The sequence below is a fragment of the Nelumbo nucifera genome, chromosome 4 (assembly GCF_055504915.1).
Source record: "Nelumbo nucifera cultivar China Antique chromosome 4, China Antique-T2T, whole genome shotgun sequence".
Lineage (NCBI taxonomy): Eukaryota > Viridiplantae > Streptophyta > Magnoliopsida > Proteales > Nelumbonaceae > Nelumbo > Nelumbo nucifera.
In genome coordinates, this window is record NC_142652.1 from 10,478,137 (window position 1) to 10,550,225 (window position 72,089).

Sequence of the window (72,089 nt, forward strand, 5' to 3'; positions counted from 1 at the left end):
AAGTTCTAAACCCCAATCTTAACCCGACCAATTCAACCCTAACTAAATTCCTTTAACCCTAATTCAACCCAATTCAACCCGAAGTCAATTTTGGGTTGGGTTGGGCCCAATCCAACATTCTTTTCATCCCTTAAAACCTCATAAATTTCTCAATTTTAGATCTTACCTCAACTTTCACTATATATATTAATCCCATCTTTCATTAGTATTTGTTTGTTGACGTTTTTTTTTTTGGTACATAATTCAAAAAAATAAGTGTTAGAAATAACTATAGTTTATTATGAGTTGTGGCTTACGATAGATCTTTCTTGGGCGACAAACATTATAGAGGAGATGAAGAATAAAATTTTCAAAAAAAAAATAATATTATTAAGGTTTTAGTCTTTCTGATTAGGATTAAGTGAAGTGGTTATCTTAAAAAAAATACATGATATTGTGTGGTGGAGGCTATACAAATAGCTTGCATCTAAACAAATCAATGTATTTTATATATTACATTTAACATCTATTTATATGACATGTACTATAGAGTCGGGTTCGGGTTGGGCTGGGTTGGCTAAGAGTTCAACCCTAACCCAATTCGAAGTAAAGTCAAGTTCATGAATTTTAACCCTAACCCGAACATCAACCCGACTCAACCCAACCCAATTTTTTTGGGTTGGGTTTGGGCCAACCCGGCCCAAGTTGCAGCCTTAGTTTAATTTGTCAGACAACTATGCCTGGTGATGAGGCTGTTGGGTTGGCGTTGATCCTTATTCGCTCCATTGACAATTGTGGGCTCCTAGAAGCTCATGACTAGCTCAAAGGAGCAGGAGTCGCCAGTCATTTTTTAGAGGAAATGGGCCATCATTTTCGAGTTTGAAAAATGGTTTACTAGCCTTAATAGCGACTTCATTCTTCGTCAAAGAAAGGCACTGAACCGAAAGGTTTTGGGTTCAAAGGATTGGGAGAGGGAAGGTGTTAGGCACCCCTTTCTCTAAGTTGCTATTGCAGCCCACTACGGGAGTAATTTAGACTCAAATTCCGGTAGAAACACACACTAATAAGATTGCCCAAAGCTCTTGAAATCTGGTGAAAATGTTCCCAACTTCGCCTAGAATTGATTTGAGGTGATGTTATCGGGTCTTAGGTATTAGTTTCCCTAAGATTTCTCAAGATTTCAGAACTTTAAACAACCTGAAACTAAACTAAAAGCAAAGAGATGATGGAATGAGAGGCTTACTTCTCGTGTACGACCTTGAAACAAGCTTTTCAGCAGCCGAAATGATTTCAAATGAAACTTGAACAAGGCAGGAGCTAGGCTGGGCGCTTCTGGTGTTGAAGCTAGAAAACAGAGGATGAGGCTTGAGCTTGGCTACAAGGATATTGAGATTTCAAGCAAACTAGGTGTGTTACAAGAGTTGGAAAGCTCTCCCCCACTTTTTCAAGCTCGAGCTAAGCCTCTATTTATAGAGAAAATAGATGGAGATGGGTCTGAAACTCGTTCAGTTACAGTGTCTGTAGCTCAAGAGAGTTTTTTCACAGAAATGGGCAAGAATTTTAAGAGAAAGTGGCTTGCAATTGACCCTTCATTCTTTGTGCAATAAATCTTCTCGGCTTTGGGTAGTTTCTCATGGGTTTCATGTGTCCAATGAGGGATTGGGGCATGCCAGACATTGCAGCCCCGTATCGGGGGCTGACAATGGCAAAAAATATAAATTTGAAGAACTTTTAAATGCTATTTTGTCTTTTCTTGAAATTAAGTAGGGGCTTGTTTGGCATTTTGGGTTTTTTAAACATGTTAGGCTCAAAATCACTGGTCCAGGTGTTTTAATGGGGTTAGGTAAGGATCTGACATCAATCCCCACCCACTTAAGATTCTAGGTTAGACAGCTGATGTGGCGGTTTAATCGGGTGCATAAAAAATGTATCTCTCTATTTTAATGGTCAAACAGATGAATCTAGTAATAAAATTTGGTGTGTTGGGGTTTTTTGGGTCTCTGAACACAGTGGTGAGGTCTGATCGGACAAACAGGGTTGTGAAGATTGAGATCTGTGTCTGACAAGTTTGGATTAATAAGATTTGTTGAAATAGAATCTTTGTTTGATGAAGGGTCAAACGGGAGAATTTTGGTGGGTAGGCATTTTCAAACATCCCAAATCTGATGGAAGTGACAGATCTTTGATCAGACGTGTGGATTGATTGATTTAGTTCAGATCATGGTCATAGCTAATGGTTTTTCAATCAACAAGAGAGTCCGGAATATAATCTTGATTTTTCAACGATCAAATTGAGGTGTTTAGTCGTGAAATTTGACGTTCTCGGATTCTTTGGGTCACTGAACATGGTGGTGGGATCTGATTGTTCCAATAGGGCTTGGATGATGGAGGTTTGTGACAGGTGAGCTTTTGATCAATAAGATTCGTCAAAACAGAATTTAAGCTTGATGTTATGTCGAACGAGGGAATTTTGGGATAAAATTTGGTGGGTAGGTATTGATTGAGATTATGAGGCTGTTGGAAGGGTTTGATTGTGTTAGGTGTATACAGATCATGAGTTTTAGGTTCAAGGAGAATCGTAGTGTTATATGCGTCGAAATGGGATCTCTGATAAATGATTGGCTAAATCCAAGAATTTGAGGTTGGAATTTTTGCATGATTGGTTGTTTGAGGATTTTGTTTCACGTGATGGATTTTGATTAGGGATCAAGTATGGTGATGTGGCATAATCAAGACCATTAAAAGGGAATCAAGTAGATTTAACGGTGGATTTATGGGCATTTGAGCTAAAATTTGGTTTCTTAGGGTTTAGGCATGTTTTAAAGCGATTGGTGTGGTCCGATCAGGTATCCAGAATGTAAGAGATGGGTTAAAGAATGGACTGAGCAAAAATTGGGTGCTAACAATAGTTGATCTCCAGAGGGTTCTTCTTGACTTGACCGGACCAATGATGAGGTTTCATGCCACTAATAAAATACATAGGCCCCATTTTTTATGGTGGAGCCTATAAATTTAGGGAGAATGACTGATCAACCCAACTCTGAATTATTTAGTTCCACCGTATGAGGAGGAAGAATCCTGACCGGACCAATGATGAGGTTTCATGCCACTAATAAAATACATGGGCCCCATTTTTTACGGTGAAGCCTATAAATTTAGGGAGAATGACTGATCAACCCAACTCTGAATTATTTAGTTCCACCGTATAGGGAGGAAGAATCCTGACCGTTGTACCACAGATAAGATGTGATTTATAAAGGGGCTATAATTCAGAATTCTGCATTGGGTTTCAGTGCACTTAACCTACAAAAAAGAAAACAAGGTCACGCGGATGCTCATGTTTGAGAGAATTTTGGAATTCTTTTTTGTTGGGCGAGAGAATTTTAAAATTGAAACGGGTGATGTTACGTGATAGGATCTGCTCGTCACAAATGGGCGCCTCACAGGCACATCTACCGTGTATTGGGAATATCTCTCGTGAATAATAACTAATAAATACGGGAGATGTTCCCAATGCATGATCGGATGTGCGTGTGAGAAGCAGATCCGGTCTCTGATGTTAGCATGTTGGTCACCGGCCGAAAGCTCCAACCAATGCTCTTCTAACGAAAAAGAACTCCATGATTACTCTGCTATTAAAGGTGTTTAGTACAAGTTGGGAACGGTGATGCATGAGCTCCATGTAGCAATTGTCATTTCAATGGTAATCAAACGGCTGTTTGGTTGGGACTGTTTTAAGTTAAAATGGTAATGGTAAGCCATTGAATCCGGTACGTGCAAGGTGCAATAACACGTCCCCACCAAATAGGATTTAGGTATAAGTGTGATGTTTGTATATATATATTTTTGCTGCAAACGGAAATTATGCATTGTTGAGATTGCAAATAACATCAGGAGGGGATCTGGAATGGTCCCAAATTTGAGCACAAGTACAATGTCTAAAGGTAGTAGCCAAAGTATGAGCTATATGATTTTCATGATGTCTGATGTGCTGAAATGAAACAGCACGAAATTGTGAATTGTGAAGATATCCCAATGGTGTCAGCAATTATGTAATCTTCTGATCTTTTAAATCTCAGCACCCGTTGCAGAGAATGAAAGATTGCAAAGGCTTCTGCAGCTTCCGGTTCTGTAAATGTAGTTGGCCAAACACCAGCCTCAACAAATTTATAATCCCCATCCATAACACACCAAGCAATTGCCCCTTCGTTATCCTTTACAGCAGCATAAGGTACACAACAATATCCGCATTACAAACAGCACATTGTAGGGTCATATCTCGAGTGTTTAAGAGTGTACTGAGTGAGTTCAGTCGTATGAATGCCACCTAAGGCCATCCATTCATCAAAAAAATTTATAGCACTCCCAATTACTTCTTTAGGAGAGCCATTCCAACCATGAAACACCACCTTATTTCGAACATCCCAGAGTTTCCATAAGATGATTGTCTTCATGGTGAACTCAGCAATAGAAGATTAGGAGTATCATCTGTGAGTTCACAAGGGGCTGCCCCACAACGTCCCACGGTACATCCCCCGTCGTGTATTGAGAACATTTCCCGATGACGGCATTATCGGTTCTGATTCTATCATCGGAAGATGTTTTCAATACAAGGTAGGAATGTGTTGTGGGAGATGTGAACCCATCATCTGCAATATCAACTTGCATCACACACTCTCGAAGCCAAGCACTTACAGAAAGAGATAAGAAGAGACCTGATCTGAACGCCAACTTAGTGGTGACTGGTGACCCTAACCAAGTAGTTCTTGCAAAGTTGCAACTCCAAAATAGATGTTTTGCCTTTTCAGTATCAGAGTCAGAGCAACCACATAGGCACATAGTATCTACAGTACTTTCGAACAACTTGTCACGAGTTGGCAACCCATTATGTAATATTTTCCACAGCCCACAGGAATAGTTGATCTCCAAAATTTGTTATACCTTGAATGCTGATTTTGCTGTAAACTCGCCTTCTCTTAACCATAAATCTCGAGAGCGTTGTTCCCAAAACAGTACCAAAATAAGCGGTGTGTGTCTTGTTGCTGCAGGATATTGATCTCACTCCGAATATTAGTCATCTGTATGAAAACATTACCAAAATGATAGAAAGCTCGACGGACATTTCGAGTACAACAACCAATACCATTGGATTTAGTAAAAACCGTCAATGGTCTAATTGTATGGCCGGTAAGTGATACACCATTGCTTGTGGAAACATCTCCCTCCAAGCAACATTAACAAACGCCCTATCAAGTCGTTCAGCAATATTTGTCAAGCCAGCTCTATTGTTAAACCTACAGGGTCGTTGATCAAATCAATAATTTCTCGTTAAAAAAAAAAGTTAGGGGTGAAACGGAACCGGTTGTTTTCTCAGACCAAACTAACCTCTGAGTAATACGACGGTTCAAAAGGACTGATTCAGCAAGACCTTGTCCCAGCTACTCAGACACGAGCTTATATACCTACATCACTTCTCTCTACATAGCACCAAAAACCCATTGAAGAAGCACTCCCAAACGCGGTCTGCCTCTTAATTGCTTGCTCCTTTAGAGCCGTCAACAACATCTAACTGTTCCCCAAATCACAATTACTAACTAACTTCCGAGGCCTATAACTACCCTAAACACTAAACTATTTCATATTTATAATATTTATAGTATTGTCCTGATCATTTTTTTCGAACCCCACTCCCAGTCTCCTAGAGGTGTAAAATGGGCCATGTTACCTTTCCCTGGGATAATTTAGGGGATCGTCCCGATAGGGCTCATGGCCCAAGCTGTGCAGGTCCGTGCAGTGCCATGCTGTGAGCCGGACTGGTCTGTGAGCTAAGTCTTGAGCAAAGCTGGGCCGTGGATCGGGCCAAAGTTATTTATTTAAAAAAAATTAAAATTTTAATCTTATATAAATTTTGATGTATACAATAATTAGATAAATTGGTATAATAAACTTGAAAACAATTGTTTACTTTATTAATATATTATATATTATTATATAATTATAATTATATTATATTATATTTATATATATATATATATATAATATATATGGACCATGCTGGGCCACGAACCTAAAACCCCAAACCTAATACGGCCCATACAATCATGCTGGGGCTGACATGGCCCAAAAACCATTGTATCAGATCGGTCCAAATTCGTGCCAAACCACGGGTGACAAAGCCCCATTTACACCTCTACAGTCTCCCACTAGCTTGGACGGCTTAGATCAATAATGGATTGATATTGGCATGTCCAATTCGTTAGATTCCTAAAATCTTAAATCATGACCCAGTGATGGCGTCGTGAAATCCATTGATATACATAATGGACGGGACCCAGTGACCCACTAAGAATGGCCCAAGAGTGGGCACCTTGTCCTTCAGCGATCGTAATCCAACGCCACCTTTACTGGCTATTCATTCATAATCTTTAATAGCAGCAAAGTACATGGAGCCAATATCTTTAATTAGGGAAATTTTAATACACTTTAAAATAAGCCAAATTTTGCAGGCAAAAAGAAAAAAGTAAAATCAAATTAAGCATCCATTACATTAGTAAGCAAAGCATATATAGATGAAATATTATCCACCCATGTCCCATGACCCATGCATGCATGTATGTGATTAGTGATTACAATACATGCATGGCTTAAGCTTCACAGCTCATACTGCAGTGTAGACATTCAGGAAGTTCATGTGAACCAGCAAGGATGATTACACTCAAAACCCTAAAAAAAAAACAAAACAAAGGGAGATTACAACAATAACTATAATAACAACAAAAACAAGCTCATGCATGCATTTAGTCCAAATTTCCTAATAAACAACTCCACAGCACATGTTATGCACAACACCATTAAAGCATTAACTAATTGTGTTAACGTTTTCTATAGCTTCCTTCTCACTCCCTTTTTCATCATCATCATTATCATCTACATCTACACCTAAGCCTTATATATCTCTCCCCTTTTATTTTCTAATCTAAAGATTAATGATAACATCATTCATTGATATTGGAATTAATGGTTGCCTTGAGTGATCATCTCCACCAAATCCATCTCCCTCTTCGCTTCACAGTCCAGAGGCAGAGGCCTCTCCATCTTCCAACTTTTCTCATCCACAACAGATACACAGAGCATCTCCTCAAACAAAGATTCAATGCTGCATCTATCATCAAGCAGTTTTGCATCAAAAGAAAAATAATCCGGCATGTCGAAGTCTAAATCAAAAGCTGCAGGGACTAACCGATCACCAGCACAATAATCTTTGGTCTCTTGTTCATCAGTTGGTGATGATGTGATCATGGTTTGAATAGATGGCATGTTTGAGTGGGTGAGATACTCGTCTTGTTGTATGTAATCCGTCCCGGCCGAAGATGCTGCAGCTAAGCTCTTAATGTAGTCTTGTAAGAGTGAGCTTGATTTTGCATATTTTGAACCTCGGCAATATTGTCTCTTTGATAATTGCTTTCTTTTGGTTGCATTCCAATGGTTTTTTATGGAGTTTTCAGTCCTTCCTGGCAATCTTTTTGCAATTTCTGCCCATTTGTTTCCTAATTCTGCATGGGCTTGCACTAGAATTCTGTCCTCTTCCTCCGTCCATATTTCTTTCTGCAAATAAAATTCACACAGGGATATGATGAATATACATAATAATACATGTATGTATGCATGTATGTAATGCATGCATTAATGCCAGAACAGTGCATAACCGTCAATCTTGTATGTACATGCTTTAACAATTACACAATGTCAAAGAAATGCCACGTATTTACAAACCAACAAAGTTAGTAATTACACTTATCAGCGCGTAGCAAAAAGGAAGTTTAATTTTTGACTTCTGCAAAAATGCTGTTTTTCTGGTAGAAAGCCTCAGCATATGACACTAAACAAAATGGAATGGCTAAATAGGGTTCATGTAGCCAATCCCATATGGTTGGGATAAGGATTATGATGATGATTGATGCATGTAGAGATGTATGCATGCATGTATATGTATGTATATAACCCATTTGAATTTGATTATATATGGAATATGCATGTGGATTCAACAAAGAGAAAGGAAGCAAAGGAGTTAGCTAAGGGGAGGAGAAAAGAAGAACCTTGATATCAGGTCTCAGATGATTGTACCATCTCTCTCGACACTGTTTTCCTATCCTCCCGTTCAATTGTTGAGCAATATAAGACCATTTTCTCATTCCATACTGCTTCACCAACTCGACTAGTACTCTGTGCATGTACACATTTGCATGATCAATACTTCTACTTGTATATATTTTAACATCAATTTCAAATATAGAAATCAAAACTACTTACTAGTAAGAAGATCAAGTAAGAAATATAAGTACCTGTCTTCTTCATTGGTCCATTGTGCTTTAACTACCTTGTTTCTCTCATCAAGTTTGCCTGTTTTTCTTACTGACACTCTCCTCTTGTTTAAGCCAACTTTCCTATGCAATCCATTGTCAGCAGGGACGATGCATGGAGCTTCATATGGCAACCCCAAATTAGTCGACTCGGTTTCTCCAAGATTTTGTGGCTGATGACTTATATCTTTTTCTGCCATGTAGCTCCCTGGAGTTCTCTGATCATAATTCAATAAGCTCTTACTCTGAAATGACTCCATGACTACATCTCCACCATTTTCTACAAAAGGCTTAGACTCGAATACTCTCAAGTTTTTTGAATACCCACTTGCTGTTGTTCCCACCTGATCGAACCGTGGAATTGGAAATCCATATGTCATGATTGATGATGACCCATCACCAGGAAAATGATGAGCATGGTGAAGATCTTGGGAATATCGTTTTAATGAGGAAGCTTCTTGAGAAAACCCATCACCAGAATTGGGGTTGGAGCAATTTCCCAATGAAAACATTGGCTGGTATGCAAGACCAGCTCTGTAGAATAATCCCAACTCCATGAAAGAGATAAAGAGAATAGCAGAAACAAAGGGAGACAGTTGAGTTGTATTTGGTGTTGTGGGGTTCTGAAGCTTTTTATTAATAGGCAGGGGGATGGCATTTTTAGTGGATTTGTGACCGTTGATCCGAAGGCTTATCGAACGGTTAGCATTGCTTATTAATTGTGACGGTTAAGCTCCCCTCTCTTACGGGCCATTTGATAATTAATTGTTGAAATAGGTGCTGAAAGTGGAACATTGCAAAGGTACCAAATATAGAAATGGCTTGAATTCAAGGGTATCGTTGGCAATAGGATATCATCATTTATTTTCCAGTATTCAAAAAGCACTTAATCATGTTAAGTAAATATTAATATTCAAGCTTAAGTCCTTATCCATTCTTTGATAGCTTAAATATCCCTAATTCAATATCAGATATTACTACATTTATTAGGTGGGGTGCTTGATATCAAAGAAACGAATAAAAATATATTAAATTTATTATATAATTAATTAGGTTAATTACAAGATCAGGGATGGAGTCACATGACATGAGTTATTGCAGATTTCAGATTTCTGAAGCCCCAAAAGACCTCGTGTACCCAATAACAACTACCTTCCTAGAAGGTCAGAATATCCGGACCTTCCTCTGTAGGCTCTTCTGCTAATGTTACTCAGTAAACTAAAGCAACATAAATCAATGCCTCCCCTATTCTTTAATCAGTTCCACCAATCTAACATAGGTTCATTCTTCTGTGGTGTACGAATGATCGATCCAGAATTAGCCACACCTGAACAGCAACTTGACATTTAATAAAATATGATTAACGTCTTCTTCATCACCACAATATGGGCAGTTCACATCTAAGGCCCCATTTGGTTTGCGGGAATAGGGGTTTGAAATCAGAATTGGAATGAGTTATTCCGATTCCAACTGTTTAGTTGGGTGGAATTGAAATTTTATTCTCATTCCTTCTGGAATGACATTCTTCCATTTGAGGGAATGGTCATTTCCTGCCTCTCCCTTGGGAATGAAATCTCATTCCAGCTGATTTTAATTCTCATTCTTATTTTTGTCTGAACCAAACAGGCTATGGGAATAGATTATTCAGATTCCAATTTCAAAGGATTTTGATTCAATTCTGATTGCAAAACAAACAAATCCTAAATTCATACCCAATTTTCTATAATCTTGTTTTGCTCAATAATTTTTTATTTAATAGAAGATAAGGTATCTTATTTTTTATATACATTTTAATTTCCAAATTTCAGGGTGGGCACTGGTTGTAGAAACCATCATTCTCCTTTTCAAGAATGGAATATGCTGGACTAATTGCAAAGTTACCTTTGGTCTCAGGTCTCGAAATCATTTCATCTTCCTTTTCTCTAGAACGAATAATAATAGATCTAATCTTATTCCATATTTCTTGAGGAACCCTCTCTAAAATTTTGCCTTCCCTCCATTAGTGATTGATAGGATTAATGAATTCAGCAAGTTGAATATTTTCTTCGTTACGAGCGATGCCACTAATATTATCACCAACCGAAATGTCACTCCAAACTTAAATTGATTGTTCTGATCAAAGCTGAAATTTTGGCAGCTCTAGAAGGGATTAAAAGAGAGAGGCAGTTGAAGATAAGTAATTTGCTGGTGGAAGGTGACTCTCGGCTGACTGTTAGATGGTTGCAGAAGGAAGAGCACAGCCTGTGGAAGTTTTCAAATGAAAAAAAAGAAAATTAATCAGTTAACTCAAAACATGCATACAAGGGTTCAATGGGCCAAGAGGAGTGCTAACTCTATGGCAGACACTTTGGCTAAACAGGGGGTGGGAAGAGCAAATTTCTTTTGGGCTCTCTTGAAATCTGTTTTTTGGTTGTGACAGGAAGGATTAAGATTCTTTACCCCTCCATTCCAGTTGTAATTTTCCATCTTAATTCTTAATAAAAGTTAGTTATTGATAAAAAAAAAAAAAAACTATCTCCCATCCAATTCTTTAAATCCTTCCATCCGAGATACTTATTTTTAATCAATTGCACCCAAAGGTTTATTAGGTTGGATAATTGGATCAACACTTCCCATCCTGCTTTGAATGCATGTCACAATCATCTGTCTGAAGCCCCATCCACCATTTTTCTGTGTGCTTACAAATTGAGCTCCATTTACCCAAGTTTGTTGATTTTCCATCTTATTCATCACCCAAGGAAAACTTCTTTGGTTTCACTCGGGAAATTTAAACGAAGAACAATGCAAATGGTGGATAAGGAATGTAACCCTTCCAGGTTCCAGCTTTCCACTCAGCAAGTTTCCTTCGGTTAATTCTCTCAATTTTCTTAAACAACTCTTTATTGGGGTGCAACACTAGGGAACGCTGGCATCCTTGATTGTCTATAAGAGGGGATGAGGTAACCAGTGGAAAATGTTTTCGTTTGTCATCAAATACACATCATTCCTTAATTGCCAAGAAGACTCCCCACCACCACAGAAAAAGATCGAGAGAAAAAAAGTAGGAATGGAAACATGCAAGAATTATATTTCCGCCCGTTTCTAGTAGTAACTGTGATTATAAGAACATATCTATCAGCTTTGCCCTATGCCTGTTTGTCCATTCCTTTATGGTAGAGTAGAGTAGTAATACAGTTACACTTGGCCAATTTTTAGCTACTACAACAATTCCCAAAATCACCACAAAATTATCAAAAAGAATCCTAAAAAAAATCAAAAAAGAAGTGCCCAGAGCGCGAGAAGACATTTTCATCGCATTCGCATGCACATCATCAATATTTGCCAAGTGAATCAGGTTCTTCAGTCCTTCCTACATCCCCCTCGTCCTCCGGAATCATTCCTTCTTCATCAGCTGGAATTATGCCCTCTTCCTCCGGTGATATCATGCCTTCCTCTTCATCCCCCCGATAAGGTGAGCCACTCACATTGGTAAACCCTCCATTTTCCCGTCCATGAGCTGGTGATCTTCCCCACTGATGAGGCGAATCATAAGTTTCCTTCTCATTCGCTCTCCCATCAGACGAGCTGTGTGACCTTTCACGCTGTGGACTCTGGGAGTGGACAGGTTTCCCGGCATCTCTCTCACTTTCACCATGGTATGGTGATCCCCTTTGCCGCTTCTGATATGCTGGTGAACGGCCCATTGACCTATGAACATTTGGTGAAGTCTCTCTTCTATGTACCGGAGAATGTCCTCTTCCAGGCAGGGGCCGACCAAACCTGTCAAGGCTATGGCTACGGCTACGGCTACGGCTTCGACTATGGCTGTGGCTCTTGCTATTGCTACGACCATGGCCCCATCCAGGCACCTTGTTGGGGCTTCGGCTAGGGCTACGACTACGGCTACGACCCCATCCAGGCACCTTGTTGGGACTACGGCTAGGGCTATGGCTATGGCTACGGCCCCATCCAGGCACCTTGTTGGGGCTTCGGCTGTGGCTGCGGCTGCGGATTCTACCCCGATCCACAGCACGGTGATCCAAATTATTTGTAGTGTAGCCCCCCCTATCATACCTTTCACGATTCTCCACATCATGGCCATCATTGTAAACCCGATCGTGCCTATCCCTGTTGACATTTTTTTTCCAGTGAGTTGTATCAAAAGATAACCAGCTTTCATTCAAGAGATGGAGGGATCAGTGAATGGCTATAATACCTGTCACGAGGCTCACGATCAGATCCACGACCCCCTTGACCTCTCTCTAGCCTACCTGATGATAGTGGAGGGCCACCTCGCCCACCCCTTCCACCATAATTGGGTTCATTGTTCCGTCCACGCCCGCCATCACGCCCACCAGATCCAGAACCCCACTGGCGTCGAGTTCTGCCCATCCCACCACCACGTGCAGCCATGTCTCGGATTTCAGGTGGAACGCGTTGGTTAGCACCTTCTAAAACCCTTACAAGATCAGATGCATACTTTGCATCTTGGTCACAGAAAAATGTATAAGCAACACCGGTGGCTCCTGCCCTTCCAGTCCTCCCAATCCTATGAACATAATCTTCAATGCCGGTGGGAAAATCATAATTGATGACCACCCTGCAAAATAGAAGATCCGGTTCAAATGTTTTCTTGCCACAATCTGAGCTAAAAAAAACCCCGAATAAGAATATAAACCAGAGCTACAATTAGGATATTGAAACAAGCACCCAAAAATAGGAGGAATAAATTGCCATTTTGAAGGCAGAGGTTGAGGACAAAAGCAGAAAACAGGTAGTTACTAACCTGATGTCTTTGATATCCAGTCCTCTAGCCGCAACATCAGTTGCTACTAGTATTGGAGATCTCCCAGTGCGGAACTGGTTCAACACATAATCCCTTTCACCCTGTGATTTGTCACCATGAATAGCTGCTGCACCAAACTGGCGGGTAATGGTGCGAGCCAACTGGTCACACATCTTCTTGGTGGAGCAAAAGATTATAACTTTAGAGCCAGGTTCTTGAGATCGTAATATCTGTTCCAATCGTCTCTGTTTCTCCATTGGTGTCACCACTTCAACATACTGCAGAAGATGGAGTAACCATATGAGCCTATCAATTTTCATGTCATGATGGGTGAACAAATAACAGAAAAAACCATGCAAATATGTTTAAAACTAGAAATTGAAAATGCAAACAAAAGAATATACACAACTTCACATAACAGTAACATCAGTAAATGAAAGGTTTTCTTGGAGCAAACCTGGGTAATAGCTTTGTTGGCAACAAGCTCATCTATGCTGCCAATATTAACCTGAACTGGATTAACAAGTAAATCGGCTGCAATTTTGCGGACCTCCTTGGGCCATGTTGCTGTGTACATGAGGGTCTGACGGCGAGCAGGCACTTCTTTCACAATCTTCCGGATCTGAGGTTCAAAACCCATGTCCAACATGCGGTCTGCCTCATCAAGCACAAGGTATGAAACTTGGCGGAGGCTAATTCTTCTCATCTCCAAAATATCATTTAACCGGCCAGGAGTGGCAACCACAATATCTGCTCCCCGGTCCAGATCTCTCAGCTGAGGACCTTTTGGGGCTCCACCATACAAACACTTCAACCACAGACAAACAAGGGAAGCGATGTCAGCAATCAATACACACAAATATCATTACCTACCAATAAACGTTTCTGCAGTGAAGGCTTAGAATATAAAATGAAGTATGTAAACAGAGAATTCATTTCGGCATGGTGGTGGTTATGTTAAACATGTCATACATTGTATTCCATGCCTGATCTGTTAAACATGTTATACATTGTATTTCAGGAAGCACTTGCCCGGGTAAGTGCATTTACCCATGTTCTTTTATTTCCCAAGTAAATAAAACAATGACCGTTTAGCCATAAAAATCCATATTATTAAAAGGGGCAATTTTGTTCCACCCAAGTGTTGGCAACTTCCCCCAAGTGAAAAAGTAACCCACCTGAGAGATGGGTCACTACCCAGGGAAAATAAATTTTCTGTGGACCCCCCACATAAATCTGAAAAAAGACCATAGGTATCTTGATCAATGGGAAACCCAAAATCCCATTGACTAGCTTACCCCCCTCTCAAAATCCAAAAAACAAATGCGCCCTAAGTATCTTCTCAAAAATCCTCATATTCTTCAAATATGCTTCAGTGGAAGACCAAAGACATGGTTCTGGATGTCCGTTTTAGATAACATCCACTTATCTTTTTTATAGCTAATAAGAAAATCATTGAAATGCAAGGAGATAAATGCAGAGGTTGATATCTAAACAACCATAAACCATTTATCCATTGTGTTGGCCTGTCCCAATAATTGCAGAGGTTGAAATAATAAACGCAACATACGGGAGGTTATTTGAATTGATGCTCAAGAATCAGTTTCATGCAATTCCAAAACAAAACAAAATCAGTATTAAGACCATCAAAAAGCTAGTCATCTCTGAAAAAAAATTATGTAGCACCAAAAAAAACAACATATGCCTGCAATGGATGAAAGAAATGTGGAGCCACAAGTAACAGACCGTGCAAGAAATCCTTGATGATCTGCCAAACTTCACAGCTTCATCTTGTATTTGGGTTGCCAATTCCCTTGTTGGAGCAAGTACCAGTACAGTTGGACCCATTTGTGAATTATTACGGCAACGTTTCAGATGAACAAACCCCGGCATTAGGTAACCCAAGGTCTTCCCCGACCCTGTCTTTGCAATGGCCACAATATCACGACCTTGTAGAGCAATTGGCCATGTCTGAGCTTGGATTGGTGTCGGAGCAGAGAACCCTGCATGATGTACCTGGAAAAGGAAACAACCAGCGACCCCCATGAGGAGAGGTACCGGCTCAAGTTTATCTTTCTGTTTGTTTTTCTTGTTTGGATTTAACCATAGGACTTGGAAACGCTACAAGAAGCGTTGTCCTCCATGCGCAGACGGCCGCTGCTTGCGGATGCAAGCTGGAGCAGGAGAAAAAGGCCTTCTGTTTGGACCGAGTGGCAGACTGAACCATCACCGGCGGCAGCCCGGCCACGAACTGAGTGATTTTGAAAGCCCTTCTCAAAAATTGGTCCACCGCATAGGGGCGCTCCAACTATATGCAAGCCCGCCACAAGGAGGGCGGCACAGCGTACGACATTAGCTCCTCCCTGGAGCAAATATCGCACCTGCGACAAAACAAAGTACAGATGGAAAAATGCACATGAGACTGAAGTTCAACAATGGACCTCCAGCGATTATAAAAAATTGTATATTAAAAACTGTTCAGGTACAGAACTGAGAAAACTTACAAAAACTTGCATCATAGCTGTGCATACATATGTAAAGACTAAGAGGAAGCATAAATAATACCTCTCTAAGAATCTCTGAGGGAAAACCAGTAGATTCGAATGTTGTGAAGGGTGTAGGTATATCATCTCCCTGAGAAGGTTTTACATAAATAAAGAAAACAAAATCAAACCGTTAACCAACATAATAAAATTAACCCACTGTTGACAGCAATTAGACTCCACAGATAAACCATTTCCCATGTCTAAAGACCCATGTCCTCTGGTAGACAACCTTGAAGGTTGTCCATGCCCACAGGTATATACCAGACCCATTAAGCTCAGCATGAGAAGTGGTTGACTGGAAAGTGAAGATGAGATTAGACAGTACAACAAAGATCCAACTAATAAAATGATTTTAATGATCATCAACACAATGGTAATCTGGTAGAGTGTGCATCAACCATCAAACCCCAAAATTTCCACTTCCGAAAAAATATCAATGACAAGAAAACTTAAATGCTAAGAGTTTATGCTTATTGTCTGCTTCAAATATTAAAAATCTACCTATGGGTTTTATTTTCAACCAAAGCATGAGTAGGCCAAACAAGATAAGTACTTGGAATCATGTTAAAAAAATCACCTTCTTGGGACCAAAAGATGATAAATCCAATGAAACCCCATTGGGAAAAATCAATTAAAACATGCAAGAAACTCAAGAAAGGTACCTTCAGGTACCAACTAGACTCAGTAAAGCAGATAAAATGAAAAACAGTCAGCTGCAATATCAAGGTTTATGGGTTTTGAGGCATCTACAAAACTGTTAAGGAGATAACCAAATAGAAAAATCATAAAGCTGCTATTTAGATACTTACGGAAACAGTTATTTCATGTTGATGGCGATAGGACTCTGCAGATAAACCACTTCCCATGTCTGAAGATCCATGTCCTCTGGTAGACGGCCTTGAAGGTTGTCCATGCCCATGGTTGTATGTACCAGACCCATTAGAGATATTATGGGAATGAGAACTCCCACCTCTTGCACTCTGACATGAAAATAATAATAAATAAGTGGGACAATCATGCTATCCAATAACACACACCAATAAAAAACCAAAGCATATTGTATCAAGTTAGAAAATAAAATATCCATACAGCCCAACGTCAGGGGCTGAAAATCCTTTGCCATATCTTTAACACCACTGCTAAGTATAATTGTAACAAATAAACATAGGTGCAGTTCCAACAATTTAAACTTTGTATCATGTGAAACAGTATATACTAGACAATAGAAACATAGTATAATAGTAGAATTATATCAACTGATGCCAAGTGCAGACTTCCATTTGATAACCACTGAAGTGACTGACCAGAATGGCTTATTGCTGTCTTTTATTGAATAAGCTATTAAGGAGATTTTGAGCTCCTTAATGGCTGAAGCTGAAGTTGGGTTGAATACTAAATTCTCAAATATCTTAGGTATTTATTTATTTTATCTACTAAAAGACAAAGTAATAGGTCATTCAGTTCAGTTTAGCCACTTTATTTGTTATCAAATGGCCCCTTAGCACCATAATCCCCCCCAGAAAAAGACCTAACTCTAAATCCATCGACTACAAATCAGGGGCTCAACACGTTCCATCTGCATCTGGAGAAGCAAGTCATGAAAGATAGTAAAAACCTACACCTAAAAGGATGAAATGAACAATTTCATCTGTACTCTTCTTTTAACTATTTATCCATATGACAGATTATCTTGAATATTGTTGCATATTAGGAGAGAAAATACCTGGTAATTCTTTGCTCCAGAACTTGCAGAATTGGTGCTCCCATTATAACGGCCATCTTCTTTACTGCCACCATTATGATGTTGTCCTTGAAAGGATGGTTGAATTTGAACAGATGAACTTATAGGCAGAGAAGAAGGTTTCTGTGGCATGGGCGAGGAGGCAACAGGCCTCTCATACTGAGTAACATTGGTCTCTGGATTCCAAAAGTAAAGATATCCTGTACTCCCATCGACCAAACCTTTCCATGGTTTGGGTAGTGTGGGATCCTCGGGTGCATAACGTGGACCACTGGAAGCAGATGCAGTTGCAGCCATATCCAACGAAGCAAACAGAAGATCACACGTAAAAATGCTAGACCAAAAATTAAGCCTCTCAACTGGACAGGGTCCAGAGTCGATTTCGTGGAGTATACGTGGATCAACAGGCAATAAAATTCTGAATCCCAACAGACAGTTATGAACACAATAAGACCAGCAAGAACCTTCCCGATAAAAGTATAATCCTAGATGAAATCGAAACCTTCCAATAGGACCCTTATCCACAGCCGAAACTCCCAGCACCGATCACCAAGACCCCCACGCAAACCAAGGATGAAACCCTACAATTAACCGAAACAAAAAGAAAAAAAAAAAAAAACGTATCACAAAAACGAAATAAGGATGGCAATGACAACCAACCAGGAAAAAGAAGCGTCATCCAAATATAATCAGAATCGGGTTATTGCTGAAAGCTCCACCTATGTAAACATTCGCAGGACCTAGATGCCAAACTGTAAGAATGTTGAAAGAGAAAGGCTCCGGCAACGAAAATATATCCCCCCCACCACGAAATCGACCAATCATGAACCTTAGATCACATAAACACAACTACCATAGACTAATTTCATGGAATCCAGATCCGAAAAGTTGGTAGAAACAGCGTCTACATGAATTACAGGATGCAAAATAGAAACCCTAAATTATCCGCAAAAGTTCATGCATGTAGAGTTTCGAAGATAGAATCAGAAAATTCCAACGCCTTAGTGAAGCCAGATCGTATACAACCGAAATGAAAACAAAACAGGCGAAAAAAAATATAGTTGAACTAGAGAGACCAAATCCTCTTAAAACAAATATTTTCGACTGCAACTAGGGTTTCTTTTGAAGAGGGAAAAAATAATAATTCGGAATCAGAGAAACAAATCGAGAAACCCTAGACACCGAATTAGGAGAGAAAAGGAGTACCTCTCGTCGCAGTTGGAAAGGCGTAGGAGATGGGGAGGGAGAAACGGCGGGAAATCCTGGGCTCTTATTCTTCTTCTCCTCTCGGTCCCTCGTTCGTCTTCTCTCTCTCTCTCTCTCTCTCTCTCTCTCTCTCTCTCTCTCTTTCCTCACGAGTAGAGCGGGCGCTTCCGAAAAAGAAGCGTCAAATGGACGAAAAGTCTTTATTGGTGGCCTATTTATGCTTTATGGTTTTATGCTTTTTACGATATCAGAATCAGACAGAGAGGAATTTCTACATTTCTACTGCTATACAGTCCGACTCCCTGCCGGCGAGTAGTATCTAATATTTATTACTTATTAGATTTCGATTTCATTTCTACCTTTTTTTAACTAATAGTAAGTTTACATGTGTACCTGCTCCACTGCAGTAGAGGAGGAATAGACAGAAACACCCTTGATTACGACACGTGTAAATGAGATGAAAGGTAAATAAATACTTTTACTGAGTGATCCAGTGCGAGTTCATTCGTTCTGCGACACGTGTCCAGTATAATATCCGAGAAATAACTTAACAATAATGCTAGTGAATAAGGTGTTTAAGTTTTAATTGGTCAAAACTCCTTCCATACTGTATCTTTTGGATATCATAGATTTTTCCTTCTTTTTTATTATCAAATAAAATAAACCCCGCTTGAAACCTTAAATACATGTTACACATCTTGAAAGGAGTGATTTGGAAGTTGTTCAAAATTTCAAATTAGATACATTTTTTTTTTGTTTGTTTTTTTCGAACTTAGAGAATGATCATAATTATCTTTTTCTTTTTTGGTTTATACATTGGTTGGTACATTAAGGCACAAATTGGCATATTAGGATTAATATATTTAGCAAACGATAGATAATTATATATATATATATATTTGGAATAAAGGGTATATCCAAAATTCAAAATATTGTTATGTATCATATCGTGGCCTTTCTGGTACACCCCTATAGAGGGTGTTTCAAGTCAAATCATGGTTCAGAGAGTATCTGGGTCTTAAACCATTCCCCTAAATCAAATTTGAAAAACACAAAAAAAAAAAAGCATTAATACATATAGATACTTTGAACCTTAAGCATATAATAATTGATTTTAAAGTGTAATTGCTTTGTTTTATTTATAGCCAACCAAAACTGGAAAACTTTTTTATTTTCAATTCTTACTTTTTTTTTTAAATGTAGTGTTTCTCATATGAGGCGTACACCTCGCAAAAACTGAGGCACAAGCCTCTTCTGCCACATGGAAGGCGGTTTGGCTCATACACCTTACCTCACCGCCTCACCTCTTTGCCTTTTTAAAACCATATTATTATTGTATACTTTTTTAGAACTCATGCCATCAGTAGTCTTGCGGAGTAGAAATTTAATTTAGAAAGCAAAAAATTGGAGCCACTTGGAATTCATAGTTTTTTTTGGGTATTAATAGCTTTCCCTTAATCCCCTTTTTGCACAAAGTGCTGGTTGTGGGATTCGATTTCACGTCCACACTGAAACAAACCAGCTGATACACCAACGAGACAGCCCTCGGTTGGTTGAACGTTGAATTCATAATTCTAGCATTCAAAATTTGGTGGAAGAAATAAGCTACTTTGGGTTGACATCTTGATTAATTTTTTTTATTATCAACTTATCACCAAATTTAGCTAACTATTCCACTATAACCTAAAAAACTGTAATAATATATATGCATTATATTAGAGCCTTCAAAGTCTATCATCAACTACATTCTCTCACCAGTAATTTTGAGCCATTTTACTAAAGTCTGAGCAATTACAGGGTATTTCAGTATTTTGAACTCATCCAAACTTATTCTGAATGGAAGCATATGTTCATATCTAAAAAACCTTCTATAATGTATGCTCTAGAATCCAAAGATGACAACTTAAGAGCACAATCACCAGAATCACTTCTAAATGACCATGGTAAAGAAAATACAACCATGGTATTATGAACATTGCTGTTGGAAAGCCTTTCCAGGGTCCCTCCAGTCAATTGCAGAATGGTGAGGGAAATCATATGGCATTTCTGAAGCACAGAGCCAAGCATCATTGAACACTTTAACCACTTCTTGGTGCACAACAGCATTGCCTTTTCCAGTCAGATGTAACCCATCACTGATTAAGAACAAATAAACAGCAGATCAATAACTAGGTAGTTTCTTCGTAATAAACAAATAAAAATACCAACTATATAGCCAAGTAAATTATTTCTGAAAATTAGAACCCTAATACCATACATGAGAGTGGAAAAGCTTTCTATCTCACAAACCTCAGAAATTTTTTCTGCCACCCCTCTGTCTCCTGCATCTTGGACCATAAGTTGATGGAGGGAAGACCAAGTTCCTTTGCTAGCTCAACACACTGCATTGCATATACTCCTGCCATCTCATTTGTCCTTTCTGGTAACTCCATAGTTTTCTTACCATATACAGATCTATATTATACAACCAGTCAAAAATTACAAAACACGCCATATAGGCAGGAAGTTTAAGTTTTACTTCTGTGGCTAAAACTCAATTAATCCATCTAAAACTGCTGGTGCAGATCCACATTTAGTTTTGAAAAATATAGTTTCAGAGTCTGGGTATCTTGTTGATAAACTGTCTAAATAAATTTCGTTGACAGTATTTTGGGGTGGTATTAAAAGGCAGGAAATGAGGGTGGGCCCTGGTGCAACAGTTGGGTTGTTCCATTGCGACCTGGATAACCAGGGTTCAAATATTGGAAATAACTTCTCTGTATGTGCAGGTGTAAGTCTGCGCAATCTATCCTTCCCCAGACCCCACCTTGGCGGGAGTCTCACACACTGGGCTGCCAGCTGCCCTTTTATTAAAAGGCAGGAACTGTGAATAAGTTCACACCCTATAGGTTACAATCTGGAAGCCACATAATTCTTCTTCCCATAGTTGCCCAAACAACAGGGTAGGGTGATGAGATTGTGAATTTGAGAAATCATGTAAAAAAAGAAAATGCATGTTTGTACATAAGCATATATCCTCTTTTGAGAAAGACTTTAGCCAACCTCAAATAATTGGGATTAAGGCTGAGTTGAGCACGAATGAGTATCTGTGTATGATATGTATTAAACTAAACAAAAGGTTTAGATGAATACGTATCTATGATGTCCAGATATGGTCCATATTGATATGGACACAGATACAGATACAGGAAATGGAGTTCGGCTTCTGTCAGGGCAAGTTGGTGCTCACACCGTTCGAGCAGCCCCTTGCAACCTTGCATTGGGAATATCTCCCGTGAAATAAATCACATAAGTACAGAGATATTCCCAACGTAAGGCTGTAAAGCCTGTTGGAACGGGCTTTACCCTGACTGAAGCCGGACTCCAGGAAACGGGGATATGACTCCATTTTCTAAAATCCTGGACAAGGAATACAGACTACAGGTATAGGTACCTCATGTAATGCTTATATCATGCATTTATATCTAATTTTTTAGACTAAATGTCATTTCACAAGACTTTATGTCTTGCTAAATTTAATTAAACTTCTAACATGTACAGATATTTTTATGGTATAATTTGTTATACATACCACTTTACATATTTTAAAAGTGTTAATGCTAAAGAGTTACATCTAGAAGTATCTATATGATATCTTATTTCATAGCCATTAAGCATTGGATATGATATTGGTACACTAGGCATGTATAGGTATCTGGGTATCATAGGTGGGTATATATATAGGGCTATATGAAAAAGGATTTTTTTTTGGGGTTTGATAATCCAATAAAATCCTCAATGACCTCATCCCCCCTCTTAAACCCATGGCTCACCCCCTTCCCCAACCCACCCATAAAGGTAATTCTAGTGAAGAGACAAGAAGGCAATGAATTCCTAAATACATTAATTGTCTAGACGCACCAAATTGACAATCATATTGGTGCAATCATCCTTCAACAATTACATTTAGCCTTTTGGTTGCTCCTTCCTTTCTTTTTTTTATGGGCAATACATTACAATACATATACATCATTTATTAAAAAAGATAATAAACAAATAAGCCAAAAGAGCACATATTAGAGTTTGTAGTATATATTGAGGTTGAGTTATCTTTCTAACAGTATGTCAGTAGATAACATTCAGATTGAATACCCCATATGGAGGAACAAGTTTCATTGGGATGGAACCCTTCACAACAAGCAAATTAGTACTTCAGAATTGGGTGGCATTGATTATCCAAAAAAAATGAAAGAGAAACATGTATTTTAACATAAAGGAAAGAAAACAAGAAAATAATCAAAATGAGGGAAAAGAAAAAAAAAAAAGCTTAAAACCTATAAGCCATAAGGCACAAACTTTCCAGCCTTTTAAATGGCATTCCAATTGGCTTGTTCAAGAGTTCAAGGGGGAAGGCAAGGTGATCCCTTATCTCCACTTCTTCTCATTTGTGGTATGGAAGCATTTGCAGATGAAACATTTTTTATGCAATTTTTTCCAGGACACCTCTCAGGGTCCACTACCTTATACTGATGAGTTCACATAGTCAAAGGATAAATCAAATCAAATGAAACACAAACACCCAATGACTGCATGCCTAGGTGAGTTCACATGGTCACAACAATTTCTTGCAACCATCCAATAAAACACAAACATAACTGCTATCAATCAAATGAAAATCCAAATAACTAATGAAGGCATGTCTACTATTGCTACACCAAATGATACAAGAACAACCCACTATCATATAAAATAGAGACTACCTCTAGGATATACTACCTAAGTATGACAATCAGGTAATACCAAGGTAGCTTAACATGTAGAGTGATGCCAAGTGATAAGGCACTCATGAGGGGTCATCTCACTTAATTTCCAAGATATTTTTTACATGGTGTTGTTGGATATTCTTATGTTCTTAACTTTTTGAAGTTATAACAATATAACAACATCATTAAACTAAATTATTCAGTTTGAGTTAAAATACTAGTTTCTTTTTATTATTTTTCTTATTTGTTAGGGTTCAATTAAGATGTATACTGTGTTTTTTTTTTGAGAAGATAAACTTGTGTACTGTCTTGAGATAAAAGGATGCTAGAGATAGGTGGTTGTTTCCTTGTCTTAGCTACTGGTGCAAAGGTTTCCAGATAATCAACACCATAGGTCTGAGTATACCCTTTTGCTACCAACTTTGCCTTGTACCTCTCTATCTTGCCATCGGCCCTATACTTCACTGTGAATACCCATCTACATCTGACTGTTTCCTTGTCTGGGGGGAGATCAACTATTTCCCAAGTTTGGTTTTTAATCAAAGCATCCATCTCATCTTGCATGGCTGTTTTCCACTCAGATTTGGAGAGAGCCTCAATAACATTCTTGGGTATAGACACACAATCCAGGGAAGAAAAAAAAGCATAGTATGAGGGTGATAAGGCACTGTAGGAAAGATGGTGTGAAATGCAATGGGTTGTACACTTTCTCTTCCCCTTACGAAGTGCAATGGGAAGATCAAGGTCAGTGGGATCAGCTGCAACAATGGTGTTAGGGACAGGAACATTATCATCAGAAAACATAACAGGCTCAGTCTCAACAGGAATACCTGGAACTGTATCTACCGAATCTGAAGTTTCAGAAGGACTGATAGAGAGTGGTGTGGGTTGAGGATGTGTGGAGTCAACCATCATCTGCCGACACTAATATTTCTGTGAGGCTGCTCGTAGTGGCTCAGGTAATGAAACTAGAGGTGCAGGTGTTGGCTGAATTGATGCAGGTGCTGGCTGAACTGATGGAGGCACCAAAGAAACAGGAAGAGAAACAGATTGTGAGTTCTCCTCCCCAAAACTCCTCCCCTGGGGAGAACCACTCGAGAAGAAGAAGGTGGATTCAAAGAAGGTAACATGCATAGTGACAAATCTGCTCCTTGACACTGGGTCATAACACCAATATCCCTTTTGGTTCTGAGCATACCCAAGAAAAACACATTTCTTGGCCTTAGGATCCAACTTCTTGCAATGAGGGCCAAGAATGTGAACAAACGAAACACAACCAAAAACCCTCAGAGGTATGAAATATCTCCCCATCTGGAAAAAGAAGACTAAATGGCACCTTAAACCCCAAAGTCCGTGAAGGAGCACGGTTAATCAAATGCACGACTGTAAGAACTGTACAAGAACTGAAGTACACACCATAACACTCCTTGCCACCTCCACAATGTGTTTATTTTTCCTCTCAGCAACTCCATTCTGTTGCGGTGTATATGCACAACTGCTCTGATGAATTACACCATGTTCTAAGAAATACGTGGTCAGGTCCTTCTCAAAGTACTCTCTGGCATTATCTTATCTAAAAACCTTAGTTCTCACTCCAAATTGTGTGAGAACCATATGATGGAACTGTCATATCAAGTTAGGAACCTCATCTCGTGATCTCATCAAATATATCCAAGAATATCGTGTATAATCATCCACAAACAAGAGAAAGTAACGGTATCCTCCCATGGAAGGGATATGATATGGCCCCCATACATCAGTGTGAACAATATTAAAAGCAAAAGTACTTCTTTTATTACTTGGTTTAAAAGACTGTCTACAATACTTTCCTAATTGACAACTCTCACACTCCAAGGTAGATAACTGAACAGACTCAACAACTTTGGGAAAAGAAATTTCAAAGAACTAAAAGAAAGATGTCCCAAGCGATTGTGCCAAAGCATAATCTGGTTCAAAGAACTAAAAGAAAGATGTCTCGGAATCTCATCTAGAAGGTAGACTCCATTCACCTCACGACCACTCACAATCCTCTTCTTTGACTCCAGATCCTGCAAAACACAATTACCAGGAAGAAATGTCACATAACAATTCAAATCTTTTGTTAAAGAACTTACAGAAATTAGGTTGGTATGAAGTCTAGGGATATGTAAAACAGAAGATAAAGTTATATCATTGGTCACTCTAACTGTCCCCTTCCCAGTAATGGGAACATGTGAACCATCTGCTGTAGAGACTCTGTCTCTACTAGAGTACAATTGATAGGAACTGAAAAGGGTAGGGGCATTAGTCATGTGCTCAGATGCTCCTGAGTCTATAATCCAGGAAGATCCCTTCTTACTTGAAGTGGATGCAAGATTTGTAGTTGCATATGAACTACCTGTATGTGCAAAAGAAGTGGTGTAGTTGGTAAAGGGATGAGAGATCCATCAAATGGATGGCCGAACCCTGTAGGTAGGTTGGGCGAAATTTCAAAAAGTTTCTTTCCCATGTGGGAATCACATTCCTTATTTTAGAAAACTGCATTTTCAAGGATCAATCTTGAACCTAAACCGAACCAAATCTGAAACCAAAAGGTAGGAGAGGGATGTACCTGATACGGAGTAGTAGTAACCCCCAACGAAGGTGTTCACGCCCAAGGAGAATACCAATGACTGCTCCCGCACTGAAGATAACACAGCATAGGGTGGAGCATAATCAGCAGGATGGCTCTTCAGCAAAAACCTGATTCTTCACCAAGAATCTGGTGGAGGGCGAGTGAGCACGACTTCAGATCACCTTTTCTGCCAAAAGGTGATATCAAGAACCCTTTCTTGATCACTCCTACAAGTGGAGATCAAACTGGTAATGGCAGCAATAGCAAGAGAAGGCAAGAGCAGAAGATGGCGTCAGTCCAACTGTATGTTGTCTTCTCTCTTGAATCAGTAAGACTGAAAGATGAACTGGAGGTTCGCCCTGCTCCTCTATTTATAGCCTTAAAGAGAGCATCTCCTAATCCCATTAGGAGTATTCTAATCCAAATCTTGTATTTGGATCTGGGCTCTCTTTAAGAGATAAGGATAGTCCCTTATCTTATCTACAGATAAAAATCAGCCCTCCTAATCTGAGTGGATAGGGACAATCCCTTATCCTATCTGTTGATCTAAATCCCAGAACCGCCCCTCTTTAATTAATCTAATTAAGTCAGTTCGAATTGGGCTTTAGGCCCATTAAGTCCATGTGCTCACTTATCCTCCAAACTGTTGCCCAGTTGGATATCCTTGTATGGCGTGGGACCCAAACATTGATCTACACATCAGCCACATGGGTTCAACCCAGCCTCTGTTACAAGGCCTGGCCGAATTCATTGTAGGAGACAGTGAACCCCTGAGTCCATCACCATGGGCTCTTAATGGGCCCAACATTTACACAAAATGGTCCTTGGGTCAAGCCACCTTATAAAAACCCAAGGACTGAGAGCAGATGCAAGATTAGCCCATCAGGTATTACCCTCAATGGTCTTACACTTAACCTCTCAGCCCATAATGATCAAACACTACCCGACAAGAGAGAACCTCTCCCTCGACTGCAAGGTACAGTGCTGCACTCTCTACTCATATGGATCCCGGGAATTAAAACCTTTTGCAAACATTTTGAAACCATAATATATATATATATATGTATATCTCTATATAAATATATTTTGCAAAACAAATTTCAACGATTGAAATCGACTGCCGGTAGTTTTGGTTTCCATCAGAGAGAGTGCATCCCCAATCATTCACTTTGTCCGACAAAGGGGTTGATCCTGTCACTATGATCATCCACTCAGATGAATTCTCGGACTGTCCCAACATACCCAGGTTTTGACCCCCTCTAAGGATCTCACTGATTGGCATATCCAAGACAACCCAATCCGACACGTAGTGTAGTACATAATCGAGTCTAGGGGTCAGGTGTAACATTCCAGTTTTGCCCATCTATCTCCAAGGTCCAGGGCAATACTGGAATTTTGGTCCGGTTCAGGGTTTCAAGAAAACCCACATTGCATGTACCTCAGGTCTCACCCTGGCAGCTGAGACAAGCCACCCCAATCAACTTGGCGGCACATCAGTGTCAACCTTGGCAGGATCAATCTCCCCAGATTTATCCAACGACTGTGAAGATTCTAAACTAACACGAGTCTCATATGTGTCCAATTTAAGGGTATTAAACAGAAACACACCATAATAACACGAATCAAATATGTACTTTATTCATTTACATTAAATGTCATAATGTACATCATTTTGATTGGAGCTAAGGGCATACACTGTCTAATAGTTGGCTCCTGCATTCTGCTGTCCATCTGAAAGGCTAGAGCTAGGTGAATCTTTCTTACTCATAAGTTGTCTAAACCTCTTCAATTTTGTCCTCACTGCTACTACTGCAATGGATTCCCAATCAATTTGGGAAAGAGGGGCCGAAGTGTCTTCTATAGTGGCAACATTTGCATTTCCCTTCTTGTTCCTTATCCAGATAGGCATAAGATTTGGATGAAGCTTCCAACAAGTGCCCTTGGTATGCTTAGGCTTCTTACAATAATCACACACCAAGTCCTTATCTTCCCTTCTAGTCTCACTACTCTCCCTGTCTCCATCCGGCTTAGGTTTGGTTGTACTAACCATAGCCAACTGGTCAATCCCAGACTGTCTCGGCATTACATTCCTCCTACTCTCTCCTCTCTAGAGACAAAGGCATAGGCTTGAGAGAGTGTCACACCCTCCCTAAAAAGAATATGTTGCCTAGCAATGTCAAATTTAGGGTTCATCCCTGCCAAGAACTCAAAAACCCTATTCCTCTCTACTAGTTTGTGATAGGTTGATGCATCATTTACACTTTCCTATACCACAGTTTCTCAGTGATCTATTTCCTGCCAAAGGGTTTTTAGCATGGAGAAATACACAGCAAGGGGTTTTTCTCCCTGCTTCATACTTATCACTTGATTCCTTAACTGATAGGCTTTGGCTTCATTTTGCTTCTGAGAGTAGATTTCAATCACTCCATTCCAAATCTCCTTAGCAGTATTAGCCCATAGGAAATTTTTTGCAATATGAGGTAACATAGAATTACACAGCCAGGACATTACCATGTAATTCTCCTGTACCCATCGGGAAGAGTCTGTATAAGGTTTCTTCTCCTCCCCAATGATGTACCCTAATTTTCCACGGCCATCAATACCCATCTTGGCTGATTGTGCCCACTCTAAATAATTTGTACCATCAAGTTTTACTGTAGTAATGATCCCAAACCCAAAAATATCACTACTACCTCCAACACTTAGTCCTACAGTACCGATGGATGTCAAAGTAGAGAAGAAGAAAACCAACCCTTCCGGAAGAAAAAAACCTTATCCAGAAAGAAATCTCTCTCCTCACACCTCCCAATAGAGAGAAGAGTGAATCGAACACTCCAGGAGGCTCAGAAAAGTCCAAAAACTTAACCGCCCTCTTCAGAAAATCAAAAGAAAACTAACAATACCTGGGCGCCCAAGATAATATAAAAAACAAAGAGTCCAACTTTTCTGGGACTCTTCCCTGTACTCCAATTCTTCCTGATTTTGATGTCGAATAGGAGATCACCTTCCTGATGACTAGATCCCACCAAAAAATCCAAGAACAGGGCAATCTATAGCAGATCTATCAGCCCTTTATTATTTCATGCAGTCGGCGGCTCTAGGGCTGCAAGAGAATGCTTCAAGAAACCTTAGCCAATGCTTTGTACCAAGTAGAAATCTACTTAATTAAAAAATATGAAAGAAAAGTAGTTTCTTGAAGAGAGAAGAAGAGAAGTTGAAAAGAAAAGAGAGCAATAATCTGGCCGCCCCTTTCACTTATTATTTATGCTAAAAGTAATAGAGCAGTACAAAGACAACTATGCCCTTATAGGGCGGTAAAACATAAAACAACATATATAACACTCAAAAACATAATAAAATTTAGACTCACATAACTACTGTGGTCCCCACCTCCTATCTAACAACTAACATAAAACATCTACTCAAAAAAACATCATAAAACTGATTAATCTTCAACATATACTATCAAGTAAATGAAAAAACAAAATCACCCAGTGAGTGCATGCCTGATTAATTTGGTTTCGATGAGTTCACACAGTTACAACACTTTCTTGCAACCCTATAATAAAACACAAAAATGGAAACAATCAAATTAAAAATCAAATCACCAAATGAGTGCATGTCTTTTTCCTATATCAAATGATACAAAAAAAAACCCACTAACATATGAAGAAAAGGACTACCTCTAAGGTCTACTACCTTACTGTGAATAAACCCTAGTTGTTTCTAGGTCAAAGTAGAGAAGAAGAAAGAAGAAAGAAAAGAGAAAGAAGAAGAAGGAGAGGAGAAGAGTGTTCGGCCAGACTAGAAGAGAGGATGTTCAAAAGTCACTCTCCTAGCCGACCCACTTGACTTTTATTCATGAAAAAACTTGAGTTACAAGAAAGACAATTTTGTCCCTCATAGAAGATGAGACACATAACTTAAACTCAGATACAATAGACATTTCACTTTCAATAAGATACACCAGAATGACCAAAATACCCCTGACTCGAGCATTCTAACACTCCCCCTCAAGTTGGAGAGTATATATCATATAGTCCCAGCTTGTTACAAATGTAATCTATTCTTCCCCGAGACAATCCTTTTGTGAAGATATCTGCCCACTGATTTCCCGAGCTCACATGAGATGTAGTTATTACCCCACTTATCACTTTCTCTCTCACAAAGTGACAATCCACCTCAATATGTTTAGTTCTTTCATGGAAGACAGGATTGGATGAGATGTGAACAGCAGCTTGGTTATCACAGTATAGTTTCATGGGTTTGTCAATTGAGAAACCCATCTCCTGTAGTAGGTTCTTCAGCCATACTAGTTCACATGTGGTATGGGCCATAGCCCTGTACTCTGCTTCCACACTACTTCTTGCCACCACTGTTTGCTTCTTGCTCTTCCAAGTTACAAGATTGCCACCCAGGAAGGTACAATACCCTGTGGTTGACCTCCTGTCTGATATAGAGCCAATCCAATCAGCATCTGTGTACCCTACTATCTCAAGAGGTCCTCCTTTTCGGTATAACAAACCATGACCTGGAGCACCCTTTAGGTACCTAACAATTCTCAGAACAGCTTCCTAGTGAGGAACCCGGGGATGTTGCATAAACTGACTCACCACACTCACAGCAAATGATATATCTAGTCGGGTAATGGTCAGGTAGTTCAACTTTCCCACCAACCTCCTGTGTCTTCTAGGATCATCAAACTCTTCACCTGCATCCACACTTAACTTGGCATTGAGTTCCATAGGAGTCTCTGCTGGTTTAGCACCTAACAACCCTGTTTCTTCAAGTAGATCAAGAACATATTTCCTCTGACATAGGTTGATCCCCTGTTTTGACCTCACAACTTCTATCCCTAAGAAATACTTTAGTTTCCCCAGATCTTTCGTATTGAAGTGGTCCTGTAAGAATTTTTTTAGCCTGTCAATTCCATTGTTGTCACTTCCAGTTATGACAATATCATCCACATACATGACTAGCAAGATTTTTCCATCTTTTGAGTTATAGCTAAACACGGAATGATCAATCTGACACTGTTTCATCCCAAAGGCCTTCACCACTTCACTGAACCTGCCGAACCATGCACGAGGAGATTGTTTTAGTCCATAAATTGCCTTTTTGAGCCTGCACACCTTACCGGCCTCCCCCTGAGCAACAAACCCTGGTGGTTGCTCCATATACACCTCCTCAACAAGATCACCATGTAGAAAGGCATTTTTTATGTCAAGTTGTAGGAGAGGCCAATCATACATAGTAGCTAATGAGATCAACACCCGAACTGAACCAATTTTAGCCACAGGAAAGAATGTCTCCATATAGTCCACACCATATAACTGAGAATAGACCTTGGCCACTAACCGTGCCTTCAATCGTTCCACACTGCCATCAGGAAGATGCTTCACTGTATAGACCCATTTACACCCAACAGTGTGCTTACCAAGAGGAAGGGTGGTGAGTTCCCACGTATGATTATGTTGTATAGCAGAGAGTTCTTCTTCCATGGCTTGCCGCCACCCTGGAGAGGCAAGGGCTTCCTGTACAGTCTTGGGAATGGGAACCGATGAGAGTAATGATATAAACTTGCAATGAGAAGCAGAAAGGTGAGCAGTGGAAACATAGTCTGAAATGGGATGAGAAGTACAAGTACGTTTACCTTTCCGCAAAGCAATAGGGAGATGAAGATCTGAGGGAGGAGCAGTAGCAGGATCTGTCGGCGGGTGCTGAAGTGGAGGAGGAGCCGAAGCACTTCTGCGAGTATACACTTGAGTAATTGGCGGCCTCTCTGTAGTAACTGGCATATGATGTGCATCTGTAGTAGGAGTGGGAGCTACGGGAAGGGGGTCCACAACCGGAACAGGAAGAGGAACCACAGAGGGAGAAGAAGAGACCCAGGCATTGGAGAAAAAAGGAACTGACTCAAAGAATGTGACATCAAGGCACACAAACGATTTATGAAACTTAGGGTTATAACACTTGTACCCTTTCTGAGTCCTTGAGTAGCCAAGAAAAATACACTTCGTAACCCGAGCATCTAACTTGTCTACTCCAGGCCCCAAGTGCTGAACAAAACAAACACAGCCAAAGACTCTTGGGGTGAGAGGAAAGGGAGACAAAGTGGGGAACAACACGAAGAAAGGGGATTGACTTCCAATGATTGACATGGGCATCCGATTTATTAAAAAACAAGATGTAAGAACAGCATCACTCCAAAAGTGCTTTGGGACATGCATATTGATCATCAAGGACCGAGCAGTTTCAAGAATATGTCTATTTTTCCGTTCAACTACACCGTTTTGTTGCGAGGTGTAGGCACAAGAAGTTTGCTGAATTATTCCATGATGTTCTAGGTATTGCTGAAATGATGAGAAGATGTATTCTTTGGCATTATCGGAGCGAAGTATTTTCATATGAATACCAAACTGAGTGCGTATTTCAGCATGAAATTTTTGAAAAATAGAGAACAATTCACTACGGTCTTTCATAAGATAGATCCATGTCATCCTTGAAAAGTCATCAACAAAGATTACAAAATACTTAAACCCATTGTATGACACCACTTTAACTGGACCCCATACATCAGAATGAACTAAAGCAAAAGGACTTGAGACACGACTATCAGTTCTTGGACTAAATGAGACTCGATGATGTTTTCCCAACTGACATGACTTACAATCTAATGATGAAAGATGACTCAAGGAAGGAACTAGCAGCTTCAAAGCCTTGAGAGAGGGATGACCAAGTTTGTAGTGCCATTGGAGAGGAGTAAGAGACGACTGAAAAGCCACTGGAAGGCCACCACCATCAAGGTAATACAAACCACCGGCTTCATGCCCTCCACCAATCTTCGTCCCCGTCTTGAGATCTTGAAACACACAAGAAGAAGGATAGAAGGTTACAGAACAATTAAGAGACTTGGTTAATCTACTAACAGACATAAGGTTAAAAGGGAACTTAGGAACATATAAAACAGATGCTAAAGACAATGAGGAGAGATCAACATCACCAACACCACAAATAGGAGATGTAGAACCATTAGCAAGTGTAACTGTCTGAGATGTGGAGGTGCGAGAAAGGGAAGAAAATACATCAGGAGTCCCAAACATATGGTCCGAGGCACCAGAATCAATGATCCAGGGTGAGGCTTTGGAAGCTAAACAAGTCATACCTAAATGGGCAAGTGTAACTGTGTTCTGCTGAGATGTTTGAAGGAACTGCTCATATATTGCCCGTGGTACACTCACCATTTCCTGCCCAGAAGCACAAGTGGGTGTGGAGGGGGTTGGTGCAGTTTGCTGGCTTTCATTAATTGTGCTACTGCTCTTAGATGTAACATGGTTAGCCCAAGTGTTGGGTGGACCACGCAAATCATAGCAGAAATTAACCGTGTGCCCCTCTAAGCCACAATGTGTACATTTTCTCTGAGCATTACCCCTTCCTTTTCCATGGCCTCCCCCTGACTCACGACCTCCAGTCCGGCCACTGGCCCGATTAAACATGTGTCCACCACGGTTGCTTGGAGGACCACTGCTGCCACCACCACTTCTACTTCCACGACTACTCCCTTTAGTCACTACCAAACCAGATCTATCAGAGAAGGAAGAATGTTCCACTGGCTCAATGGATGTCTTCTTAAGATGGGCAAAAACTTCTTCAAGTGAGGGGAGAACTGATCCCCCCAATATCTGTGCTCTGACAGGCTCATACTCAGCCTTCAAGCCCACAAGAAACCTAGTCACATCAAGTTGTTCACGTTGCTGTTGTTGGATCTGGACATCTGATGTTAGAGGGTGATACACATTTAGCTCATTGCGGATGTTTCTCAAACTTGCATAATACTCTTCTAAGCTTTGACTTCCTTGCTTCAAATTGAAGTACTCTTGGTATAACTGATATACTTTAGTTGTGTTGTCTTGTCCAAAGTACAACTTTTTAGCATGATCCCAGATCTCTTTGGTTGTATCTAGGAACATGAAGTTCACACTAATCTTTGGTTCCATGTTGTTCCAAAGCCATGTCATTATCTGTGCATCATCTTGTTCCCAATCACTGAACCCAGGAGAATCAGAGGAAGGTTTCTCCTCCCTCACATGTTTTACTTTCCTCTTGGCCTTCAAGAACACCTCCACAGATTTTGCCCATGGTACATAGTTCTCACCATTCAACTTGATGGATGTCATTTGAACACTTAGATAATCTGAAGAGAGCATGATGCCTGTTTTGTTGTCATTCCCAACTACAGTTGAAACCATCTCAATTATGTCTCCTCTGAATATACACTACAATCTCACACTTGTCACAAGACTTATCTCACTTACAATACCACCAACCCACTTTCTTCAACTACACATTACACACTACACTCTAAAGCTGAAATCATTCAGTCAACACATCAAACACTTGGACTGCACACTGCAGGACCATTTACCACCAACACACCACTACTGAAATTACTCAGTCATTTCATCGAACACTTGTTCTACATACTGCAGAACTGATTACACACAAGGTCTAGGGGTTCACTTTTAAGCATTTAAAAACATAGATATGTCAGCCACCACAACACAATCAACACCACACCACTGCTGTCGTGGACATCAGCAGTCTACCACTCTTCTTTCAGCACACATGTGAGCAAGAAAACACAAAAAAAAAGACATGATTGATGTGTATCAGTTTCACCCAGCACCACAATAACTAACTTTCGAAGCACAAAAAAAATCAGCATTCACAGTCCATTTCTAAACACACGACAGCAGTGTCCGTACCTGTATACGACCAGCCCTCTTCGTACACTGAATAGAGGGTCTAGTATACCACTTCAACGACCACCACAGCACCGGCCAGAGGCATTCTCACCTCTAGGCCCTCAAAACGACAACTCCTTTTCAGCCCTTTATCAAGTCTTCAATCAGATCAGCTGTAGGATGATGAAACCTACTGTGAAGCTAGCGGTGAACCCAAGAAGAAGACAGCAGCAAGAAAACGAACACCAGACCTTAATGCTCTGATACCATGTGAATAAACCCTAGTTGTTTCTAGGTCCAAGTAGAGAAGAAGAAAGAAGAAAGAAAAGAGAAAGAAGAAGAAGAAGGAGAGGAGAAGAGTGTTCGGCCAGACTAGAAGAGAGGATGTTCAAAAGTCACTCTCCTAGCCGACCCACTTGACTTTTATTCATGAAAAAACTTGAGTTACAAGAAAGACAATTTTGTCCCTCATAGAAGATGGGACACATAACTTAAACTCAGATACAATAGACATTTCACTTTCAATAAGATACACCAGAATGACCAAAATACCCCTGACTCGAGCATTCTAACACTTACTATGAAAATCAAGAAATGCCAAGGTAGTCTAACATGTGTTGTAATGTCTTCACATGGTCACAATACTTTCTTGTGGACTTCCAATAAAACACTAGCATGCAATCAATCAAATGGAAAACCAAATCACTCCGTGAATGCATGCTTGGGTGATTTCATTTTGATGAGCTCACATGCTTAGAATATTTTCTTGTGACTCTCCAATAAGTCGCAAAATGCTAATAATTAAATTTAAAACCAAATCACCTTGTGAGTGCATGCCTAGGTGATTTGGTTTCGATTAGTCCACATGGTCACAAAACTTTTTTCAACCCTCCAATAAAACATAGGCGTTCTATCAATCAAATGGAAGACAAAATTATCTAGTGAGTGCATGCCTAGGTGATTTGGTTTCGATTAGTCCACATGGTCACAAAACTTTTTTCAACCCTCCAATAAAACATAGGCATTCTATCAATCAAATGGAAGACGAAATTATCTAATGAGTGCATGCTTGTTGCTACCCCAAGTGATACATGAACTACCTGCTATCATATGATAAAATGGATATTACCTCTAGGATCCACTACCTTATACTAATGAATTCACATAGTTAAAGGATAAATCAAATCACCCAATGACTGCATGCCTAGGTGATTTGGTTTTCATGAGTTCACATGGTCACAACAATTTATTGCAACCATCCAATAAAACACAAACATAACTGCTATCAATCAAATGAAAATCCAAATAGCTAGTGAAAACATGTCTACTATTGCTACACTAAATGATACAAGAACAACCCACTATCATATAAAATAGAGACTACCTCTAGGATATACTACCTAAGTATGACAATCAGGTAATACCGAGGTAGTTTAACATGTAGAGTGATGCCCAAGTGATAAGGCACTCATGAGGGGTCGTCTCACTTAATTTCCAAGATATTTTTTACATGGCATTGTTGGATATTCTTATGTTCTTAACTTTCTGAAGTTATAACAATATAACAACGTTATTAAACTAAATTATTCAGTTTGAGTTAAAATACTAGTTTCTTTTTATTATTTTTCTTATTTGTTAGGGTTCAACCAAGATGTATACTGTGTTTCTTTTTTTTTTCTTTTTTTTTTTTGAGAAGGTAAACTTGTGTACTGTATTGAACCCTTGAAGACTTCAAAACCTCAACTTCATGGAAGAACTCAAAATTTTGTCTAGTAAACACATTGATTTTTTATTCTTTGTTTTCTTTTCTTCCTTTCCTAGGACAAATAGGGGCTCGGCCCCTCTTTTTCTAAAATTTCTTTTCTTTCTTCTATGTTTCTCATGAATATGTTGATTTTCTATGTTTTAAATGAAGTTTATACAGTTTTTTATGAACATTATGGATAATTAATAGTGAAAGATGGTTGGTGCTTTTTGAACATTATGGATATCACCTAGCCTCACCTCGGCTCCTTGAAAACTATGCTTGATGCAACTCCCCTCCATTAAGGGTTGTGACTAGTGGTGTAAGACAAACTAGACAAACTCGCACCAGCAGAGTTTCTATAATTCCATTTGAAGTGATCTCATTCTCATGTCTCAAAATTAAATTCCATAATTCCATTGGAGCAAGTGTTTTGGGGTAATCTATTGTAAGGCTTCACTTGGACTTACAAATCAGCAAATGGATTAGCTGATGCAATGGCTAGGCAAGGAGTAAACAGGGAATAGATGTTTTGGGATGATCTATTGTAAGAATGAAAAGGTTTGGGCAAGTGTAATCAATCTCACATGGATGGTTAATTGAGGTTGACCATCCTGTTACAGTTATGTATTTTAACTTTTGAAATTAATAAAATTTCACTGCTACTGATGAAAAAAAAAATCCATTGGAGCAAGTGGTGGGTATCGAGGACCTAACAATTGAGTCGAGGTGTGGAATTACCAAGTTACCATTTAAATATCTTGGATTGTTGGTTGGTGCTAAGTGTACATCCAGTACAATTTTAGACCCATAATCAAACATCTTGAAAGGAGGCTTTCCTTGTGGAACTCCAAGTATTCATCCATTTGGTAAATGGCATTAGTGTTACAAAACAGAAGCATAAAGTAGCTGGAGGCAGCTGATTGAAGCGAAATTTGGTGTTAGAAATGCTAGATGGGACCTAAGACAAGCAATTTCATCATTTAGATGCTAAGTACAAAAAGGAATAGAGAGCCCATGATTCTTTTATTAAGGGGGCAATATACAAGATGGTAATGGATTCAAAATTCATTTCCGGTTGGATGTTTAGTGTAACACCAGACTTCCCATGGACATTTTTTTTTTTATCAATAACACCATCTTCATTAAATTAAAAGAAGAGAGGGAATAAGTATACAAAGGGGGAGATAAAATAACTTAGCTCCCCAAAAACAGAAAACAAAGGGAATGCAAAGAAAAGGATTAAAACTAGCCCAAAAAACAAACTCCCTATTCACTCCTTGCTTGGCCAACCCATCCGCAAATGAGTTGGCACTCCTCTTCACCCAGCTGTACTGAATCTCAATGTCCCGACCCAGCCATAAGAACTGTTTTTTTTCATTGTTAAAGTTCCACAAACCACTGTCCTCTGTCTTCAACCAACTAACCACTTCCCATGGACATTTTCCCAAATCTTTATGCAAATTCAGAAGATAAGGAGGGAGTACACAACTATAATTTGGTGACAGCTGTTTGGACTCCAAAGTTCCACAGATATCTTCATGACTGGGAAATTCTTGTAGTTGCAAAACTTCTTGCTAAATTGCATAGCTTTCACCTGAATGCAAGCGCTATGGACTAACATGTATGGAGATGGAACATTTCAGGTATGTTTTCAGTGAAACCCTTTTGTAATTTGTATACATCTAGCTCCTCCAGCAAGCAATACATTCCCCTTCAAGACAGGGCCCAGTACCCTCCAAGATAGCCATTCATGACCTGGATTTCTATCTTGGTGAAGTGTATTGCCAAGAGCAATACTTCCAGCTGCACATTTTGCACTCTAGGTCATATTGGCAAATCACCTTTTTCTCTATTGCTAAATCAGTTAATGGATTTGTGGCTAGTTCCTTTGACACTACATCAACTGATGCTTTTCAAAAATGTTGCACGAAACCTTGACAAGTTGGTATGTTAGAGCTCTTAATAAAAGGGGAGCTAGCCTGGAACAAATGAAATGCAAGGACTTAGACAAAAAATGTTCTCAAGAAGCTGATATTATAAGGAGAGCATTGCTATGGTTTGCTCATGGCTTTAAGTGGTGAAGGTATTTACGAATGTCCCTCAATCATCTTTCTTTTCTATTGGTTCATTTCTTTAATATAGTGAACTATTTGTATATTTGTTGACAAGGGAATTGATTTTATGTACAGTCACTGTATATGGATCAAAAAAATGTGTTATGTCTACCCTTGAAAGTTCTAATAGAAATAATCACCTTATCTTTCTCCAATAAAAAATAAATGGTAAACTTTAAATACTAATTAGGGGTAAAAGATAGAAAATAGGAAAGAAAAGAAATTTTGATTAGAAAGAATTGGCATTTGGATAACTCTGCCAAATATCTACATGGATTTTTTATTGCTAATAGGAACTCAGTGGATGATTTTTACATATAAATGCATTATTTTCTTTCAAACATGTTTGAGACATTTTCACATGTAAAGATAAGCATGCTTTTGGATGTTGTAATGGAACAGAAAGAAGCAAACCGTGCATACTCTTTGCGTCTTTCCTCATCAACTGGGGGTGGAGTGATAAGCACTACCAACATGGTAGGGGAACATTCCTATCCACAAACATTTCAAGAGACAGCATTTAGAAAAATAGCAATAAAAAGCAAACAAGATAGAAGCTGACTATAATTAGACCCTCCTATCACAAATCAGAATTCAAACTACAATGAAGTGCCACCTCAATAAGTTATCATGCATTTCATTACAGAGCTCTTGAACGTAAGCTGCTAAGCTGTCCTAACAACCAGGTGAAGTTTTACTGCTAACAACATAACTAGGTTTAAGACCATTTTTGCATGGCAATTCTAAAGCCTAGATCTGATTAAAAGTATTTAGCAGAAGATAACAAACCACCATGCTTTTGAAATATTAAATAAATCTTTTTGAACCTTGAGGTGCTTGACAATTCTTCTGATATTCTCCTTGTACTCTTCAATAGGAACATGTTGCCTTTCATTGTTCCGCCCTAAAAGGGCTGCATCATTAGCTCCAAAGAAAACTGTGGTCGCAACAGGAGGCGTTACACAGCCCTACAAAAAAAAGATATAAAGACCACCAATGAATTTCAGAATGGAGCAATGACAGTAAAAAATTACAGGGAGTCAAATATTTTTCTTATCAAGGAAAGTTGAAGGTTAAACAGATAAAAGAAAGTAAATTCCATATTTAGTAACTCTAGATAAACCTTCAGGTTTCAGATGATGAGTCTAAAAACCATTCCCTTTAATGTATGAAAAGAAAAAGGTTAGCTGTTGCACCCAGTAATTAGATCTTTGAGGTGATGAACTGGATCATTTAGGCACCATGTCCCTCTGTTTTTGCCCAAGGGATTATCCTACCTGCATCCCTATCGACTTTCGATACCAAGACACACTTCCAACCATTGTACCTTTTAACCAAGGGGGAAAATTTGGCTCTTCATAGTGCCACCTGGAGTTGTTTTTATCTGTTAGTGAAGCAACCTGGGGTAGGTTTTTTGAATCATTAACATTCAACTTTATTCTGTTTTACTTAAAAATGATGTACACTCTAATGTGCCAAGACACCCCTGTAGTTAAGGGATTTCAGTGGGTAGAGTTAAGTGGTAAACCTGTCTTGACCTGACTATATTGGGTCAAAGTCAGGTCATCCCTAATCAGGTCTTAGGTTAAGATCAGCCGATCCTAGTCCACTGACATTGTAGTACTGAAACATTTGTAAATTGAACCATTCCCTTTAATGTATGAAAAGAAAAAGGTTAGCTGTTGCACCCAGTAATTAGATCTTTGAGGTGATGGACTGGATCATTTAGGCACCATGTCCCTCTGTTTTTGCCCAAGGGATTATCCTACCTGCATCCCTATCGACTTTCGATACCAAGACACACTTCCAACCATTGTACCTTTTAACCAAGGGGGAAAATTTTGGCTCTTCATAGTGCCACCTGGAGTTGTTTTTATCTGTTAGTGAAGCAACCTGGGGTAGGTTTTTTTAATCATTAACATTCAACTTTATTCTGTTTTACTTAAAAATGATGTACACTCTAATGTGCCAAGACACCCCTGTAGTTAAGGGATTTCAGTGGGTAGAGTTAAGTGGTAAACCTGTCTTAACCTGACTATATTGGGTCAAAGTCAGGTCAGCCCTAATCAGGTCTTGGGTTAAGATCAGTCAATCCTAGTCCATTGACATTGTAGTACTGAAACATTTGTAAATATAGCCTTCGTTGAGTATAGGGTACTATTTGTGGGACAGAGCAAGGTGGGTTCTGTGAAAGTACTACCATCTAAGTTGAGCCAGATTGAGAGTTAGGGCCGATAGTCACTAGAGCAGGGGGAATATGTCCAATGTGATTACTGGGTCAAATGGTTCAGAAGCAGGTCAGCAGGGCTATATTTGAGTTTCTTTATTATAGAAGGCTTATGGGTCGTGATTGGTTGGATGAGAGATGGGAAAAGTGGAGCCTTGGCTTGTTCCTCATCACCATAGAGAGGCAAGAGCATTAGCAGCAAGGAGGAAATTCTCATCCATTGATGCAGTCTGCTTATAATTTAGTTATATTCTTTGGCCAAATGTCGTGTAAGAAGAAATGGGGTAGTTTTGGGCCTGTCCATTTCAAAGTAGGTCTTTTTTCAACATATGGTTGTACTTGGGGTTGCATAGTTATTAATTAACCTTTCTTTCTAAATCTTCTGCTTGTATCCTGTTTTGATGCATGCTGCTGTTTATGCTCTCTTTATCTGACTCATCATGCCTAGGCCATGACGCCATGCTTTAATTAAAACCTAAAAGTAAAATAAGCAATGCATCTTTCAAAATTTCATAGTGCTCCAGTCCTAAGTCCGTGATTCAGATTGTGCATATACATATATTTCTTTCTTTTTTACTTTTATTCGTTAAAGGCTTATATTTTTTGACAGTTATATCACTAAAAACAATATCTTATCCAATTGCATTGGAGGCTGATCACCTTGAAGGGTGAAACCCTTTGAAACGTGACTGTCATCCACTAATGGTTCTGTCCCAATGAATGACCCCTTTCATAAAATTTCTCCCACTGAGCTTCTTCCAGACAAGGAAGTAACTTCAAAACTCCACAGGAAGAACATGCATAAAAATTGGTTTTAGGCTCTGGTTTCCATGTTTGACAATCATACCCCAGAATTGGAAAAAAAGAATATTTTATTTAGGCAATCGAAACGTTTAGAACATACATTCTTCTATCCCCTGATCCCTGATCTAGCAAATTTCTTCAAAAGGGAGAGGTCAACATTACATTACTATTTCTCTTATCAAACTGCTAATTAACAACTAACAACTAACAATCTCTCCACTCTTACCAGCGGGAAAATGTGATGTAACAAGAACAAAGCCAACCTGGTGTTGTATCCACCGTAACCGCGAACAAGCACATCGGCCTGCACGTAATAAGGGAAAAAAGTAGATGAAATGAATTACGATACCATCTCTGAGGTGATCATAGAGTGTGGCTCTGGAGGAAAACGAAGGTAATAACAGAAGATGTTTTTTGGAAGAAAAAATTAATGGGAAAAGAAAGGAACAGGACGCTAAAGATTCGAAATGGGTTCCGCTAAACCCAACAAAAAAAAAGGAATTTATAATTGAAAAATAGCAAAAGAAATTAAGAAAATAGTAAAAAAGAAAAGGAAACACAGTCAAGTAGAAGTGTCGAACCTTCCGAGAGTAAGTGTTAGCAAGAGCGGTTCCCCATCCACCTGGTCCGAACGATTGCTCGGTGATTGAATCTCCAAATAAGACGATCTGAGGCCTCATTGTATACGGCGTCCTACCTACAAGCTACAACTGAACTGATCGTTCTGCGGGGAGATCCAAAACTAACAGAGAAAGTCACACTGATTATTTGAGGTTTGGGATTTTAACAAACCAAACCAGTGGGCCTCACGTGCACCACCCTGCTCTGCTCACTTACTGCTCTGTCGCCACCCTGACCACAAAATTCTGCTGCTCGACGACATTTAGAATTTCAGATTTTTTGTGCCCCTCAAAAACCATGTCTGATCTATCATCCTGATCGTAGCTCCCACATCCGTGATCCGTCCATATCTGGGCCAATCCTTGTGCTGCAGCTAGGACTAGAAGGTGCTCGTTAGGATGTCTCAGTGGGCTGGGTTAACTGGTTTAACCCGCATTTGATTGAAATCGCTTCCCCCTTACTATACCCGAGTACCCGACCCATTGACGTTTTGTCCTAACCTAGGATAGGATGGATCTTTCTTCTTTGCATCTACATGATGCGCCCACGGCCCACCCAATATACTATTTTGCATCTTTAATCAGATCTAGGTGATGATCCATACTCGAAATGGAACCAATGATGAATCTTGGACTGGGTATTAAAGCTTAGAAATTTGTGTGCTGAGCCAGGCCAGGTCAGGCTTAAAGGAACCGGATCTGCTCCTCACACTTGGGCGCTTCACATGTATATCTACCGTGCATTGGAAATATCTTCCGTTAAGAATAATTTACAAGTACGAGAGATATTCTCAATGCATGGTAGGATGTGCATATGAGGCACATGTGAAGTGCATGTGAGGAGTAGATCTGGTCTCAGGCTTAAAGGGTGTTTAATTGTTTAAGGTTTTTTTTTTCCACATTTATGTGGAGATCAGTAAAAATTTATTTTATTGGAGTATCATTTATTTATACCCGTTTTACATGTGGATAAATAACTTTATGGGAAAAAATTACAACATTTTAATGGGACAAAAATGCTTTTTTTAATGATAAAATTTTATGACTAAAATGGTCATTAAAAATGAAAACACTTACCTAATAAATAATTTATAAAAAGTGAATGAAACCTCTGTAGAAATGAAAAAAATTAATATGGTGTCCATACATGATACAAAAGTCTGATCCCAAACCTCGGGTTGGTTCGGTTCTGTTGAACCTAATAACCTACCCACAATCCATTAACAACCCTAATTACAGGTCAGGGTTAACCCAGTGCCAGTGGGCATCACTTCAAGACGAAGGTTCCGAAATTTTATTCATAATTAATGCACCCTTTGTCTCTAATCATACATGTAAACGCAACTATTGTTGATAATTTAAATGGCATTACCATGATCGTGGTATATCTCAAAATTTTATGATGGATGAGTTGGGCCATCACCAGCTTGCCACCCCATGACTTTTTGTCATATACCCTACATTAGAATTTGGAACGATCGAGACTCACTATTCAATGAATTTAACTTTAAGGTCCGTTCGTTTTTTGGTAAGTTATTTATTTAGGTAAATGTAATTATCTAGGTAAGTTTTTTTTAGAAAATATTTACTCGATTAAATGCATTTGTTCATGTTCTTTTATTTTTCATGTAAATAAGGCAATAACCATTTTAACCATAGAAATCTATTATTAAAAAGGGATATTTTTGTCCCATTCAAGTGTTGGCAACTTTCCCTCTAGATGGGAAAGTTATTTACCCACCTTTACCCACCTAGGACCCATGAAAATAAACTTTCCCTGGTCCTACATAAATCTGAAAAAAGAACATGGGATTCTTGGTCAATGGGAACCAAAATCCCATTGACCAACATTTCCCCTTCTCAAAATCCGAAAAAAGAATGCCCTCGGAAGAATAAGTTGGTTTTCGGGATGGTTGCCATTTTTCATGTGACAGGATCTCATAATAGAAAAAGCCTTGTATACTCTTTTTAAAAACCAACCCAAAGACCAAACTGATTTTGCTTTTGAGTCGCAGGTTACCGGTTCGACTGACTAGGTTGAACGGTTCAGATCATGCCACATTATCGCAACTATATATTAAGTATATATTTTAATATTTTAGCAATAAATAATGTATAAATTATATTTTAGATATGTTATTATGTATTATTTTATATTTAATTATGTATTTTAATTTATTTTTAAATTTTTTATTTATAAAAATAATAAAAATTGCAATTTGAAGCCAACAAGTTTTTTTTTTCACGAAAATAGCAGGGTGCCTTGGGACGCATAGATCTCGAAAAATCATCCAAAATAAAAAAAAAGATCACCCCAATCGGACATCAGAATGCAAAGTTATGGCCTCCAAAAGTTTGTATGCATTGAATATGCAACCCGCAACCTAGTCATCGGGTTGAACAAAGTCAACTATCAAACCGGTTGGGTAAATTGTACTTGACCAAGTCAACAGTTTTTTACCGTCTAGTAGATTTTGACTAAACCAGACCTGAGATCCTAGCCAAACAACAATTCAAACGGTTCAACCAATCGAGCCAATAGCAAATTGAAAACATTATTTACAAGTATGAGCATCCAATTATACATTAGGAACGTCTTTTTATGAATTTAGAATATATGTATAAAAGATATTTTCAATGTATGGTTGGATTTTATGTAGTTAGAGTTTTTGTTTGTTTTTCCAATCCCGTAATTGTCTCAACTAACAAATCAATTCGATTGGAGGGAGAAAACTTTGGCTGTCAACGTTAAACAGCCTCTACAGTTCCATGGGCTACACATTTGTCTATACAATCATGCATCCAACAATCAACATTGTGTTTTTTCTGGCAGAACGATAATCAACATCGTTACCGCTTGCACGCAGTTTATGTGAACTAATGTATGTGTATCACACACGCGCGCGAGCACAAACGCGATACAGAGACTACCAAAAATAAACAACCAATTTTTTATTTTTACGTTAGGAAAAAAAATTGGCTGTCGAGGTTCAAGCGTTGAACTCTTCCTGCATGACACAATAATCCATATCATATGAACTCCATGCAAAAGTTACAGCGTCAAAAGGCATGAATCTATGAATTCACGTGGATAGGTTTTTGGAACTGAATTTGGGTAGGTTACTATACTATACCCTTAAATATTTTATCACTTAATTGTTTTATTAAAAATTATTCATCAAAAACAAAGGAATATTTTCTTTTTATACATCAAACCAACGTTTTAAAAAACAACCTAGAAACGGAACCGTTTTAGCCACCAGTTTCTAGGTCAATGGTTCGATCGTCTAATTCGAACGGATGGCCCGTTCTGACAACAAAATTAAAAATAAAAAACGGTAAAATACCATTGAATGGATCAACTCAACGGTTCGACCACCCGAATCAACAGGTTATCGGTTTCTTAATGGTTTTTTGCCAAATACCAGATTTGGGGTAAAACAAAACCAGTTACCTGGATAGTTCTTGGGCCAAACGGTCTGAACGTCCGGATCAAAGGCGGTTCAAAAACTTCGCACCAAACTGAAGTTAGTTATCAATCAGCCCCTAACCTACACAACCGGTAGCTTGGATCACGGTAGGTTTGTCAAATCCAGTACTAGCCCCTCAGCCTCAAGTTTTCTTCTACCAAATACAGACCCTGTCTTGGGCCCATTACAGATTGCAAATAAATCTTCACTTAATCTCGGCTCAGGAATATTTTGCGTTTTACACCAAGCCTAATGAAATATAAGACCATTTGCCTGGTCCAATTAATGTAGTGGGCCTTAAAATTAGAACCAACAAAATTGAACCCCTGGTTTTATATCCAACAGCAGCAAGGGTGAAGGGTCTAGGCTTGAAGGATATCCTTCCAATTTCCAAAAAGCCCTAGTAGTAATCACTCAGTGTCATCACATGTATATCCTTCCAAAAGCCCCATGTACAAAGATAGAATATTCTCTTTTATGGACCTCCTTTTGGTGGAGCAATTAGAAAAGTGATAAGCACCTTAACTCAGCAAGGTACCATGTAAAGAACAAATGAAACCATTAAAGTTGATAGAAGAAAACAAAAACCAGGTCATACTCCATGACTTTCCATTTGCTCACGCCTTTCCATTTATTAGTTGTTAATGTGGTGATTAAGACTTAAGAGATGACCACTAGAGAAAAGAATGTATTGGAAAATCTGTACACCTAAACTACAATCCTACCTTGTCAAGGAACCAACTGTCTGTAAAGAGAACCTTTGCAACTAACAATCAGGGGAAAGCACATTGAAATGATGAAAAGGGAGATCATTGATAGATCTAACTTTAACCATCATTCAACACACTTTTGAATATGGAAGCTGAGTATGAACCAAAAACAAATCTCAGGAAAGGGTAGCTCTTGCCCAAACACGAAAAATCATCAAGTACTCCTATTTGCTGTTAGTGTTGGTGACAACAATAGAGGTAAATCCCTTCTCCTGCCATAGTTGATTACGTGAATGGACATTAGAGTCTCTGGTGCCAACTAGAGAGACATGACATAAAGATAGACAAGGAGGCACTTTGTCCCTTCCATGCCACACAAGCTCTGTCAAGGGATATCCGAGGCTCAAAATTGATCCAATTGGATGACCCGTTATTGGACCATCAATCATGTCAGGAAACATTAATTCGATGCAAAGAGGTGGGGTGGGATATTGTATTAATGTATGATAAGACTGAGGAATAAAATCAGAGACTAGGAGCACCAATCTGCAACACAATAGCAAGAACTATATTGTGTCATTTTGATCATGCCTAATGATGCTCAATCGGTGGTGCAAACTGAAAGTTCAGAAAAACAATAGAAAGGCCAAAAATAATCCAGTTTAGGTCCCGAGGAAAAAACTATTTTATCATCTATTTAGCCATACATATATCAAATGGAAGAACAGGATTTGTGTTGCCGACCCATCTTAGGTGGTCATATGAAGTTTCTGCTACTGATGATGATGATGTCTATGAGAACTAATCATGCCTATTGATATGTCAATTTGCAATATATAGGGGTCTTTTCCAATCATAGATCCTCACTTCTTACATTTCCTCTAATTGGGATAGCACTAGTTTTTTGGTGGTCATTATGCATACTATGCAGAGGTTCAGTCCTTTCATAAGAAACAGATAAAAGGTTAAGTTGAGAATTGGGCTGGTTTAGAAAATAGAATTGATAGTTTACAACTTTCTGGAATTTGTCCAGATTTTGAAATTTTAAAATGGCATTGAATATGAATTCCTTCTAATTTTGTTTGTGGTTAAGACTAAAAAGACTGATTCGGCCATGTTTACTTGGACCTTCATTTCTCCATTCTTACTTGAGCTAAACTAAGGTTTACAAGTCTGTTATTTCAGTTATATATGAAAGTCAAACAATGAGAAAACCCAAATGGATCATGAAACAACGAAGAGACAATCCAATCCATTATTAGGCAGGATGAAAGCAAGTACCTCTTCATATATTGTTTTTCAAATTAAAGTAAATATTAAAGAAATAGTAACATATTTGTGTCCATGGACAATGTCTATGCTCTTGTTACATGTTAGAAACAGATACAAAATATGCCACACTTACAAGATAAACCTTAGTTACATAAGCTAAAAATGAGACCTCTCGAGCACAACTGACAACTTACCTGGACTAAGTGTTTAGGTTTTAACTCGATGTTGAACCATGATGATGTTGACCAAGCATTGATGGCCCTGGACTAGGAGTTTGTTTTGCTTCTGGCCCTGTCCCATTAAATCGTGGACTTCTTTTCACCCTTAGCTCACTTTCATGGGGGCTATATGTCCTTTGTGGCACCCGTGGGCTGTGTACAGGCTCTATGCCATCTTGTGAAGTTGGGGTTGAACTTGTTACCTTTGGACTGTAGATATGGCGGATCTCACCACGGCTTCGTGTGATCATATCATCCAAAATTTCCCCACCATCCGTGTGATCACTTCTTGCATAATCATCTTGGGTCTGTCAAGAAAACAGAAGAATTGCTAGATTGGTAATGGGGTTGTAAAGTATGAGCTACTGGAAGCAATAATTAAAGAACTTACATCAAATGAAATATTGTATGCTACAGCTGGGGCTTCTCCGTATTCTGCAGCATCTAAGTCCTGGAGATGGGCTCCTTTAAAGAATTTAGGGAGCACATACTGACGCACGGGGACTAGAAGCATAATCAACAGTGGGAAAAGGACTCCAGCAATAGGAATCCATGTTATGCCAAAACACAGAAGCAAGTAAACCGTCTGGAATAAGGTAAAGATAGCAATTGCCTTGAAGGGCACAGTCTCAATGAATGTTGCATGATACTTCTCCAACACCCTGGCAAGTTTAATAATTGCAGTTAGTGGACATGATAAAAATAATGACAGACTATATGATTGAAAGTAATTTGTTTATGATAATTTCTTGGTCTAAAAATATATCTTTCCAATGTTTTAAAATCTTTCTAAAATCAAAACATATTCTACACTAAGGCTATGTTAGGTTTGATCGAAAATAGGAAATAAATAGGAAGTTGAACGAAAATTCTTAAGAACCTTCTCTTTCTCTCTTATTTTCTATCAAACTAAACACAGCCTAAGATCATCATTATCCACAAATCAGGGAAAAAGCTTAAGTGTCATTCCCTAATCCATCCAGAGTTGGAAACAATCTATTTAAAAATGTCTACTTTTCCTACAAGTTTTAATGCTTTTCATTGCTGAAGAGGAAAAGGAAAGGTGAAGCACTGCTGACTATCACATGTTCAGAGGAGTCTAACGAAAAAATTGTTTCCAGTATGTCAAAAGACTTAGTATTACCGGAATCATATGAGAGTTGGAATATTTCAAACTAAAAACCAAAGTTGGACCAAAAGGCATGTCTTAGAAATGAAACTACAACTGACAACAAGACTAAACCACAAACATCATCCTGTAGCAAGTAAAATAAGCAGAAACTTACATATATCTTCGACTTGGTGCAGTGAAAAGCAACAATATCCTCTCCCAAAATTGATTCCCTGGTAAGCTTTCTATAGCCATGAAAGCAAAGTATCCCCAAAGCACCGAAGTTGGAATCTTCTTCAGCAGAGGCATAGCAGCAAAACAGCCACCAACCATCATGGCCTGAAGCAAATTGCTAAGCCGCTGTTCTTTGACCTCAATGGGTAAAAGATCATCTATTTCTTTTTCTACGTCGAATATAGATTCATCAACTGGTGCATCAAAGTTTCCAGTACTTGAAGCTAGTTGGATTGTGGATTCTTTTAATTCCTTTAGCCCCTGCTCAGAGCATAAATATCAGCATTCAATAAGGAGAGGTAAAAGACAAAGTCAAATCTTATTTTAAGTACCAGTTTTATTTAGCATTAGGTTAAGCTTAACTTACCAGACCAGGAGGAGTTTGATAGACTAATGGAGTCTGCATTTGATTGTATGCTTCTTTCATGTTCCCATACAACTGACTCAAGCTTGAATTTTTACAGATACTTTTGTGAGCAGTCGAAACAAGTTTATTGCGCAACAGCTGTTTAAAAAACCTATGTTAATTCTTAAGACATGAAAGCAAAAAAGAACCTAGAGACACTATAAAAATTGCAAATATTAAATGCAGAACAGGAATATGGAAGGAAGGTGTTCTCTTATTGAAGGACAGATATATTGCATATGCAGGGTACAAAAAGAAAAAATTAAGTGTGAATCACAAGACACCCTGCAAGCCAAAACTTTGTTCACATCAAAAGGTCCTATCTATCCATCCAACTCACATATTGCATCAACCAAAAGTATTTCAAAATAATCGATAACTAAGGCCATCCATTTAGGATTCTATCCTTGGAAAACTTTTGCAATTAAATCATTTAATGATTGTCACCCGTCACCTTTGAAAATGCCCACAAAGGTAGCACTAGGAAGGAACGGATCATGTTTCAATCCTCCAATCCTGGTTCAAGTGCTCCCCCCTAAAAGAATGTTAGTTATTGGAATGCAAATTGCAATACTTGAATGGTCTGGCAAAGCAAGGGTGGTGAGTGATCAGATGTACTGGGGCTAAGTGAGTAAATGTAGATTTAATTGAAACTGTGAGGGAGTTACCTGAGGCTAGCTACCTCCTAGGGGTGCAAGTCTGTAATATGACTAATCAACTTTACAGTTATAAAATTAACGAAAGTTATTCATCAAAGAAATTGCAACACTTGAAAGAACTTTGAGGCTACAAAAGAATAGGAACTAATCTCCCAAAAAAGACAATACATTGGATAATTTCAAGAACTAGGCAGAACTGAGTTTTTCCCAATTTGAAGAAATAACAGAAAATGGCAAAAATGTTTCTGCCTTTTATACATATAAATTAACTTTTACCTGATGTTTCAAGGTAGCTAAGCTCTTTGTGTGCATTGGGGATTGCGGAATAACACCATTGGAAGGAGGAATGCCAATGAGGCCACATACTATGACCTACTCAAAAAACATAATAAGAAACATAAGGCAAACACATATAAAGATATCTCCAACATCACAGGCAATGTAATCAACATGATGTGCAGTTGGTGAAAACAGATTTCAAGTGCTTATGCCTGCATTCATGTATTTGTGTTGGTAGGGAGTTATTATTTATAGAATTGCTAGCTTTTCAGGACATACACCAGGCATGTTTAAATAATGTAGTGTATATTCTCTTGTCATATCTTCTTCTCATATTTATATGTTTTATATGCATGATAGTGTTAGAGAATAAAAACCCAATACCCAATCAAAGACCTCACCTCCCAACTTAAGCTTTTAGGTTGAACGGTTCTTTGAGATGGTATCAAAGCCTGTTTGACCAAGTGGTTTAGTTTTTGATCCTTGCCCCACGCATTATAATTAATTAAATTTCATCACATGGTAAGGACTGGCCTGTGCTTGTCCATGCTTCAAGCCCAACGGGCTTTCATGTGAGGGACGTGTTAGAGAATAAAAACCCAATCAAAGATGCCTCATCTCCCAGCTTAAGCTTTTAGGTTGAATGGTTCTTTGAGAGATAGGTATGCATATTTTGATTTTTTTATTTAATATATGTGATTTTTCAGCTGATCATCATATACATGGGTTCTTAACGGTTGATATTTTTGATGTTGATGACTCCTCATACATCTTTCTTTTGCAAAGATGTTAGATAAAAAGACAATTGAATAAGTATCCAATATGGAGCCCATAGAAATGACTTTTGTTAATTGCATGATAATCTTACCAATTGAGTTGATATGCCATTTTACATACTATTACTTTTTTACTGTCCTATTTCATTTATTTAGCAATTCCTCCCATTTTTTAATTTTAAGAAAAATACTCTGCCTCGCTTAAGAAAGGTATGCAATTCATAACCTAAGCAACAAGAGCACCTACTGCCTTAGGTGCACTCTGCAATTTTACTACTGATTTCACCTTGAGGTTGGAGTAAAACTTGAGAAGGCAATCATAATAGCTTACCAAGAATCCCAAAAGAAGAAGGTCATAATGGTATGAAGGCGGCTTCTTAAGATTGAACTCCTTTTGTTGAGCAAGTTGGGATGCTACACTGTGATCGAAGTAATAGAGAACGGCAATCATGGTTGCTGGAATAAATGCTCCTATGATATAAAGCACTGGCACATTCAACATGTCCTGCCAAGTCAAATAAGCGTGAGACTCTTCCAAGCCACAAAAGCTACAATGCCAATGCAGAACACAAAGAATTCCTTGGCCAATATTTTTGCATTAATGCAAGAAAATGCATCTGCAAACAATTTATGTTACCATTTGTATAATATGACATGAAAAAATGCACATTTTTTCTTTGTATTGGCAAAATCTATAAAGGTTTACAAAGATGTGGGCGGCCAGTATAAGTTTAGCATGGAAAAGCTGCTGGTAATACTATAATTGTTGTATAAAACTTTAGGAAGCACCTTAATAACTGTCCAATTTGAATAAGCACCAGGAGACCATGGATTTGGGCTGAAAAGGCGCCGTGGGATCCCTTTTGGAACACTGTTAACTGGTATATAAGATATAGCAGTCCAAACAAGCACCATAAGTGGGACCCCATAATCTGCAATGAATCCGCGTAGCGAACCTAAAATAGTTTGGAAAAATATTTATCAGTTAGGTGTATAGAAAGAGGAAAATAGATCATTTTAACATACTAAATTCTAAGGAATATTGAATTCTTCTGTGACAGATAAAATAAAAGCATAGAATACTACTACTGAGTACTAATTATTTCATAGCTGTCCCTAACATTCTTCATAATCCACCTCTTAATCAACAACCAACTAAAACATACATATTTCCCCTATGCTACATGAATCCCATGTCCAAAAAATAACTAGTACCTGTTCCATAGCGCCATGATCTTGCTTTGCGGCTCCTTAACGAAGTAAGAAGAAGGCCAAAGGACAAAACCATTGCAAACATTCCATTGCCAAAGCGCCATGATGGTGAAAGTGCAGTCTGATTACGGTTTTCTCTCTTTGGTATGCCAAACTCCTCCACAACTCCCTACAGGAAGCAGTTCATCAGTTCCAAGGCACTGAACTAAGTAGAAAAATGATTACACTTCATCTTTAACAAATTATTATGTTTATAATAATGAAATTAAGTGGTTCCTTGGGCTGTGCCCGAAAAACATAGCATTTATGAATATCATGCCCATGCCACTGAGACTGGACAGTGAACAAACATTTTCACTAGAAACTTTCATGTCATAATAAAAAAAAACAGTAAATTTAGAAACAAATGCATGTCCATTTTCTGTTATCAAAATTGATTATTATGCAAATCATAGCTCATAAACCCTAAATATCAAAAAAGAAAAAGAAACACAACGAATGGGATATCAGTAGTCACACAGAGATCATGTAGAATTTATTTTAGGTCAGAAAGCTGAAATTGAATTGTGACAATGTTCTGAAAGATTTCTGTCCAATTGAGCCATATGCCTCATTACATCTTGCTCAAAACTTTGCTACCATCTAAATGCCCAACATAGATAACAATGGTAAAGCATCCTCACCCGAATAGCCTGCTGCATAAAGAGCATAGCTATGAGCATACCAAAAAGTTCACCAGCAAGACGGGTAAACCTATTGATAATGGAGCATGCTCCCAGAATAGCCAGCAAGAAGAGCAGGAATGCTGTCCAAACGCAAACCCTGAAAACCCAAACCAAGATGAAAATATCATTAGGAATGAAAAGATCATTAAGAATCTAACAAACAAGGCATCTAAGCATATAATTGAATATCAACATGAGAAATGAAAATACTTGGGAGTTACCATCCTGTCCAAGCCAAAAAGAGCTTCTGCCCCAAATCTGGCCTGTCCTTTGCAAAGTTGAACATGAATGTGTACATCAGAACAGTCGGCTCGGCAACTCCAAGTATGAGCAGTGGCTGTCCTCCAATAATAGAGTGTATGATGCCACATAGTGATGTTGATGCCAGTGTTTGCACCGCAGTTAAAACTCCATCTGCAATAATAATGAGAAGGAAGCATGTCTAACCAAGTGTTCTCTCAAGGGAGCAAATAAAACAGATAATAGACCGTGCTCCTACTTGTATTCCTCTCCAGTTGTTCTCCAAAAGAGATAACTGGAATTGCTGAAGCAAAGAATATGTATGTCGTGGGAGCAAGGATCCTGAACAATTGGAGGAGTATTAGGATTCTACTTGAATCACATGGAAATAGTAAATAAAAAAACTAGTGTTTTCAAGATCTGATCATGCACAGAGACTACTGAAGCATGTACTTCAAAATTGATGATGACAGAAACAAAGAAAAGAATAATGATAACTCAGAATTTGTGTCCAGTAAAACCAAATTCCAAGGTCAAGAATCAGAGAGAACAGCAAAAGAAGAACATAATATACCAATATTTTGTGATGGAAACCAGACCTGTAACCTGAACGGAAACCACTAGTCCAATCTTGTTTGTAGCATAACAGTCTTCCTTCGAGATCATTCTTGATCCCACGAAAGGGCACGAACGTTTCTTCCATGATTGGTCCGTAGATATTACGTGCAAAGTAGGATTATACTCGTTTTTCCTTTTTTTTTTTTTTTGACAAATAACTAGTTGGGAGAAAAGATCAAACACTGAAATATGCTAAACACACAGGTAGATTTAAGAGACTCGAGAGGTCAGTATGGAACCTATGGTTTCATCTACTAAGATAGTATGAGAATCTATGAGCAGATAAACAGTAAACTCTTGATCATCAAACAATTTTGGAAGAAAAGGAAAACGTATGTATCCATTTCTTTCTCTGCGTATACTGACCCCTGAATTGGGCCATGAAAAACTCTGTACAATGGTGGAATATTACATCTCAAAAATATAAAAGAATGAGTTCTGTATTTCGCAATGAAGAACAAACGAATATGAATGAATCTAAAATCAAAGCATGGTTGATATTGTCAATTTAACATGGACTGTACGATGTATTGCCGACTGTATATGCAAAAATTTCCCACTTTTAACGAGCAGAGCCCATCATGAGTTGAGAAAAGTGATAATTAGCGGAAGAAAAAAGCACCCTCCATGTGTTGAGCAACTCAACTAGCGGATAGCTTTGACAGACTTCAGATCCATTACCTCTGAGAAAGGTTCCTACACATTGACTTGATCATCGAAAGAACAGAAATGCATCATAATCTGAGTGATCAATTACATAGTCAAACTTTTACATGTTATAACTAACTGAGTTGTTTCTTAGAGTGGACTTCAAATGGCTACAGATTAGGAAGAAAGGAATTAACGAGGATTCATAACTGTGAACTGATATCAGAGCTGTCTAGAACAATATAACGCAAATGGGCATTAACTAATCGAAGCGGGAAAACTTGAAAACTGCAGGAAATCTCCTGAGGACCTTAACGTCAAATGTCGGCAGATCAAGTAGAGAGAAATTAGCGAGAACCCATGAGCGTAAACTGACCGGAGTACATTCACAAAAGCATACGAATAATCAACAAACTACAGAACACAAGGAGCCAATACCTCCAAAATTACATTTTTCAGAAGTAGACCCTTGAGAACTTGCAAACAAGAGAATCTGCCTGTTGTGTATGGTTAAAACTTAAAAGACCTGAGACTGATGAGAGACAGAGAAAGAATAGCAGAACAGGATGCAAACCGCAACAGAACGGTTTTCGAGGCTGTAAATGAGTATCTAAGCAAGAGTAGCAGAGAGATTCAAGAACGCAAACACGGAAATGGATGCTTTTTTTTGTGTGTGGCAGAGAGATTGTTAGGTGACTAAGCATATATATAACACTACTCAAGGGTTGAAAACAGAAACAAAAAAAAAAATGAAGAAAAGAAAGCCAGAGTAAAAGTTGCAGTAAAAAATAAAATAAAAAACAAGCAAATGCGTATTTTTTACATTAAAATAAAATAATGGGAATTTGTTAAATGTTAATAGCACTTGCAGAGAGAGAGAGAGAGAGAGAGGTCAGAGATAAGATGACAAAACCAACCATGGAACCGAAAGTTTATGAATTATGACTACAAAGAAAAACAGAAAAGACCTCAAGCGATCAAAAGAGAGGAGAGGGCGATTTGATTTAAATACATGAAATGCCCAGACTACCCCTCTTTTGTCCAGTATTTGATCTGATTATCTGCGGATTATCTTAGGGATAAAAATTAGGATTAGGTTTGATCCGAATTCAGAAATCAGAACCTTCCTCTTTTGATCACGGAATGGTCTCAACTCTCAAGTCTCAGACTCTCAGCTCATGCAAGTTCTTGACCTCCGACCATCCATTTGCATTTGGGGGCCCATTTGTGAAGACTGAAGACATGTTTTGAATTTGAAGCGATGGGACCCATATGTCAGGATGATGTGGCATATTATGAATGGCACTGTAGCCATGGAGGACTTGGAGTCTATGTCATGTGGCAAGAAAGCCACTTTTTGTTCATTATATGATTGATGATGTGGATATCTAATTATACACGTGTATCGTGATTTTCTTGTCCATTTTATATCGCAATGTATTTTTCCGTTTTTTTTTTTTTTTTAACTTTTGCTGAAACCTGAAAGCAATATTTATTAGTTCTGTCATTTCCACGCCCCTTGTCATTCAGATGGACCTCAAGCTGAACCGCTCAAGTAATCATATTCGGGGAAATTGCCACTTGTCAGGGGAAAATGGGCCAGTTGGTAAGCCGACAATGAAACAGAAGCTGGCATTGGATGAGGATACACGTAGACTAATGGTCTGAGTCTGCTACTCACACCAGGCGCCTCACAGGCACATCCTATTGGAAATATCTTCTATACTTGTTTATTATTCATGGAAGATATTCCTAATGTACAGTGGATGTGTATGTGAGGCATTCATTTGTGAGGAGCAGATCTTGTTACGTCTTATGAAGTTATGGTGATATATAGACACAATGATGTTGAAAGAGTGTTGGGACAATTTTGGTGGGAATAAGTTTCAACTATTTTGACACTGAGATTTTCTATTTGCAAAAACTCTGTATACTCTGAAAGCATGGAAATCAGCCACACATTTGGAAATCTCTTCATATTACATGTACGAAGATTTCTAATGTATGTAGTTGGATACTTACGAGTCAAAGATCTGAGCTCTTATTTGGAAATTGAGATCTCCTGTCCACTAAAATTCTATCATCGCATTACAGTTGTACATTGGGAATATTTCTTCATAAATGATTATTTTCAAACATACATAGAATTCTCAATGCACAACTGTAAGAAGGTGTGGGTAGGCATGGATAGAATTCTTGTGTATAGAAAATCCAAGCTCATTATTTTGGAGTTGTTTCCGGCTGAAAAGTACTTCTATGGCTTTTGCCTCTACATACAGAAGTACTTTTAACTTGAAAACTACGCACACTTTGGAAAATTTATACAGCTACTGAGATTTTAACTCTAATTATTTTAAACACGTAAGGAACCCTCATAATCCTCCTATTAAAATTCTAAATTAAGCAGTGTATCCTTCAAATAATCTAACCTTTGTTAATTTTCATATATGATGTATTAAAGGATCAAGAATCGGTGCTTATTACCCATGGCATTTTACATTAAAACTCAAATGAATAAGATATTGGAATGACATTTTGGATCTTTTGTGAAAATGGGATTTAGTCGGTGCAAAGCCCGTTTAAACAATCATCATAATCTTGCATTGAAAATTTTTCCCAATGAAATGAAGTATAGAAGTATGGAGATATTCCCGATGCAAGGCTATAAAGACTGCTCAAACAGTATTCGAACGGGCCTTGCAGTGACTGAAACCAATCACGAACCAATTAATGACTTAAAATGTTTTGACAATAGCAACTGTATTAAGTACATTTGCATTCAATGGTATACAACCACAGCCCACAGACGATTATTGACTCAAATAATGGCCCATTGTTGGTCGTTTTCACTGTGATAGCAGCTAGGGTTCTTATAATTAAAATTTACTATATATATATGTATGATATTTGGGTTTTTTTTTTTCTTATCAAATCAAAATTAATTATTAATTACCCATAAAATCTTTTGGTGACAGATATTTTAGAAGCATCCGGGGGGTACTTCGGCCATTCACGATCACACTACATCAGTATTAACCCAAACTGTAATGTTTGTCTTCTTCGTTTGAACTTTCAAGGAACATATTTTTATTAATTAATATATATTCAATCCATTAAGCAAATAATATCATTATTATTTATTAGAAATTAAAGCAACATCCATCGATCAGCGTTACCCCCATGAATGACCAGCAGATATTTTCCGAACAGATGAGATTTTATTGTAAATATTACTATTTGATCTACCACTGCTCCTACTCCTCTTCTAATATAAATATTAATACAATAATTGATTAAAAAAATCCACCAAAATGTGGATGAGACGAAAAAGAAAAGTAACTAGATGGCCATGATCATCTAGCTAGTTCTTTAACCATTTTTTTAGAAGATATCTATCTATTCTTCTAAAGAATTGATAGATCACTCTGGAGATTTTTTGTTTTTAACTCTAATATAATAGAGCTAGGGATCATGACCATGGATATATATCACAGCATAAATTGACGAGGGAAAGGTTTGATCACTCTCGAGATATTTTTTTACTGCTGGGTTTTTATCTTTTTTATTTGAGAGGGGTGAGGGGTTCAATAATTTATCTTGATTGGTTTCTAAGTAACCCATCTCATGATCTTTTCGCTTTTATGAGAATCCGACTTATTTATCTTGATTGCTTTCTAAGTGATCCATCTCATGATCTTGATTACTTTTCAGAGAATCCAACTTATTTTACCAGGTTTTCCAGTTTTCCCAGTGAATTAGAAACTGGGACATTAAGGCCTCATTCTGAAATAGGGACAGGGAAATTGGTAGATTTCATAGAAAAGAAATAAATTTGTGTTCATTTTTTAGTATTAATGAGTTCCATGAAAAAAAAAGAAAAAAGATTCAAGAGAAGCTCATTTACCTCGAGAAGTAATAATACTCTCCTTAGGTTTGGGTAAATTATTTTTTCATGCATGCTGAAAATCCTTAATATGTAATTAGATAATATTATTTCTTTAATAATTTCACTTTTTGGATAAATTGGTCATTGTACACCTTTACTTGAAAATACAAAAACAATGATAAATGCTCTTATCCAGATAAATACATGGTTTTCAAAACCGGACTGGACCGGACGGTCGGATCGGAAAAATCAAGAATCGATCACCTGACCGATTTTGTTTTCCCCCAAAACTGTTGATTTTAGACAGTAAACCGCTGAACCGGCCAATTAACCATTCAAATGGTTTTGACCGTTCGTTCAAGTCGAATAGCCAGACCATTCGAATCAGTAACCGGACCCCTGACCAGTTCAGTCACCAATTCGTTTTTAAAAACCGTAGATAAACATATTTTCCAGGATACACATGTCCAAATAATTACATTTACCTAAATAAATTATTTATCAAAACTCAAACGAAGCCAAAGTCTGAAATCCCTTGATAAACCCAAAAACATTAATCTTGCTCAACTTAAATCAGTGTAGCTTATTTGTATGCATGAATTCATGCATGTGAATTAAGTTTCTACTTTCTACTACAACGTAATGTTAATTACTGCTTCCATATATTCATTATTTCAAATTAGCAACAAGGAGCATGGAATTGAAGCAGATCCATTAATCAGTATTAATTGAATTGAGTCCAGTTCAACCCAAACCCCTATCACACTCATTTCATCACAATGTCTCAGCCATCCAATAGAGCTTGGGGAATTAGCAAATACCAACATAGGTTGAGGATCCCACGCGTTTCTCTAGCCAATTATATATTATATATAATGGATGCAGCTTGAGTGATAAGATTGGAAAACATATAATTAATTAAGGCCCTGTTTGGATAGATTTTTATAAAGTACTTTCATACATTTGAAAGTATAAAAGTATGAAAACCTCTAAAAGGATGAAATCGACTTTTTATACTTTATGTTGTTTGGCAAAATAGTACTTCCGTTTTTGTACACGTGACCACCCTCCGATACAACTCTCGGCCCTACTTCTGCTCACCTCTACTAGAGTTAGACTGCCATTGTCGGTCTCAACCATCAAACCATCGGAAACCATCACCGGAAGCATGAATAGACATGCTTTTACCAAACAAGCAAGAATACTTCACAAAATTTTGTTTCTAAAAGCATACTTTACATTTTTTTTTTTACTCAAACGGTTTTCAAAACAAAAATACCAAAGTAAAAGCATTTTATATTTCTTTGTACTTTGGTATTATTGAAAGTACAAAAGTATAAATACATTCAAACAGCGCCTAAATATTTTGATTGTAAAATAAAAATTCATGTCACAGGATAACAACACAATCTCTTCCAATCTCAGTAATCAATAGCGTACACCAAATTACTTTTTTTATCTGTAAATTTCTAATGTCTTTTCTCCATGAAAAAGAGGGGGGAAGGGATAAGGGCGAAGCCAGAGGGACTCGGGGGGGAGCATGGCCCCCTCTATGGGTCCAAAAATCCTCACACTTAATACAATTTTCCATGTGAATTTTCTTTCATTCCCTCACTTCTCACCCAATGATTGGCCTTTCCTATGTAAGGCAAACCTTCACAAATTTCAACTTTTTTTTTTCTAGATTCAAAGTCTAAGTAATCTATCTTATTATATCATAAAACCCCCGCATGGAACATTTTATTACTTCTTGGCTTCTCTCTTAGTTCATCAACCACGTTTATATCTAATCTACCTCTTGCTGATAAAGAAGGAACAAATTAACAGAAATTTTTTAGATGACGTCGATACTAAGAAGATAGAGAGATTTGATAGATCACGCATGGGCTGATTTCCTTTTCTTCCTTGTTTCCTTTATTAATTTATTATTGGGGTGGGCCGGTGGGAGGCCGACGTTCAGGATTGCAACTTGGTGTGACGAGTGAGCGAATGAACGTGGCGGAGACCTGCAGACGATGACAACTAATTAAAGCTCAGATGGCACAAGCTTAAGCAAGGAATAAGTTATAATATTATAAAAAGCCGATGATCATAAAATGCACTCTTCCTCTGGACCTATAACAATTAAGCTTAACTCATCAAATGGAGATTCTCATCACCACATTCTTGTATTTATAAACTGCATTATGCACTCTTGCTAGTGCCAGAGCGACGTATTTACAGTCATCTAGATTGGATGGCCCCTTGTTCATGGTTTCAAAGTGACGTATTCTTATTGTTTAATCTTCCCTCCAAATTTAAAAAGGAAAATTAGAAGCTGCAGGTAGCTTGGGTTAGTTCTATAATTGTAATTTAATTAGGTATATAAAGAGGAGTACGTAAGCAAAGAGGATGCTAGATTTACGTGACTGGGCTTACGAGGAGCCAATATTTAGGGGTGCACTAGGCTTGGATTTTGATTTCCGGGTTCAAAAAGTCAGTCTTTTTTTTATTTTTTAAGTCGGGCTCGGGCGTAGCCTTTAGGTAGTCTGAACCTGGCCTGAGCCCAGCCCAATTATATATATTTATACATATATGTGTATATATGTAAATGTTGCATATATATTTACATATATATATATATATATATATACATATTTGTATATATAACTTTTGTATAGATATTTAAACATTCATAAATATATGTATATATATATATATATATATATATATATATATATTTGCACAAATACATTTATATATGTATAATTTTAGAGTGAGTTCATTAACCAACTCGAATGCATCAAATTACAGGGCGGGATGGGCTCGGGTTGAGAAAATCGGGCTTAACCTCAGCTCGAGCCGGACTCGGGTCTTAAGTCCAAATTTTAGGGCCAGGCCTGGGTTGACCATAAACCCAGCCAACCCACCCGACTTGCACCCCTACCAATATCCACTATACAAAGCTATGCACTCATAACCTTATTCAAAGAAAATCCTAAACCTTAAATACACCTAAAGTCTCACATTTCTCTTACAAAATAAAAGAATAACCCTCAAATACATAACTCTTTGTATTCAGTTCAAACCTATAAGCTGAATATAGATCAGGTCCATACCGCCATGGGGTCCTAGGCTTCCACCACAAATCACTTTGAAACTTTGCCTTTAAATTTTTCTCAAAAATTAATTCGGAACGAATTCATGAAATGATTCGCCACAAAAATTCAAGACACAAACATAACAATTCATGCAATTGATTAATCTAATTTCGCTCCATGCTTTTCCTTTAAATTAAGCTTGTCTACTTTCATTTGCATCTAAGAAATTAAAGCTGAAATCTTCTTAATTAATTAAAGCTCTCACTAACAGAGATGGACTTGTCATTTCGTTACTACACTATGAACAAACTGATCATATGCCTGCGTCTTAGATGGAAAAGGGCCCATGCATGAACCTATGATCCAAATTCCAAACCAAAGTTGTTTGTAGTAGCAGTTGTTATATTAATATTATTAGGTTTGTTTGAAATTTGTGATGAGGTAGATGGATCATCCCCTCATGTTGGTGCATGTAATTGGTTGGCAGAAGGTCCTCGTCATGAACTAAGTACAGTCTGAGAACCGCTCCATGACAAAGCAAGGAAAAAGCTTACTAAACTCCAAATAATGGTGGAGGTTAGGTCTATGGTGTTAGGTTTCCAAGAATTGCAGGGCCCACCTGCACCTGCACTGATGGAAAGCTAAACGTCGTCGTTGTTATTCATTCAACACACATCGTTATTCATATGTATGTCAAATGAAATCATTAAAATTTTATAATGCAAATTAATGAGAGCCTTTCCCTCCCCCGAACGCAGCCAACACAGAAAGAGCCATACCCTCAAAATTGCAGATCGATCTCATAATTGTCAAGGCCAACCACAGAAGAAGATTAATAATTAGTTTCACTAAATGCTTAATCAGAGACCACGAGCCACCAAATTAAGCACAAAAGAACATAAGTTAAACAGGTGTAAAGGGTGGTTAATTAGCACTTAACACCCTGTTTAGCTTTTGTCCTTTGGTGCTTTAATTTGCTGCTGCATTCCCATGAAGAGATAGATAGATAATTGACAGAACACATACAGAAGAGGGGCAACTAACTTTATAATAAAGTTGCTAAAAAGTTTGGACAGAATATATTTATATATAGAACCCACCACTGATTAATAATTAGCTCTTAATAATGTTGTCTTCCATTACAGAATACAGTCTCTCAAGGATAAATTAATTAAATGTTTTTGTTCATGCATGCATGTATGTATGATGAAGATTCTAAAAATCTGCTTTTAATGGCCAACATTTGGTGCCCTCTGCAGATAACCAATTTTTCCTACAAGACACCTCTATTTTGTTTGCAAATGCAATTTGTCAACCAACATTGATCTTGTTTCAGATATGAATTGAAGTGATATGATATATATATAATAAATGCAATATACATTGAGAGTCTCTCTCTTAGGAGAAAAAGGCATATTACACTTTTTCTTTTTTTCTGTCATTATTCATCTATCAGTTTATCTCTTGTATGTATGTAGAATTTTTTATGAGGGGATATGATTGAAGTTTCACTTGAGTTCAAATGTGCATGCCCTACTTTAATTTAATCCTACAGCTTAGGTCATTCTCATTCCAAAACTTGTATTGGAGATTTGCTCAATTGACAGTTTTCCTTTGATATTTTTTTGTTAATTTAAACCCCAAAACAAAAGAGCTTTTTTCTACAGCATGTTCTATGAATCAAAGATGAGAAGAGGATTTGGAGACTACTTCATGTGTGGAAGATCTATCTATCTCCACTCTCTCTCCCCTCTTGCTTGTATGTTGCACTCAACCAATTTTTAATAACAGAAAAGGGTTTTTTATAGAGGACAAGTAGGAAAAATTCATCAGAAACTACCCATTTCTGCCACATGGACGACACCTGGCCAGTTCAAATTGCTTCCACTAGACAGAATTAATCCTCTAGCTCATGCATGCATGTAGTCCCTCCTGCAGTCCACATCATCCATATACACCAAATTATGTTGTTGGAACGTGGCAAAGTTTTGTTAAAAGCCTACCCACATGAAAAAGGGTGGACAAAGTGGAACTTGACAACTTGTTGGCCCTTCTAAGCCCCAAAACAAGCTGGCATTTATGATATGAGATTATTAATTATTATTATCTATTTTATAATAAAATGCAATGAATTGTTAAGGGTACCGACGTGTTGTTGACCATCTAACCTCTTAAAAATATATGTATTTAATTAATAACAAAAACCCCATGTCTGTATATTCTGAATAACCACCCTGGTTCATTGCATGTGCCGATTGACCAAGTTCTTATTTATTAAGTGATCCACGTTAACGTGATTCTTGAAAGCCATACACAGGTTTCAGTTTTCTTTCTTGATGAGTACTAAACATCATGTTATGGTTTGGAGCTGAAAATCTGAAAGGTTACGAATTCGAATTTTCTGTTTCTCTCTCTCTCTTGTCAATCTACTTGAATCAACGATATTATAGACCCTAGAAGAGTTGTTTGGCAGTGGTACAGTTGAACTTAACAAGTCTCAAATAAATTAGCTTTATCCTCTGTCTGTCTTTTTCACTTCATGAGCTGTCATATGTTGTGGCTCTAGAAATGGGCATCGGTTTGCAACCAAGAACTCATAATAAAAGCCAAATTTAATGAAGAAATAGCAGGTAAGAAATTAGAAAAAAAAATGCTTAATTAAACAATCAAACAATTAAGATTAACAGGTCAATGGAATCAGTAGGATACATAAAAAGAACAAGGAGATGACATCCCTGCAGAATGTCGACGAGCATCCAAGTGATGAAATTAAAGAGCAAAAGATCATAAATGAGAAAGCTATCACTAACAGACCTCAGTATTGGATGAGGGTGGTAATGGGGAGATTTTGGAAAAAGAAGATGACATTTAATTTGTACTTCTCTAGCCTGTAGGCCCTGAGATTTGTTTTGTGATTTCTTTAGTTTATTATTTACGTACGACCCAGTCACATCACAGTGGGTCAATGAACGAAGGGTGCTGGATTGAGGGGTTAACTTGGGCAGTGTTCATTCATTCAATTTTCTCCTTCTTTTTCCCTCAAATTTCAGACATGGAGACATTGGATAATAATATTAATGCCATGGTAAGAAAAGTATTGATGTGGACGATGGAAATTTATCTCTATCTTAAAAATATAAATTATAAAAAGTATTCTCAAGCGTGGGAAATTGATATATTCATGAGAAATGGGTATTATTGTTGTTTTTAGAAAACAGTCACATATGTACAAGGATAAAATGTGATCTAAAATAATTTGAGTTTCTTAGTATTTGCTTGGTTCGCAAGAATAAGGGTTTGGAATCAGAATTGGATTAATCAAAATTTTTTAGAAACAGTTGCACCATGAATCTCAGTCTTATTCATGGTGAAATGACATTCCTCTATTTGAGAGAATGATAATTTTCTCTTCCCCTCCTTGAGAATGAGAATCCATTTCAACTGATTCTCATTACTATTCCAATTCCAATTACAAACCCAAAAGAAAAAAAAATGCTACCCAACCACAGATGTGTTTTTATTTTAAGATGTTTATCCAGACTATTTGTGGGGCTCAATATTCTTTAAACCATGAGAATTTTATGTTGCAGAAAACTCTCCAAGGCTCTATTTGTTTGTGATACAAACGCTGAACTAGGGTATTTATGTACCCTGATTCACATTTGCGAGCGTCTATTTGATATATAAAAAAATAATGATTATCAGATAAAAAATATATTTTCTGACACTTTTGTACTCTCAGAAGAGAGCATTACTGTACCTATTTTTTTTGATACAATTTTGTATTATGTTGATAATTAATTTTTTGACCAAAATTAAGGCACTAGAGCATAAGATAGTTGGAGCATTTAATGATGGTCCACATTTTGCACCCCAATTTAAAATAAACAAGATGAGTGTAAAAACAAAGTTACACATAAAGACTTATGTGGTTCAACTTATAGTCTACGTTTACAGGCATGGAAGACCATTATAAAATTTTGTCTTTGGGGTTTTCTCAATTTCATTTAAATTAGGTGATGAAACATATTACAGTTATCAAAACTTATATGAGAAAAGCAATGGTGTTGCAACAAGGAGAAGGAGAAGAAGAAGACAAGGTGTGCAAAGTAGATTCGATCTACAATCAAAGCTACTTTTATGTGGGAAGACATGACGAGCAGCAAAAAGTTGGTTTTAGGTGGTGGTGGTGGCGGTGTTGTTTCTCGCAATAATACAGAAAAGCATCCACTTCATTCAATCAAATGTCTCACAAAAAACTTATCAGAGACAAAGCCATCAACACACGGAGTCTTCTTTAGTGCAGGCCTATACGGAAAAGGAAAAAAAAAAAAGACAATCTAGGTTAGCTTGTCCATGTGTGATGAAATAACACTCAACCGAAACAGCTCAAACCATGCTACTCAGCTTTACCATCACAGAATTGAAATAGCAGTACTCATGTTTTCTTTTAATTATTTGTGTTTTTGCGAAAGATCTACGTACAGAGTTCGATTTTTGTTCTCGGAAGCATTAATTTCTGAGAAATATGCCCTCCAGTGAAATTATGACACTTGGCACCTCATGCCAAATAAGTATAGCCTCTTACCAACTAGACAGTTTGAGATAGCTACAGGCAGCTTGCCACTTACAGATAGCTCGCCACTTATAGGCAGCTCGTCATCTACATACAACTCGTCATTTACAGGCAGCTCACCACTTACAGGCAGCTTGCCACTTACAAACAGCTCGCCACTTACAGGCAGCTCGCCACTTGTAGGCAGCTCGCCACTTACAAGCAACTCGCCACTTGTAGGCAGCTCACCACTTACAAGCAACTCAGCATAGGCAGCTCGCCACAGGCAGCTGGCCACTCCACAGGTAGCCTGGCGTCTTACGAACAGCTCGCCTCCTACTAAGCCATGAAGACCTGCCTCGGGTAGAAGCACCTCGGCACATTACCGGCGGCTCGGTGAAAAGCAGCTCGGTGAAAAGTAGCTCAGTGCAAGGTAGCTCGTTGTAGAGCAGCTCGGCGTATCGCAGGAAGATTTCCTACTTGACAACCATACCTGCCAAATCTAGAGACCTGTGCCCACGTCTCTCGCCAAGCAGCATCATGCCTGTCAGCCCTGAGAGGTGTCCCTTGTTTGACAGGGCCGTACTCTGCAACGGTTACCTACACCCACCAGCTCAGCCCTGGCAAGTAATGGCTGCGACAGAGAATCAGAGGCGGTTACGCCAGATCTATCATAACACTACTATATAAGAGCTCCGACCCCCAAGAGGGAAAGGAGGGGATGAAAAATAAAGGTAACCCCTGCTCTCTAGCTCTCTAATATCATCTTCAAGCTCTCTACTATCAAAGTGCTAACTTAGCCATCAGAGTGGCCCCGCCGGGTAAACACCCCTAGGTCCTCTGATTTAGTTCTCGTAGGTTCCTTGGCTCCCACTGTCTACAAGGAGGAGCAGACCATCTCATGCAAAGGGCAGTCGGGTTGCACAACACCAGGGAGCTCGCCATCAGGGCAACGCACTCAGCAGCTCATCAAGGTGGCTCACTACCAGGGAACTCACCAAGTAGCTCACCACCAGGGAGTTCACCACCAAGTAGCTCACCACCAGGTAGTTCGCCACCAGGGAGCTCCATCATCCTCTGAGTCAAAGGCCACTTGGGAGCAGGTCAACTGAAAAGGTACTTAGCCAAAGAAAAAATTGATACATCACGAAAAAATTGGTATGTGACCAGAAACGGCCATGTCAATTGGTGCCATCTATGGAAAAACGCTACAAAAAGCTAATTTCTCATCCTACAAAAGCTAAGTTCTCATCCTACAAAAAACTAAGTCCTCTTCTCCCAGAAAGCTAAGTCCTCACTTTTTAGAAACTGAAGCTCTCGCTTTATAATTTCCATTTTTTATGAACTCAAAGACTATGTAGCTAACATACTAAGCAGCTCTACCAACTTTACTTTCAATTCAGATAAAACCTTGTTAGTCCTCTTCGTGAGGTCCCCCTACAAAGATGAGATCTGCGCGGCTTCTGCGGGAGTTGGCAGCCGACAAACTACATGGGCGCCCTTGCCAGTCGAGCCTTCCAAGGCTCCCGCGTGAGCTGGTGACCTAAAGTTAGTAGTGCTGCCCCCGAAGGTCGAGCTCCTAAATGCTTCTTGTAGGAGTGGGTGACCGGCATTACGAGGCTGATGCAGCGCAATCATAACTCTAAGGCACCCACCTGGTTATCCCGACACCTCACAGGCAGCTCGACACCTCACAAGTAGCTCGACACCTGGTCAGACACCTCACAGGCAGCTCGGCACCTCACAGGTAGCTCGACACCCCACAGGTAGCTCGGCACCTCATAGGCAGAGACCTCGGCACCACATAAGTCCCAGTCGCCTCTTCAGCATGGGAAAATTCAAGAAGAGTGGACTACAAGTCGCTCCCAAAGCCTACGGGCCACATTACTACATAAGTCCCAGTCGCCTCTCCAGCATGGGCAAAGTCAAGAAAAGTGGACTACAAGTCGCTCCCAAAGCCTACGAGCACATTACTGCTAAAAAACCCAGTCGCCTCTACGACATGGGCAACATTACTGCATAAGTCCCAGTCTCCTCTTCGGCATGGGCAAAGTCAAGAAGAGTGGACTACAAGTTGCTCCCAAAGCCTACGAGCAACATTACTGCTTAAAACCCAGTCGCTTCTTCAACATGGGCAAAATCAGTCAAGGTGGACTATAAGTTGCCCCTAGAGCCTAAGGGCTACAATACTGAACTGGCGGAGACCTCCTCACCTTATAGGCAGCTCCCAGAGCCTAAGAAATTGGGTCAGCACTTACTAGCTCGTCGACTTATGGGCCAAAAGGAGAAACCTACTCCCTTTGCCGAGTTACTCTCAGCTCGGGAGTGGGGGCAAATGATGAGTGCGGATTTGGCCCTCTAGTGAAATTATGACACCTGGCACCTCATGCCAACTAAGTGTAGCCTCTTGCCAACTAGACAGCTCGAGCTAGCTACAGGCAGCTTGCCACTTACAGACAACTCGCTACTTACAGGCAGCTCGTCATCTACAGACAGCTTGTCATTTATAGGCAGCTCACCACTTACAGGCAGCTTGCCACTTATAGACAGCTCGCCACTTACAGGAAGCTCGCCACTTGTAGGCAACTCGCCACTTACGGGCAGCTCGCCACTTGTAGGCAGCTCGCCATTTACAGGCAGTTCGGCATAGGCAGCTTGCCACAGGCAGCTGGCCACTCCGCAGGCAGCCCGGCGTCTTACGAACAACTCGCCTCCTAGTAGGCCATGAAGACCTGCCTCAGGTAGAAGCACCTCGGCACATTACCGGAGGCTCAGTGAAAAGCAGCTCGATGAAAAGTAGCTCGGTGCAAGGTAGCTCGTTGTAGAGCAGATCGACGTATCGCAGGAAGATTTCCTACCTGACAACCATAACTGCCAAATCTGGAGACCTGCGCCCACGTCTCTCGCCAAGCGGCATCGTGCCTGCCAGCCCTGAGAGGTGCCCCTTATTTGACAGGGTCGTACTCTGCAACGGTTACCTACGCCCACTAGCTCAGCCTTGGCAAGTAATGGCTGCGGCAGAGAATCAAAGGCGGTTACGCCAGATCTGTCATAACACTACTATATAAGAGCTCCGACCCCCTAGAGGGAAAGGGGGGGATGAAAAATAGAGGTAACCCCTGATCTCTAGCTCTCTAATATCATTTTCAAGCTCTCTAATATCATCTTCAAGCTCTCTACTATCAGAGTGCTAACTTAGCCATCAGAGTGGCCCCGCCAGGTAAACACCCCCGGGTCCTTTGATTCAGTTCTCACAGGTTCCTCGGCTCCCGCCGTCTACAAGGAGGAGCAAATCATCTCATGCAAAGGGCAGTCGGGTTGCACAACACCAAGGAGCTCGCCATCAAGGCAACGCACTCAGCAGCTCATCAAGGTGGCTCACTACTAGGGAACTCGCCAAGTAGCTCACCACCAGGGAGTTCGCCACCAAGTAGCTCACCACCAGGCAGTTCGCCACCAGGGAGTTCCATCATCCTCTGAGTCATAGGCCACCTGGGAGCATGTCAAATGACAAGGTACTTAGCCAAAAAAAAAATTGATACATCACAAAAAAATTGGTATGTGACTAGAAACGGCCACGCCAATAAGAATTAAGAAAGTTCTGTTTGAACCAAAGTACACGATGATCACTTCCTTAAAGCAAACCCAAATGTGTTCATAAATGTTAGAATCTGTTGCTGCTAAGGATGGGTTGAGGGCAACAAGGTAACTTCACTTCCTTAGCTGAGGGCTTATGTGTCTAAGAGCTAATGTATCCGACCTGAGAACAAGAGAACACATCAAAGGCCCCAAGTGTTATCCCATGGGCGTAATCTCCGACGATCAAGTTAGTCAAATGCACAATATTAAAGGTCGGACGAGGCCTGAGGTGAGAGCTCAAACAAATAGTAATTACCAAGATGCCAAGATGATTTACCAATTTACCTAAAGATGAAGGACCTCCATTTATACTTGACCGGCTATAGTTAGTTAGCAACGGACGGTTAGGATTTCATCCTGTCAATGCCACATGGCACCATCCTAGGCCCTGCCACATGCACCTACGCATCAGAATCCATCGTTGTTCCATCCAATCTGGATCTCTTGGTAGTTTTATGGCCTCGTTCATTTTATGAGAAGTGGGGGCGGGTAAATCGTTAATGGGTGGGTTTTACAAAAAATAAAATAAAATTGCTCTAAAAATTGTTTTTATTTCTTAGATTTAGGATTAAATGCAATTATTCTTAGATTTAGGCTGTATTTGTTGCAGTGCAATATTATTTGCATTAGTACAAATACGTGAAAGTGAAAATAAGTACAACTAATGCAAATTTTGGTTTAATTTTGTTTTGAATTTTACTTTACTTCATTTGTATTATAATCAAACAAAATAAAGTAAACATTGGAACAAAAATAAATCAGAATTTACATCCAAATCATTTGCACTCTCATAATTTTGCATCAGTACAAATTTATTTGCATTGCAATCATACGCAGCCTTAAGATCAAATACAAATATCAATAGACATGTATGTGATACTTAGGTTGCTCTCAAAGCCTCAAATCCAAACCAGAAGTTAGGTTCATAATTTTATCCCTAACCAAACCAGATTTGGATCAGGTTAGAGCTAAACCAGTCCAAGTTGCAACTCCTAATCACACTGCAATTGGAAATTGGATCTTGGGCCGGGTAAATTTGGGTGCATTTCCTAATTTTATGATTTTAGCCATTAAGGTGCATACATCCTATCAAAAGAAATTTCTGCATGTTAATATAATAATAATAATTGTAATTTAAAATTACTGTACATGCACATTTAGTACAAGTATTTAAGTTTATCTTTAGTCATATTATTATTTTTATTAATTTTTAATTTATATCTTAATTATGATATATCTAAATAAGTAATTAATATCAAAAAAAAAATTTCATACGTGCAATACACGTACTTAATTACCAGTAATGTCAAAATGAAATAGGAAATCCGACTTAAGATCTTTGAGAAACATTCAATTATAGAGATACAATTGATATGCTGCACTCTCCTATCCCGCTTATGAGCAATCCTTTTTACTAAATGCCTCATACTTGAACACAATCAAATGAACCATTATATTTTAGTTAGGCTCAGTTTGGAAGCAGTACAAATGCAAACATGTACAGCATAAATACATACAAAATATAAGGTTTTGCACTTTACATATTTGTATTTGTATTCCTTCCAAACTCAGCCTTAAGGAATTTGGTTTAGTGAAACCAAAAAACCAAACCAAAATTTCAATTTTGGCTTTTAAAATTACATTAACCAAAATAACCAAATTATCCAAAAACCATTAAAATGCTAACCCCTACTCAATGACTAGCAAGAAGTTGCTAATTTCAATATGGTTAGATAGCAACTAATATGGTTAGATAGGTTGCTCTACAGGAATGTTGCAACCCAGCTCTTCTCTGTTAGCATTAAGACTCCTAATTCTCTTGGGCGTTCAAAGAGTGGAAATTGAAGGCAACCATCAGGTGACTACTGGATGGGATGACCAAGGTGGAAATATTTTGCTAGCTATTCAGGGATAGCAGGTTAAGGAACTTGGGTATGAACTTCTTGCTCTCCTTCAGGGTCTAAAATTGGGTTACTGATTAGGCTGGATTAGTATATGGTGCCAATTCATGGTTAGACAGTTCTTCACTGGGACAGAAAGGTCTGGCCCCTAAGGCTAAGTTTGGGAAACGTTTAAATACAAATATGTTCAGTGCAAATCCTTCTTTCTAAACCATTTATTTGCACTGTACATATTTGTATTTGCACTCTTCCCAGACTGAGC

The 72,089-nt window shown here is 38.6% G+C and overlaps 4 protein-coding genes across 5 annotated transcripts; all 4 read right to left on the reverse strand.

The window, feature by feature from the left end:
* Window positions 1–6,016: 6,016 nt before the first annotated feature.
* Window positions 6,017–9,419, reverse strand: LOC104591955 (transcription factor MYB98-like). Its single transcript, XM_088886420.1, has 2 exons — window positions 8,076–9,419; window positions 6,017–7,584 (listed from the first exon to the last, which is right to left on the reverse strand). The coding sequence occupies exons 1-2, from the start codon at window positions 8,208–8,210 to the stop codon at window positions 6,994–6,996; spliced, it is 726 nt and encodes a 241-aa protein (XP_088742546.1). The 5' UTR covers window positions 8,211–9,419; the 3' UTR covers window positions 6,017–6,993.
* Window positions 9,420–11,380: 1,961 nt separating this feature from the next.
* Window positions 11,381–18,888, reverse strand: LOC104591406 (ATP-dependent RNA helicase-like protein DB10). The gene is made up of 9 exons (XM_010250204.3): window positions 18,598–18,888; window positions 17,374–17,972; window positions 16,460–16,630; window positions 15,670–15,738; window positions 14,851–15,120; window positions 13,562–13,912; window positions 13,105–13,382; window positions 12,535–12,918; window positions 11,381–12,446 (listed from the first exon to the last, which is right to left on the reverse strand). Exons 2-9 carry the CDS (start codon window positions 17,686–17,688, stop codon window positions 11,651–11,653), a joined length of 2,634 nt encoding a protein of 877 aa, XP_010248506.1. The 5' UTR covers window positions 17,689–17,972; window positions 18,598–18,888; the 3' UTR covers window positions 11,381–11,650.
* Window positions 18,889–20,289: 1,401 nt separating this feature from the next.
* LOC104591405 (GDSL esterase/lipase At5g62930-like) lies at window positions 20,290–42,469 on the reverse strand. Of its 2 annotated transcripts, none has more exons than XM_010250202.2 (6): window positions 42,150–42,469; window positions 41,795–41,872; window positions 39,365–39,505; window positions 38,952–39,028; window positions 20,887–21,051; window positions 20,290–20,732 (listed from the first exon to the last, which is right to left on the reverse strand). In XM_010250202.2, exons 1-6 carry the CDS (start codon window positions 42,246–42,248, stop codon window positions 20,564–20,566), a joined length of 729 nt encoding a protein of 242 aa, XP_010248504.1. In that variant the 5' UTR covers window positions 42,249–42,469; the 3' UTR covers window positions 20,290–20,563. The 2 variants fall into 2 exon arrangements, with proteins under 2 accessions (XP_010248504.1, XP_010248505.1); XM_010250203.2 differs by having other exon boundaries at window positions 38,961–39,028; window positions 42,150–42,463.
* Window positions 42,470–47,636: 5,167 nt separating this feature from the next.
* Window positions 47,637–55,445, reverse strand: LOC104591404 (putative boron transporter 2). Its single transcript, XM_010250201.3, has 12 exons — window positions 54,100–55,445; window positions 53,760–53,842; window positions 53,482–53,674; window positions 53,219–53,357; window positions 52,539–52,704; window positions 52,113–52,279; window positions 51,655–51,828; window positions 50,545–50,640; window positions 49,571–49,708; window positions 49,145–49,464; window positions 48,250–48,520; window positions 47,637–48,166 (listed from the first exon to the last, which is right to left on the reverse strand). Exons 1-12 carry the CDS (start codon window positions 54,201–54,203, stop codon window positions 47,855–47,857), a joined length of 2,163 nt encoding a protein of 720 aa, XP_010248503.1. The 5' UTR covers window positions 54,204–55,445; the 3' UTR covers window positions 47,637–47,854.
* Window positions 55,446–72,089: the final 16,644 nt, after the last annotated feature.

Coding starts and splice junctions, on each gene's coding strand:
- LOC104591955 (XM_088886420.1), bottom strand. CDS start 8,210: ATGCACAGAGTACTAGTCGAGTTGGTGAAGCAGTATGGAATGAGAAAA. Junction 7,585..8,075: donor ATCTGAGACCTGATATCAAG/GTTCTTCTTTTC, acceptor TTTTATTTGCAG/AAAGAAATATGGACGGAGGA.
- LOC104591406 (XM_010250204.3), bottom strand. CDS start 17,688: ATGGCTGCAACTGCATCTGCTTCCAGTGGTCCACGTTATGCACCCGAG. Junction 15,739..16,459: donor AACATGAAATAACTGTTTCC/GTAAGTATCTAA, acceptor AAACCTTCTCAG/GGAGATGATATACCTACACC. Junction 12,447..12,534: donor GATCGTGAGCCTCGTGACAG/GTATTATAGCCA, acceptor AAATGTCAACAG/GGATAGGCACGATCGGGTTT.
- LOC104591405 (XM_010250202.2), bottom strand. CDS start 42,248: ATGAGGCCTCAGATCGTCTTATTTGGAGATTCAATCACCGAGCAATCG. Junction 41,873..42,149: donor CTAACACTTACTCTCGGAAG/GTTCGACACTTC, acceptor TATTACGTGCAG/GCCGATGTGCTTGTTCGCGG. Junction 21,052..38,951: donor AGACGCAAAGAGTATGCACG/GTTTGCTTCTTT, acceptor TGTATAATATAG/ATCTGTATATGGTAAGAAAA.
- LOC104591404 (XM_010250201.3), bottom strand. CDS start 54,203: ATGGAAGAAACGTTCGTGCCCTTTCGTGGGATCAAGAATGATCTCGAA. Junction 49,709..50,544: donor TAGCTACCTTGAAACATCAG/GTAAAAGTTAAT, acceptor TTTTTTAAACAG/CTGTTGCGCAATAAACTTGT. Junction 48,167..48,249: donor CATACAATATTTCATTTGAT/GTAAGTTCTTTA, acceptor TTTTCTTGACAG/ACCCAAGATGATTATGCAAG.